General features: G+C 47.3%; 1 long non-coding RNA gene and 1 pseudogene across 1 annotated transcript; one reads left to right on the top strand and one right to left on the bottom strand.

Annotated features, from left to right (window-relative positions):
• The first annotated feature begins 19,582 nt into the window (after positions 1 to 19,582).
• On the top strand, positions 19,583 to 32,405 carry LOC138845281 (uncharacterized). Its single transcript, XR_011382203.1, has 2 exons — positions 19,583 to 19,969; positions 29,240 to 32,405. It is a non-coding gene; the product is annotated as an uncharacterized lncRNA (long non-coding RNA).
• A 31,830-nt stretch (positions 32,406 to 64,235) lies between these two features.
• Positions 64,236 to 68,511, bottom strand: LOC100355574 (protein LSM12 pseudogene; annotated as a pseudogene).
• Between the last annotated feature and the right edge of the window lie 554 nt (positions 68,512 to 69,065).

Below are 69,065 nucleotides of genomic sequence, written 5' to 3'. Positions count from 1 at the left end.
AGAGAGAGGGAGAGGGAGAGAGGGAGAGAGAGAGGGAGGGAGAGAGGGAGAGAGAGAGGGAGGGAGAGAGGGAGGGAGAAGGAGAGAGAGGGAGGGAGAGGAGAGAGAGAGAGAGGGAGGGAGGAGGAGGGAGGAGGGAGAGAGAGGGAGAGAGAGAGAAAGAGAGAGGGAGGGAGGGAGAGATAGAGAGAGAGACAGAGAGAGAGAGGCAGAGAGAGGGAGAGAGGGAGAGAGGAAGAGAGGGAGAGAGGGAGGAGGGAGAGAGAGGGAGAGAGGGAGGGAGAGGAGAGAGAGGGAGAGAGAAAGAGAGAGGGAGGGAGAGAGAGGGAGAGAGAGAGAGGGAGAGAGGGAGAGAGAGAGGGAGGGAGGAGTGAGAGAGAGGGAGAGAGAGGGAGGGAGGAGGGAGAGAGAGGGAGGGAGAGATAGAGAGACAGAGAGAGGGAGGGAGAGGGAGAGAGATGACTGGGAGAAGTGCTGTCTACTGATCAGCACACCTATTTGTAGCTGTGGTGAGCAAGAAACAGACCTCGGTTATTTTAGGGACCTGAGGTTGCTGACTCAGCGGCCAGTGTTGCTCAGTAACACAAGGATGTTGTCTTAGGCAGCCTCTATTGTGGCTCCCAGTAATCTCCACCTGGGGCTGGTTCTAGACCTGTTTCCAGTGAAAGGACTGTGGCAAAGGTGCAGGGATGTACTTCTGAGATAGGGCTGTGAAGTCTGTGACCTTCTCTCTCTCCTTCCCTAGTCTTCGCTCCAGGGGAGCAAGCAATGTGAGTAGCCATAAGAAGGGGCGCCTGTGGCAAGGATCAACGGCCAGCGGTGACCTCGGTCTGCCCACGGCGAGTGAGCTTGGAAATGGATCTTCTGAGATTTGCCAATATGGGAGTGATCTTGGAATGAACGGCAACTAATGAACTGATGTCGGATCTCTCCCGCTGGGGCTCGAGGTGGCTTTAGTCCTGGTCCACATCTTGATGCCCCATGAGAAGCCTTGAGTCAGTCCAGAACCTGTGAGATAATGAATGCTTGTTGCTTTAATTAAGCACCTACATTTTGGGGAAATTTGTTATGCAGCAATGTATTTAAAAACCCGCATGAGTATATAAGCGTTATTCTGGTGAGACGGGCTTGCACTAAGCCTTTGGCTTGAGGGTCCTACTCAGGGAGAGTGGAGATGACAGGGACTTCAGAACTGGACGGAGCATTAAGGGCCATCTACCCTGGTGGCTCTCGACTTGGCTGCACATTAGGACAATGTACAGAATTGAGAAACAGAACAAAACTGATACTTGGGCTCCATCTCAGACCATTAAATCAAAGTCTCTGGAGGAGAGGCCTGGCCATCAGTGTCTCGAAAATGCTCTGAAGTGATTGCAATCAGCAGGCAGACGTGAGAACCACTGGGCTTACACTCTGACGAAAACTCCAGTGTCCTGTCTAATTGTCTGGGGAGTGGTTCCTTTAGAGTGTTGATTGCCAAACAAGCCCTCAGAATCCATAGGTCTGGGAGGGACCAAGGAGTTTTCATGTTTAACCTTCTCCCAGGTGATTCTGGGACAGATGGCCTGTGAGCCACACAAGTCTGCAGCAGTAAGAGTTGCTTGGTGTTCTGATGGAAAGAAAGGCTCTAACTCAAGAAATAATGAAAGGGGGCCGGGGCTGTGGTGTAGCGGGTAAAGCCGCCGCCTGCAGTGCTGGCCTCCCATATGGGTGCAGGTTGGAGTCTTGGCTGTTCCACTTCCAATCCAGCTCTTGGCTGTGGCCTGGGAAAGCAGTGGAAGATGGCCAAGTCCTTGGGCCCCTGCACCCATGTGGGAGACCTGGAGGAGGCTCCTGGCTTCAGGTTGGTTCAGTTCCGGCTGTTGCAGCCAATTGGGTAGTGAACCAGTGGATGTAAGACCTCTCTCTCTCTCTCTCTCTCTCTCTCTCTCTCTGGTTCTCCTTCTCTGTGTAACTCTGTCTTTCAAATAAATAAATACATCTTTAAGAAAAAAAAAGAAAGAAAGAATGAAAGGAGCGGTTGACATGATTTGGCAATTGCCTATGAGGGGGAAAAGGAAAGAATCACTGGTCCTGAAGGTGTCAGCTCCCCAGTGACTGGAGAGAGAAGGGAAATGGCGTTCTCACAGTCGCCATCGCACAACGAAGGCGATGCATCAGAAAGATGATTGCTGCTGGTGATGAGACATGGATCATGAGAGTGAGGGCAAATGGGTGAGATGGTCTGCTTTGTCCATGGCGGCAGGTGACACAGGAAAAATGGGATTGGAAAGTTGGGAAGCAGGAAAAATGAAACTGAAAATAAATAAAAAAAAGAGTAGCATTACAAGTGTAGGCTGAAATTTGCTGAGGAGAGCACAGGGTTTATGTGGACTCAGAAAGGTAATTAAAACAAATGCAGGTTGGGAAAAGAGAGCTAAGAATGAAATAGGAAGAGAAATCTAGAAATAATTATGGTTACCCAGAGACTGAATATATAATTTAAGCTATCCTGTTATGGGAAGAAAATCTCTAATGCTGTTAAAAGGAACATCTAACGTGTAATCACATTATCTTAATTCTCACTTTATTTTTTTTAAGGATTATTTAATCGAGAAGCAAAGTTATAGACAGAGAGAAATACAGAGAGAAAGGTCTTCCATCACTGGTTCACTCCCCAAATGGCTGCAATGGCTGGAGCTGGGCCAATCTGAAGCCAGGAGCCAGGAGCTTCTTCTGGGTCTCCCACGTGGGTACAGGGGCCTAAGAGCTTGGGCCATCTTCCACTGCTTTCCCAGGCCATTAGCAGGGAGCTGGATTGGAAGTGGAGTGACCAGGACTTGAACTGGCACCTATAGGGGATGCTGGCATTGCAGGCAGAGGCTTCATCTGCTATGCCACAGCCTTGGTCCCTCTTAGTTTAATTTTTTAAATATAGTTTTTATTTTAGAATTTTTATTTTTACAGAAGGATTGTGAAGATGGTACAGAGACTTCCCGTATACTCCACACCCAGGTTCTGGTAGTAGGGGTGGGGAACTTTTTTTTTTAACAAGGGCCATTTGGGTATTTATAACATTCGTGGGCCATACAAAATTATCAACTTAAGAATCAGCCTGCTGTAGATTGACCGAATTTCCAGTCCCACGTGCAGTTGCTTTGGACCAAGTGATTTGGGGGCTTCCTGGGGCCCACAGTTGAGACACTCCCCACCCTGCAGTATTTCCATTTTATACCAGTGTGGTGCCTGCTCCAGTCAGTGAGCCCTCGCTGCCGCATTGTCAGTCACTGAAGTCCATGCTTCGTTCAGATTTCCTTGGGCTTTGCCTGATGTCCTTTTCTGTTCCAGGATCTCATTCCCTCTACTCGCGTCTCCATAGCTTCCTCTCCTGGCAGTTTCTCAGACTCCTCTTGTTTTTGATGACCTTGATGGTTTTCAAGAGAATGGGTCAGGCGTTTTTTACACTGTCTCTCAGCTGGGCTTCGTGGTAAGACTGGGGTTTTGTGCTTTTATTTTTTAAGATTTATTTATTTATTTGAAAGGTAAAGATGGAGAGAGAGAGAGAAGCAGAGACAGAGAGGTCTTCCATCCACTGGTTCACTCCCCTAATGACCTCAACAGCTGGAGCTGGGCTGATCCAAAGCCAGGAGCCAGGAGCTTCTTCCAGGTCTCCTATGCGGGTGCAGGGGCCCAAGCACCTGGGTCGTTGTCTACTGCTTTCCCAGGCCATAGCAGAGAGCTGGATCGGAAGTGGAGCAGCCAGGACTCGAACTGGTGCCCATATGGCATGCAGACACCGCAGGCGGTGGCTTTACCTGCCACATCACAGTTCTGGCCCCTGTTTTGTGCTTTCTAAAGTGCTACCAGCAGGTCATACCAAGGGCGCAGACTGTCCATGTGGCGTCACTGTGGCGCTCACCTGGGTGACCCAGCCCAGGCAAGGTCAGGTTTCTCCACTGTGAGGTCACTCATTATCCTGCCCTGCACTGAATTCTTTGGAAGGAAGTTGCCATACATGGTCCAGTCTTAAGGAGTGAGGAGTTATGCTCCATTCCAAATGAAATTCTGCATCCAAAATTTACCACCTCGGTCCAGTGTATATATTTATACTACTATGGAGTCACAGGTATTTATTTTATTTTTAAATTATTTTTAAACGTTTATTTATTTATTTATTTGAAAGAGAGAGAGAGAGACAGGGAGAGACAGAGATCTTCCATCTGTTGCTTCACTCTTCGAATGGCTGCAATGGCCAGGGTGGGGCCAGGCTGAAGCCAGGAGCCAGATTTTTTTTAATAGAAAACTTTTATTTAATAAATACAAATTTCAAAAGTACAACTTTTGGATTATAGTGGTTCTTCCCCCCAAAACCACCCTCCCACCTCCAAATCATCCCATCTCCTACTCCCTCTCCCATCCCATTCTTCATTAAGATTCATCTTTAATTTCTTTATATACAGAAGATCAACTCTATTCTATGTAAAAATTTCAACAGTTTGCACCCTCACAGGCACACAAAGTATAAAGTACTGTTTGAAGATTGGTTTTACCATTAATTCTCATAGTACAACACATTAAGGACAGATCCTACATGGGGAGCAAGTGCAGAGTGACTCCTGTTGTTGATTTAACAATTGACACTCTTATTTATGACGTCAGTAATCACCCGAGGCTCTTGTCATGAGCTGCCAAGGCTATGGAAGCTTCTTGAGTTCACAAACTCCGACCTTATTTAGACAAGGTCATAATCAAAGTGGAAGTTCTCTCCTCCCTTCAGAGAAAGGTACCTCCTTTTTTGATGGCCCCTTCTTTCCACCAAGATCTCACTCTCAGAGATCTTTTTTTTTTTTACGTTTTATATATCTATCTATAAATGTGATATTCTTTTTTTTTTTTTTTACAGGCAGAGTTAGACAGTGAGAGAGAGAGAGAGAAAGAGAGAAAGGTCTTCCTTCCACTGGTTCACCCCCCAAATGGCTGCTATGGCCGGCGCGCTGCACCAATCCGAAGCCAGGAGCCAGGTGCTTCCTCCTGGTCTCCCATGCGGGTGCAGGGCCCAAGCGGGCCACAGCAGAGAGCTGGACTGGAAGAGGAATAACCGGGACAGAATCCAGCGCCCCAACCGGGACTAGAACCTGGGGTGCCAGCACCGCAGGCAGAGGAATAGCCAAGTGAGCCGCAGAGCTGGCCCAGAGATCTTTCATTTAGGTCATTTTTTTGCCACAGCGTCTTGGCTTTCCATGTCTGAGATACTCTCATGAGCCAGGAGATTTATACTGGTCTCCCAGGCGGGTGCAGGGGCCCACGACTTGGGCCATCTTCTACTGCTTTCCCAGGGCCATGAGCATGGAGCTGGGTCGGAAGTGGAGCGGCGGAGACTCAACTGGTGCCCGTATGGAATGCAAGAGTTACACGCAGCAGCTTAAGCCACTACGCCACAGTGCCGGCCCCCGCAGGAACTTATTTTAACCTTTGATTGTGACCCAGCACTTTATTTATTTTGTTGCTCATTGTCCCAGCTCTGGACATCTAACACTCTCTTTAGTATCTTTATGATATAACTGCATATTTGTGGCTTAAAAATTTTTTTTTAGCTTTTCCGGACTGACAGTACAAAATGCTCCAGGCTGATCTTTGATGTTTCCTGTCCCAGTTCTAAAATTTGCTATTTCTCCAATGAACCCTGACTCCTTTCACTGGAGGACTATATTAGTAACAAAGATCTAGGGGCCTGTCGTGGCCCAGTGGGTTAAGCCACCACTCACAACACCGGCATCCCACATTGCAGCTCCAAGTGGAGTTCTGCATCTGCTTCCAACCCAGCTTACTGGTATCACAAGACGGTCCAAGTGTTGGGTCCCTGTCACCCATGTGGGACACTAGAATGGAGTTCCTGGCTTCTGGGTCGGGTTGCCTCAGACTTGCTGTTGTAGCCATTTGGAGAGTGAACCAGGGGAAGAAAGATCCCGCTCCGTCTCTCCCTTCTCTTCCCCTCCCCCTCTCCTTGTTTCTTCCTGTTCTCCTCTCTACCTCCACTTCTATTGTTCTGCCTTTCAAATCAATAAATGAATATATCTTTTAAAAAGAGGGGTCAGCGGCTGGTGCCGTGGCTCACTAGGCTAATCCTCCACCTAGTGGTGCCAGCACACCGGGTTCTAGTCCCGGTCGGGGCGCCGGATTCTGTCCCGGTTGCCCCTCTTCCAGGCCAGCTCTCTGCTGTGGCCTGGGAGTGCAGTGGAGGATGGCCCAAGTGCTTGGGCCCTGCACCCCATGGGAGACCAGGAGAAGCACCTGGCTCCTGCCATCGGATCAGCGTGGTGCACTGGCCGCAGCGCGCCAGACGCGGTGGCCATTGGAGGGTGAACCAACGGCAAAGGAAGACCTTTCTCTTTGTCTCTCTCTCTCACTGTCCACTCTGCCTGTCAAAAAAAAAAAAAAAAAAAAAAAAAAGGAGAGGGGCCAGCATTGTGACACCATTGGTTAAGCCACCACCTGTAACACGGGCATCACGTATCAGAGCAGTGGTTTGGGTCTCGGCTGCCTGGCTTCTCATCCAGCTCCCTTTTAATGTGCCTAGAAAAGCAGTGGAAAATGGCCCAAGTGCGTGGGCTTCTGCTACCTACCTGGGAGACCTGGATAGAGCTTCAGGCTCCTGGCTTCAGCTTGGCCCAGCTCCAGCTGTTGTAGCCAACTGGAGAGTGAACCAGCTGATGGAAGATCTCTTTCTCACTTTCTTTCTCTGCCTCCTCCTCTACCTTTCAAATAAATAAAATAAATCTTTAAAAAAAAAAAAGAAAGAAAAGAAACAGAGATATAGGAGCTAGATATGTCTGTTGCTGAGGTGCCGCTACTCCCAGGCCTTCCCGGCTGACAGCACAGGAGATGCTCCTGTGTGCTCCACTCCATGTGTCTGTGCATTTTTACATACATGACTCCCTTCATGTCTATGTGAGCCCAAACATGAGCTTACACCAATGCCTCCAGCTCTAATCCATCACCACAGGATCATGTCAGCACCTTCCTATGCATTTTAATTTCACAATTTTCACAGGATTAATATCCCTCCGCATTTTACAGATAAAAAAAGAAAAATTGAAACTCAAGGAAATAACTACTTAAAGAAGCCTCAGTGTATCTGAACATTTTCATAATTTTTTACACCAGTTTTTATTTTCTTGAGAGTTGCAACTGATTTAGAAAATTCTGATTCATTCTATTATTTCTCTTAAATTATTTTGTTTCCATCATTTTTGTTTCCTCATATATCTTTCATTTCCTCTTTCTTGCCCCAATATTTCTTGAAATTGACTTTGGAATATGGGCTCCTTTTATACACAGAAACGCAAAATTCTTTTTCTATATATAATTCTAATTTTATAGATTCCACTTAGCAACCTGGCTCTGTAACTCCTTTCGCCACCTTTGGCCAAAAGCAATAGCATTTTTTATTTTACCCAACAAGACATTAATTATTAAATGTTCATGGTCAATGGGATATCATCTCAGGATATTCTTTAGAAAATGAACCATGCTCTATAAAAAAAAAAAAAAAAGAAGAAGAAGAAGCAAAGAACACATTCTTTGTCATAAAAGAAGCCTTAACCTTTTTGTCCCCAGATGTGCTTTCTGAGCAAACCATTCTATGAACAGGAAGTAGAAAAATACTGGTAGTAGCCATGTTTGTTTGAGATACGATAATGTTTGAGAGCATCAAATATGATCCTATTAGAACTAGAGAAAAAAGTACAAGAAAATTACTTGGGATTTACCAAGTTCAATACTTCTGGTAGATATGGTTTTATTACAATTAACTTTGAAAAACAAGATGGAAGACAACAGAAACCCTGGACGTTTCATGAAACACGATGGACGCATACACTTTTGAACTGTTACTGCACTAGGAAGTACAGCCCGCGTCTTAGGCAGGACTGTTCCTTGGTCTCCACGTGTCACAAGCTATGTGATTGACTGTCTCTGTGATTTAGTCAAGTGTCTGTCCACAGCTTCTCAGCTCCACACCTTCTGGATTCTTGGAGGAAGATAGTGATTCATCCTCCTGAGTGTATGAAAAGGACATACAATTTCACATTCTCCAGTGGAAACTGGCTCCCATTTCCTTTAATGATGACCAATGCTGGAACAGTAGAGCATCCTGACCATATTTGTTCTCACATATTCCACTCACTGTTGCCCTTCAATAGCCACTCAGTAATTATAGTTATTTTTTGAAATGAGGCACCTGCCTACTCTCTACCCCCTCATATACTTCCAGTTAGGGCCACTTGAATAAGACTCTGTCTCAGGTCTAGGATCAATATTCAGGAATGCTTCTATTCGTGTTTCTTGGGAGTTCCGCATCAAGTCACCCTGCTCAGGGTCCAGCACTCTTCCTCAGTGTGAACCCTGCTGGCATATTAATGTCAATAATTTTGTTTCTGGCTTGTTCTATGATGTCCATCCACATCTATCATGTTGTTTCATGCCTGGTAGTTCTATACAATAGTGTGGTGTGTGGCAGGGTATAAGTGCTTTTCTATGCATTGTCTAATTTCATTCACCTGTTGTGTGTGTAATTTTGAGTTCCAGGTTTTAGGTTGAGGAGTGATAAAAGTAAGAAAACCATCTCTGTTCTTAAGGATTGGAGTTTGAGGGACAGATATATAATCAGATGATTACCCACAATCCAGAACTTCAATATTTCTAACTCTAATAGTAGAGATAAAAGCTAGATAAAGTATATGTCTTTATAATATTATAATAATAATTAACACTCTCAGTTCGTAGGTGATAGAACTGAGACTGAGAATGACCACTTTCTAAGGCCAGGTAGCTCATATCTGTCAGACTTGGGACTTGAGCCCTGGCTTCTGGATCCTAATGCCCTGAAATCAAGGTCCTATATTCCCCCTGAGGGCCAACAACTCTCAACTCCACATACTGGAGATGCTTCCAGACTGGTGCTAGCTGTGGGCTTCTGTTTGCTACAGTCTTTTGCACTGGGCTCCACCTGCCTACCATGACACACCTGCATGCTGCCGGGGCCTGGTCCATGAGTTGGCCTGCTTTGTTACTCCGCTGTGACCACAGAGCACATCGGCGGGTTTCTTGTGGCAGAGGGGGATGCCACATGCTGCTTCTGTTGGGCCTTCCGTTTCTCTTTCCAGGGAGGAGTTCCAGGCCACATCCGCGGTTCTTCTTCAGTACAAGTTTCAGGAACAGCTTGAAGCATTTCCCACCATGGGACTGTGTTACGTCAGCTTGGTGCTGAACACAAACCTGACAAAGGGTGCGTATTCAAGGACTTTCTGAATTGCACCCAGAAATGCTACTGGGTGTTTTATCTGAAACAGCTCTGTTAGTGTCTGGTCTGCAGTATAATGGCTCATTTCATATTTTTGATTGTAAGTAAAGGGACCAGAAAAATTGCTTAAGCATAAATGACATGTATCAACTTTCAAAACTTGCCAGTCTAAGTGCTCTGACTTCATGGCTGGTTGGATCCAGAAGCTTGAATAATTACCATCAGGACTCAGCCTCCTATCACACGTGCTGGTTTAGAAGATCCCCACACCCCAACTCCCCCCTGTTTCCTTAGTCATCCCCCAAAGACGCAAGGTTCCCTGACAGCAGCAGCAGAGCCCAGGGGCAGTCTGATTGCCCCGCTGCTGTACTAGAGCAGAGTCAGCGTAAGGATGGGGGAACTTCAGAGCAGAAGAAGGAGGCAGAGGGCTAGAAAGGCAGTGATGGCAGGCGTGTCCCATAGCCCGCATCCTCGGAGGCTCCGACCGTCCTAAATGGCCAGGGGACTCTTGTGGGGTACAACTGTCACACCCCTGGTAGTGCCTGAACTCAGCTTTCCAGAAGACTCAGCCGCTGCCTCACTGTCCCCCTTCCCCAGCAAATAGGTCTCAGGGACACATGTGCAAACTGGGACCGGGAATAGTCTGAACTCCCTCAAAATCCCCCAGGCTTGAAATGCAAGTAAAATCCCAGCCTTGGGTCCAGTTTCCATTTGTAACCTTATCTCTACTATGTTGATAGTGCATTCTATTCTCTTTAAAATTAAATATTTATTTAAAAAGTAGAATTACAAAGAGAGAGGGAGAGACAGAGAGAGATCTTCCATCTGCTGGTTCACTCCTCAAAAGTCTGCAGTGGCCAGGCATGGCCCAAGCTAAAGGCAATAGCTAGGAATTCCATCTTAATTTCTCTCATGAGTGCTGTTTTTTTTTTTTTTTTTGAAGATAAAAAAATAGGCAAAACTTTACCCAGATTAACAAAGAAAAAAATACTCAAATAAATAAAATTAGAGATGAAAAAGGAGATATTACAACCAACACCACTGAAATACAAAGGATCGTAAGAAACTAGTATGAACAAGTCTATGCCAACAAACTGGAAAACATTGGGGAAATGGATAAATTCCTGGATACATATAACCTGCCATGATTAAATCAAGAAGGCATGGAAAGTAAACAGACCCATAACAAGCACCAAAATCGAAGTAGTAATTAAAAATCTTCCATCAAGGAAAAGCCCAGGACTTGATGGCCTTACTGCTGAATTCTATAAATCACTTCAAGAGGAACTAACTCCAATACTTTCCAAGCTATTTTAAAATATTGAGCAGGATGGAATTCTGCCAAACTCTTTTTATGAGAACAGCATTGCTCCAAAACCAAAACTGAACAAAGATACAACACAAAATGACAACCATTGTCCTATATCTTTGATGAACATAGGTGCAAAGATTCTCAACAAAATACTAGCAAACCAGTCCCAAAACCACATCAGAAAGTCATACATCACGATCAAGTGGGATTTATCCCAGAGGTGCAAGCGTGGCTCAACATTTGCCTATTGATAAATAGCATAAATCATCACGTCAACACAATGAGAAACAAAAACCATATGGTCATCTCAACAGACGCAGAGAAAGCATTTGATAAGACGCAACATGCCCTGGTGGTAAAACCACCCCACACGTTAGGTGAACAAGGAACGCCCCTCAAGGATATAAGGCTATAGATGACAAACCGAACAGCCAATATCATGCTAAATGCAGAAAAGCCTAAAGCATTTCCCTCAGATTTTGAACGAGGCGAGGATGTCCACTTTCACCACTCTTACTCAGTATGGTGCTGGAAGTATTAGCAAGCGCAGTTAGGGAGGAGAATGAAGTAACCACGCTCTGTAAGAAGCATGAAAGAAGGGAGTAAAAATATCCATGTTTACTGACGACGTGACGTTGTACATGGAAAAACCTAAACGTTCCACCAAAAAGCTGTTAAAATTGATAAATCAGTAGTTGCAGGTTACAAAATAAGCATACAAAAACAGTAGCATTTTTATATGCTAATTATGAACCCATGGAAAGATAAATCAGAAAGACATCCCAGGCACCTGTGTTGTGATGTAGTGGGTACAGCCACTGCCTGAAACCCCAGCGTCCCTTATGGGCGCCAGTGAGGTCCTGACTGCTCCTCTTATGATCCAGTTCTGCTAATGGTTTGGGAAAGCTGTGGAAGATGGCCCAAGTGCTTGGACACCTTCCACCCTTGTGGGAGATCCTGAAGATCCAGGCTACGGCCTGGCCCAGCCCTGGGCATTGTGGCCATTTGGGGAGTGAATCAGGATGGAAGATCTCTTTCTGTCATTCTCTTTCTCTCTCTGACTTTGCCTTTCAAATAAATAAATAAATCTGTAAAAAAGAAAAATTTCATTCCCAATAGCCATACACACAGATACACACACACACACACACACTCAAATATGTAGGAATAAAAAGGAATAAAATTAACCAAAGCAGTGAAAGATCTCTACAATAAAAATATAAAATATTGATGAAATAAATCATCAAGGACACAAAAAATGGAAAAATATTCCTTGCTGATGGATTGGGAGAATATCATTAAAATGTCTACATTACTTAAAGCAATCTACAGATTCAATTCAATCCTTGTCAGAATACCCATGGCATTCTTTATAGTGCAATCTATTCTATAATGGTTTACAGAATGTGAAGTGAATGAGTATTTTTAAGAAGGAACTTGAATGATAAAAGAGATACTTCCCTTACTTTGCAAGGAAACAAGATCCTGTCATTTATTTGATCCACCTATGAGGAATTCCTTTGTATTTCATTGTACTTGGACTTTAAAATTCATTCACATGCTTCCCAACATTCATGTTTGCAGTAGAACAAGTATGTGGCTGGGGACTGCAGTCTCTCAAGCAATTTCTTTCCTCCATGGTTTGCTATTAACTGGATGCTTTTAGTTAAAGGCAATGCTACTGAAGCTTCTGCTCTGTGATTTAATTCAACATTGACAAATAGTACCGCAGGTCACAGCGAGGGCCTGACAGCTCCTACCTGGTCACGACCCACACTGAGAAAATGCAGGGGCTGGCAGCAGATGCGTCTCTAGATTAATTAACCCCATTGCCTCGCAATAAAAACGGAGTTAGTAAGTCTTACATCCAGTGCCAGTGTGGCTGCGCCTGGCGTTGCTTGATTCTCACAAAAGAAACAAACACAGCCGGGTTTTGTGATGGAGGCAAAGCCTCCTGTTCCCTCTGGCCTTCCCTCCTCCTTATCAGGGAGTGTCAGGATCTGATTGCACAGGTACGCCTCAAACTGTCCAATTAGGGGGCTGCAGGGATTCTCAAGGGTTCCAAGAAATGAAGGCGGTGGGAAGTTAGGATAATTTGAAGTGAGCCAGCAGAGTAATTGGCAATGGCTGTGCTCCCAGGAAGACGTTCTGTGTAAGTCTTAGGTGCGGGCTTCTTGATTAATGGATCATAATTGAAGACTTTTCAGCTGTGGTCTGAAACCTTTTTTTTTTTTTTTTTTTTCACAGGCAGAGTGGACAGAGAGAAAGGTCTTCCTTTGCCGTTGGTTCACCCTCCAGTGGCCGCCGCAGCCAGCGCGCTGCGGCCGGCGCACCGCGCTGATCCGAAGGCAGGAGCCAGGTGCTTCTCTTGGTCTCCCATGGGGTGCAGGGCCCAAGCACTTGGGCCATCCTCCACTGCACTCCCTGGCCACAGCAGAGAGCTGGCCTGGAAGGGGGGCAACCGGGACAGAATCCGGCGCCCCTACCGGGACTAGAACCCGGTGTGCCGGCGCCGCAGGCGGAGGATTAGCCTAGTGAGCCGCGCCGCCGGCCCCTGAAACCTTTGTTTTGATGTTAACCTTGCAGCAGCAGCAGCCCCGACAGTCAGAAAAGTCTGTTGACCTGAAGGCATTCTGGAGCCTCCCAGGTGAGGGAGCTGGAGTTCCAGGCGTGTTGTCAGAGCCTGCCGATCAACCCGTCGTTGAAAGGGTGCAAAATGGTGCCCTGCCGGGCTGCACCAGGGCTCCTCTGAGGAGCTGGATGGGCCCAGCCTTCCTCCCCATGGGTTTGTCCCCTGTGGAGCTGTCACGGACGGGCACTGGGACTGCTCTCCCTCCCCGCAGAGGCCGTGGCTCTCCTCGTCCCTTGCCGAGACCTCTTTCCTGCTCTCCCTTGCAGGGGTTGACATGACCGCACCTCCCCCACTCTGCTCATTTTCAAGTTTAAGGCATCTTAAAGTCCCGAGCGAAGGGGCCAGTGAGGTCTTCCTCATAGGACTTTCTCCTGGCTGCCTATCTGGCAGAGTGACAGCGGAACTTGCCTCAAGCCCCTCCTGGTCTGGCTCTTGTCTCCTCAGACCTCATCCTATTCCCTCTAAACTCTGGCCACCCTGGCCTGCTTAAAATGCTCCCATCTCTGTCTGCTCTGGGCTAGAACAATGCTCCCATCTCATGTCTGCTCTGGGCTTGAACTTGTTTTTTTTTTTTTTTTGAAGGCTTCTACCCTCCTGATACTCACCTGTTCTCATAGCTCCAAGGTTACCACGGGAGGTCAGCTCTTGATCCACAGGTGCCCCTTCATCACTGTCTGCCCCGTAACCTGATGGTATCTATAAAACTTACCAAAATATAAATGTGTCCTTGTCATGTATTTGGCTTATCCCCATGAGATAAACAGCCTATTTCCATGGCCAAACACAATGTCCAGCACATAAATACTTGTTGAATGAATAATAAAAAATATTCCTGGAGGAGAGTAGGTTTCAATACGTTGTTGGGTAGATGACTACATTCTCTTCTAAAATTATGGATTCATCAAGGGAAAGGCATTCCTCAAAAAATCAGGGTGGGCCTGTGGCCTAGTGGTTAAGGTTACTGTCGAGACACCTGACTCCCTTATGGAGTACCTGGGTTCTAGTCTTAGCTCCTGCCTCCAGCTTCCTGTTAATGCAAACCCCGGGAAGCAGCCAGTGATGGCTCCAGTAGCTGAATCCCTGCTTCCCATGTGGGACACCTGGATTGAACTCCCAGCTCCCAGTTTCCGCTTAGCTCAACCCCAGCTGTTGTGGGTGTTTGTGGTATGAACCAGCTGATGTGAGCTACATCTGTCTGTCTGTCTCTGCCTCTCAACTGGGAAAAAAAAGAGCAAAATAATTCTGAGAGCTACCCATTTAGGACCCCTTCCTCCTTACAGCCAGAAAGGACCCATGAGGCAAGCACCTCCTGAGTTACCTGGTCCAGCCCCCCTCTGGGTTTGAATAACCCTTAGGACCCATGTGTGGTCCCAGTGAGCGGACACTGTCCAGTTCTCAGGAAGTGCTCCAGTCTTTGGGCAACGTTGAGTGCTTTGTACTAGACGAGAGTCTCTGGAGAATTAGAATCAACAGGATATATACTTACTGTGGAAATTGCCTCATGGGATTTTTGAAGCTGAGAAGTCCCACGACCAGCCATCTGCAAGCTGGAGACTTGGGACAGCTGAGATGTCATCCAAGTCCAAGACTGAACGTCTGAGGACCAGAGGTATCTGTGACGTAAGCCCCAGACCCAAGGCAAGAGAACACCAAGGTCGCAGCTCCAGGAGACAGGCAGGAAGCTAAAGAGACCAGTTCCTCCTGTCTGCCTTTCCTTCTGTTTAGGTCCTCAACGGTTGGATGACGCCCACCAAACCAGGGAGTGTGATCCCCTTCACTGGGTCTACTGATTTAAATGCTAATCTCTTCTGGAACCGCCCCTACAAACGCACTCAGAAATAATGGTTAATCTTGGCACTGCTTGGCCCCATCAACTTGGCAGAGAAACTATTATCCTGGTAAAAAGGTGGTCTCATCTTCTTACCCATTTGGCCTAAATTGATTAGATCACCAATCGTGGGATTGAGTTGTTGATCTGATTTGATTTTTTTTAAGTTTTTTTTTTTTTTTTTTTTTTTTTTTTAAGATTTATTTGACAGGCAGAGTTACAGAGAGAGGTAGAGACACAGAGAGAGGTCTTCCATCCACTGGTTCACTCCCCAGATGGCTGCAATGGCCGGAGCTACGCCGATCCAAAGCCAGGAGCCGGGAGCTTCTTCCGGGTCTCCCACGCCGGTGCAGGGGCCCAAGCAGGTGGGCCATCTCCTACTGCTTTCCCAGGCCACAGCAGAGAGCTGGATTGCAAGAGGAGCAGCCGGGACTAGAACAGATGCCCATATGGGATGCCAGTGCTTCAGGCCAGGGCGTTAACCTGCTGCATGCACTACAGCGCTGGCTCCTGATTTGATTTTTTAAAAAGATTATTTATTTATTTATTTGAAATGCAGAGTTACAGAGTGAGAGAAGGAGAAAGAGAGAGAGAGACAGACAGACAGACAGAGAGAGAGAGACTGAACTTCCATCTGCCGGTTCACTCCTCAAATGGCTGCACTAGCCGGGGATGGTCTAGGCTGAAGCCAGGAAGCAGGAGCTTCTCCTGGTCTCCCACGTGGGTGGCATCTCCTGCTGCTTTCCCAGGCACATTAGCAGGGAGCTGGATTGGAAGTGGAGCAGCCAACCAGTTGCTATCCAACCAGCACCCATATGGGAAGCTGGCACCGCAGGAATCTGCTATGCCACAGCTCCTGCCCCCTGGTTGGATCTTGTGCCATGTGACTGCTGCACCCACAGGCAATGGGTAAATGCCTGTTTCCTTATCCTGCAACTTTGCCCATCAGAAAACTTCACGGAACTCTTCCCTCTTACTTTGTGAAGCAGTGTAGAGATGGTCTGGTTCACTTTGAAGGCAACCAAGTCATCTGTGAAATGCAGAAGCCTGGATTCATAAATCTTTCCTCTTGCCTGGCTATAACAGAATTTTCTTTGAAACTTATTTTTTCCCTGTAAGTTTTCTTCTCAAGTCAGTGTGTTCGGAAGGTGCTGTCATGAGATTCTGCTGGTTAGCTGTTTCTGCTCAGTAGTCCGCGTGGGAATTACTTAGAACACATGTTCTTATTAAGGCTGTAAATGAAGGACATTTTCTAAAAGAACCCAAAGGAATACAAATGCAAAATCTTGCATTTGCGATAAAACTTTTTTTCTTGTTAAATTCAAGGCAACAGAGAATAATTTGCAAGTCTGCCAATGCTGGACTGTATCTTCCCCTGAGAATTTTATGGTCTTGTTCTCAAAAAAAAAAAAAAAAAAAAAAGCACCTTTATTGTAAGACCACAGTATGGTATGGTCTATTATGGTCTTACCTTTATCAAAGAAATCCAATTACTCCATCGGGACCCGCATTCTCAGTTGGCCTCACTGACTCTTGGGAGCAGATTTGACAATGATGGTCTTGGGGGAAAGAAGAGAATAGATGATGGCATTGGGGAGCCCCATGGAGACCCCTGGCCTCAGTGCAATTGGAGTGATCCTGTGCTCACCCTTGTGTTACATGGTCTTGTAAGGGTGGACTGAGATAACATACTTAGAAGAACTGCCGCAGGATCCAGCAATCCCACACTGCGTATATGTCCAAGATTAACAAAATCATGGCATCAAATGTTCCTGCACCTTGGTGTTTATTGGAGCACTGTTCACAACAGCCAAGATATGGCATCAATCGTTGTGTCTATCAGCAGACAAATGGATAAAGAAAAGGTGATACACACACACACACACACACACACTGGAATATTATTCACCCAGAAAAAGAATGAGGTCCTGTTATTTGCAGCAAAATGAATGGCACAGGAGGACATTATGTTAAGTGAAATAAGCCAGACACAGAAAGAAAAATACTACATTGTTCTCCCTCTTTTGTGGATGCTTAAAAAAGTCAAGTTAAAAATAACTGCAGAAGCAGGGAAGGTTGGGGTGAGGAGAACTAAGGGAGGTTGGATAATAGGAAAATCGTAGTTAGGAGCAACTTCTCAGCATTACACAGCGCAGAGGGTGTCTCTAGTTCACAATAAACCGCTCTGTGCTTTCTGAGCAAATACAAGAGTGGAGCTGCAGAGCTCGAGTCACGAAGAATGACATGAGGAAGACACTACCCTGAATTGATGAAGGCACAGGTTCTATACATGCATTGAAATATCACATTGCATCCCATAAATATGTGCGATTACTATTAACAAAAACAATTTAAGTGTTCTTTTAAAAAGTATGGTAATTAAGAAAGACTTGGAAAAAAATCAAGATTTAAAAAATGCATGTGAGACACATTGTTTATAATTTAAGCAAAAATCCATAATCCATCCATAAAGTCATCGCCCTATCTGAGCAGGGCAGAGGAGTGGCCCTCCCAGAGGGGACCATGTCCTAATCCCTACAACCAGGGAATACACTATTTACCTGTCAAAGGGTGACGAAGGTAGCCAGGCAGTTAGGGAGCTGATCCTGCGGTATGCAGGTGAGCTGCATGTGGTCACAGGTCCTCCAATGGGGAAGGGGGAGGCAGAGGCCATGGCGGCAGGAGAGGGACTGGGTTTGCTGTTGTTGTTATTGTTTTTTAATTCTATTTTTTTTTGATAGGCAGAGTTAGTGAGAGAGAGACAGAGAGAAAGGTCTTCCTTCCGTTGGTTCACCCCCAAATGGCTGCTACAGCCGGCGCTGTGCCGATCCAAAGCCAGGAGCCAGGTGCTTCCTCCTGGTCTCCCATGCGGGTGCAGGGGCCCAAGGACCTGGGCCATCCTCCACTGCCTTCCCAGGCCATAGCAGAGAGCTGGACTGGAAGAGGAGCCACCAGGACAGAATCCGGTGCCCCAACAGGGACTAGAACCTGGGGTGCTGGCGCCACAGGCGGAGGATTAGCCTAGTGTTGGTTTTGAAAACAGGGAAGGGCTGTGAGCCAAGGGCTGTCCAGACAGGAACACAGTTTACTGTATTGGACTTCTGGTCAACCAGACTTTAAAGTAAGGAATTTGTGTTGTTTTAATTTGTGGTGATTAAAAAAAAAAAAAAACTAACATCACAGCTGGCATCTAGGGCAAAGGACAACTCAAACACACAAATAAAAATGAACAGAAACCCCTAACCTGGGCTGGGAGGTGCCCTTTCTTCTCCTGTCTCCTGCCTGCATTAGGAAATGGTCTGACAGCATCCCTGGGTCTGCTTGTGAGCCGTTTATCATCAGCTATTTGTCATGGTCCCGACGCTGGACTGTAAGTCATTATCAGCTCCTTCAGTGTTTCCAGGTAGCCCTGCGGACATGGTGTCTGCTTTGGGGCCTTTGTCTCTCAGTTTCCATTTCACGAATTATTTGTACTGGCTTCCTCCCGGCATATACCATTTTAAAGCTTTCTATGTGATAACTTCCTCTCCCAGACCTAGTGATGTACCAGAAATGGCTTTTCCTTATGCCCTTGACTTCCACTCTGAGTTTTAATTGCATAAGGCAGTTGTTGGTTTTCTTTTTGCTTTTAACTTTGGCTGATTTATTTCAGGGGCAGGAGAGCCAGTGGGGCCGGTGTCACGGCACAGCAGGCTAAGGTGTGCCAGCTGGAGTTCCAGCTGCTTGGCTTCTGATCTGACTCCCTACCAGTGCACACGGGAAAACAGCTCAAGTGCTCAGATACGTGGGCCCCTTCCACCCATGTGGGAGGCCAGGATGGAATTCCCAGCTCTTGGCTCTGGCCTGAACTAGCCCCTGCTGTTGTGGTCATTTGGAGAGTGAAACAGCAGACGGAAAATCTCTTTCTTTGTCTCTCCCTCTCTCTCTTTGTCACTCTGCCTTTTTTTTTTTTCTTTTAAAGATTTATTTATTTGAAAGGCAGAGTTGGAGTGAAAGAGAGAGAGAGAAATCTTCCATCTGCTGGTTCACTTCCCAAATGGCCACAACGGCCAGAGCTGGGCTGATCCAGAGCCAGGAGCCAATAGCTTCTTCCAAGTCTCCCACACGGGTACAGGGGCCCAAAGACTTGGTCCATCTTCCACTGCTTTTCCAGACACATTAGCAGGGAGCTGGGTCAGAAGTGGAGCAGCCGGGACTTGAACTGGTGCTCATGTGGGATACCAGTGCCACAAGCGGCTATGCCATAGCATAGCCCCTAAATAAATCTTTAAAAAAAGAAGGGGCCGGCGCCATGGCTCAGTAGGCTAATCCTCCGCCTGCGGCGCTGGCACACTGGGTTCTAGTCCTGGTCAGGGTGCCGGATTCTGTCCCGGTTGCCCCTCTTCCAGGCCAGCTCTCTGCTGTGGCTCAGGAAGGCAGTGGAGGATGGCCCAAGTGCTTGGGCCCTGCACCCCATGGGAGACCAGGATAAGCACCTGGCTCCTGTCCACTCTGCCTGTCAAAAAAAAAAAAAAAAAAAAAAAAGAAGGCGCTGGGCGCTGGTGCTGTCATTCTCCGGTTAGCTCCCCATCCGCAATGGCTAAGGATGGGCTGGAACCAAAGCCGGGAATCAACCCAGGTTTCCAGTGTGGAACTTCAGCTGTCACTGCTGCTTCCCCAGGTTCTATGTCAGCAGGAAGCTGGAGTCAGGAGCCGGAGTCGGGAATGAAACCCAGGAGCCCGAATGTGGGATGTGAGCCTCTTAACTGCCGAGCTAAAACCTGCAGCCCCGCTGGCTTCCAAAGCTCCCGTCTACACCCAGAATCTGCTCGCTTCCTCTCTGCTCTGATGCAAAGTCTGGGAGCATTTTCCTGTGTTTCTGAAAGTTTTCCTGGCCCTTTTTCTTCCCTGACAAGAAAATCACTAACATCATCCCTTGTGTGTTTTTGAGAGTCACTGTGACAAAATTTCTTAATTTTGCTTTTGCTTGGGAAAGACTCCTGTTCCCCAGGAGACTGACTCTGGTCTTCCTGGGAGCTCTGGGATGCAACTGCTTCCTCCTGTTTCCCTCTGCACTGGCTCTGGTGGCTGTGGTGGGGACCACGTGGTCTTGGGGAAAGTGGGGTGAGAGGGCACGTGCTCCGGGGATCGCCCCACCACCTGGTCAATGACTACTTGATTGGCCTCCCTTGTCAGCACCATGAGAGGTGGCAGAGTTGCAGGAGCATGCCCAGACCCTAGTGAGGAACAGGCTGATACAAACAGACCACAATCCAGCCTAGCAGGAGACTGCAGCACATCCCAGCCTCCCTGGCGGGTGGAGGTGAACATGCGGCTGGATTCTGGCCTAGGATTTGAGTGCACGCCATGGGCAGCCCTTTCAGGCCTGGCCATGCCACCCCCAACATGCTCTCCATGCTCCCTGCCTCCCAAGGCCAGGGTCACGGACATGACGTGGACTGCCCCGTTGTAGAGGACGTGGCCAGGCTGCATGTTGGGTCACTTGCGTTGAGACATTCTATGTCTTTACGTTTTTCCAGTTAGCATTACCCCAACAAATACGTTAGATAATCTGGGGTAGGCATGAGTGACGTTAAAAAATTTTAGTCGTTTTATGTTCATTTTAATGTTAAGAAAATAGTATAGCAAAACCATGATTCTGCACATGTTATTGCTTAGGGCATGGCTAAAGTGGTTACTTAAGTTAAAAACAAAAACAGCCTGAGATGCAAAGTAGTGTGTACTGTGGATGGCCAAGCAGTGGCGTAGGGGACATGGTGGGTATGGGGGATGTGGGGAGCAAGGGACTGTCACATCCATGGACGTCTGCAACTTGGGGGGTTCACCCCACATTAGTGCTTCGGTTCCACGACCCTAGGAGAATATATCCAGGCGCTTTTGGGGACTCAGCTGCTGCTTTTTTTTGTTTTGACATTTGGTTTCTTTGCAGTTTAAATGTACTTGCATTTACACACAAAACAAAAGCCTGAAAGCCGCCAACACCTTTCTCTCTTCAAGAGTGTTGTGTAGGGGCAGCTTCCTGAGCCACCAGCCTGGTTTCTCCTCCTGGCTGTCTGGGCCCCGGGGCAGGCTTGAGTTCCCCTCTTCACCACCAGCTGGGGAGAGAGGGGCCGCTGTCGCTCCCTGTCTTCGTGGAGGAACGACACAGGACCCTGCGCTGTTCTTTGGTCTGCTCGGCCCTCCCCGGGTTTGCTGCTGGTTCTTCCCGGGTTGGCTACCATCCCTCCACCTCCGTGGAAGGGCGGTTCCCCCTGCCACTTTCCCCACTTCCGCAGGGGAGCGGCACACCGCCGGCCAGCTCTCTCGGGGGCTGCTCAGATGTTCCTCAGGTGTTCCCTTAGATGTTCCTGGTGCATGTTGTCTCTTTCCTCCTTTATAGTCCTCTTCCACCAATCCCAACTCTGCTACCCACACGCCGAGTACGCTGCTCTCCTCCAATCAGGAGCAGGTCCTACAGTTTATTGGTTGAACTGGAGGCAGCTGTGTAGAAGCTGTTTCCTCCTCTCCCAGCACCATATTGTGGGAGAGCAGATGCATAGAATAAGTCTTAATTCCAGTAACTTAGTCTAGTCCGAGTTGCTCCCAGTTGCTCCCCACAGATCCCCCTTTCTTTTTATTTTTGGTGTTGATACACGCCTGTCTTCGGTGCCCTGCGGCACACACTCTGCTCTGCTTGCTAGAGTTGCCCACAGGTGCTTACAAGCCCTACCAATCAGGCAAACCGAATCCGGGTCCTCTCTTCGCCATGTTGTGAGGAGGTTTTTAGGCGCTGATGCATGCCTGTGTTCGGTGCCCTGCAGCGCACGCTCTGCTCTGCTAGAACTGCCTGCAGGTGCTTACAAGCCCTATCAATCAGGCAAACCGAATCCAAGCCTTCTCATTGCCGTATTGTGGGGAGACTTATTGGTGTTGATAACGTGCCTGTCTTTGGTGACCTGCAGCCGCCCACAGGTGCTTATCGTCTTACTAATCAGGCAGACCGAATCCAAGCTCTCTCATTGCCGTGTTGTGGGGAGGCCTTATTTTTCCCTATTTCTCTACCTCCGGGCATTCCTGTTTCTCCTATTTTACTTCTATCTGCCAGCATTCCTATTTCTCTCATTTTACTTCTAAACCTCTGTTTCTCTTATCCCCGCGGCTTCCCAGCGCCCACCCGGAGGCTGCTTCTCGGCGCCTCACCCGCGGCGACTTCCCGGCTCTGAGCCGCTTCCCGGCTTCGCGCGCTCTCCGCGGTCTCCACGCCTTTCGCGCCCGTACCACGGCCTTCGCGCCAGCCCCACATTAACTATCTACTTGTGCCCTGCGCGCGCTCTCTGCGCGCGGCGGCCTCCGTGAATCACACAGCCCAGCTCATGTTTCTGCCACCGGTATTCAGTCCAACTTCCCTGGGCTAACCTGGCGAATTCAACCCAGCTCATGTCTGCGCCCCTCGGTTTGGCTTCCCATCCTTTGCTCCCCGGGGCCAATCTGACGGATTCCAACCTGGCTCACCCGTCCGCTTCTGGTTTTAACTTTTCACCTTTTGCTCCCCGGGCTGACTTGAAGAATTCCAAGCTGGCTTACGTCTCCGCCTTGGCCTGCCCCCGTGGCTTCATCCTCCCTAAGATATTTTTCTCTACCTGGTATGTTTCCTAACTTTTCTTCCAACAACATTCCCCTCTCATTTCTCCTGGCCTCTCCCCACAGTCCGTATCCAAGTCTAAGTTTCTTCTAGGTTTCACTTTCACTTTCAACCTGCAGTCCGTATCTGAGTCTAAGTTTCTTCTTGCTTTCACTTTAAATCCTAACTTCTTTCCCACAGTCCGTATCCGAGTCTATGCCTAGGCTTTCAATAGCTTCTTGCGGCACCTGTTCAGTCCGGCTTTTCCCTAGGCTCTTTGCTAGTCTCTCTCTCCGGTATTTTCCCACTTCTTCCCGTTTCTTCCCTCCTAAGTTTCCTATCCGAGTCACGGCACCATTATGTCGCTCCCCGTCTTCATGGAGGAACGACACAGGACCCTGCGCTGTTCTTTTGTCTGCTCGGCCCTCCCCGGGTTTGCTGCTGGTTCTTCCCGGGTTGGCTACCGTCCCTTCCACCTCTGTGGAGGGGCGGGCCCCCTGCCACTTTCCCCACTTCTGCAGGGGAGCGGCACACTGCCGGCCAGCTCTCTCGGGGGCTGCTCAGATGTTCCTCAGGTGTTCCCTTAGATGTTCCTGGTGCATGTTGTCTCTTTCCTCCTTTATAGTCCTCTTCCACCAATCCCAACTCTGCTACCCACACGCCGAGTACGCTGCTCTCCTCCAATTAGGAGCAGGCCCTACAGTTTATTGGTTGAACTGGAGGCAGCTGTGTAGAAGCTGTTTCCTCCTCTCCCAGCACCATATTGTGGGAGAGCAGATGCATAGAATAAGTCTTAATTCCAGTAACTTAGTCTAGTCCGAGTTGCTCCCAGTTTCTCCCCACAGGCCGCCTCTTCCCTGTCCTTTTCTCCCCCTTCCCACTGTCTCCATCCCCTCCCCAGTGGACAGACTCCAGGGCATTTACACTTGTAAGTAGTTATTCTGTCTTGTGCGTTTTGATTTACCTAAATGAAATGGTGCCGCACATCTTGGTTTGGTTTTGTTTACAACCTGTTGTGCTGAATACGCATCTGACTTGTTTCTGCAGAGGAACACTTCACAGCATTTTCTTTCTGTGCATTTTATATTTTGTGAGAAAACCAATTTATTTGAAAGGCAGAGAGAGAGAGAGAGCAAGAGAGCGAGCGTCCATCTGATGGTTCACTCCCCAACTGGCTGCTGGGCCAGGCCGAAGCCAGGAGCCAGGAACTTCATTCATCCTGGTCTCTTGGCTTGCAACCTGTGTGTAAATGCAGCTCCATCCTGGTCTCCCCTGTGGGTGGCAGAGGCCCAGGTTCTTCCCCAGTGCGCTGGCAGGGAGCTGGATCTGAAGCAGAGCAGCTGGGACTCCCACCTGGCACCCTGATGTGGTCGCCGGCATCACAGGTGGTGGCTTCACCTCCTGCGCCACAACGCCGGCCCCTCTACATGCTTCTGAAATTCCTCTCCCTAAGTAACAGACTTTGCAAAGTTGTGTGTCTTTGGTTTCGTGATCCGTAATGGGACACGTCCCTGTCTCAGTAAGCTCAGCCCTCACTGAGAAGGAAGAGAGAGCCACACAGTCCAGGAACAGCAGCACCGTGTCCTCTGCATCCTCCCTGCGTAGAATCCCGAGGCTAAAAAGGGTTACTTCAGGGTAAGAGAGCACTGGGCTCTTCAGAGTTCCAAACCAAATGTTTGATTGGAATTTCCCTTTTGAGTATAATTTTATTGATTTCCAAGTGGCACAAATGAAACAGCATGCATAATGAAACGTGATACATAGGACAAATGAACATGTTGATTTTTTAAAACAAGTTTTCCGGTTGTTACATCTCCACGAGTCAGGCAGATAAGGACAAGGAGAGACAAGGCTGGTGCCTTGCAGCAGGGAGGAGGGGCGGGGACTGAAGCAAGCCGGAAGGGCGTGGCCTGTTTAGAGGAGGGGCTGCAGCCCTGCTTGGTTCTGGCCAATGCTTGCCACATGGGAGTATGGACTCAGGGTGGCCTGATCTTTCGATTTTTTTCTCTTCAAGGAAAACTAAACATGCATATTTTCATGAGAAATCTCATAACATTCTGCCAGCAGAAACCAGTAATCATGCTCCTGAGACAGAGACAGCCTAGGGGACACCAGCGTCCAGGAGCTGGGGGATGGGCAGCTCAACTCAAATGAGGGTCCCTGGAGACGAAAGAATACAGTTTTTTTACCCAGGTAACTTGGCTGTGTTTAGGAAGACAGAGCCTTCTGGGTGAGGGGGTCTTGCACATTTACATCCAGGTCCAGTGTTATCTGGGTGAAAAGAGGGGCTTCCTGGGCCCCGGTGAGGCCACCGTGGCCTCATGGCTGCCCGCTTAGAAGGCAGACGCCACAATGTCTGGCTGCTTCTCTGCAGTCAGTTTTTTTTTTTTTTAAATTAGCTATTTATTTGGGAGACAGAGCTGTCATCTACTGGTTCCCTCTCCAAATGCCTGCAACAATCCAGTTGAACTGAAACCAGGAGCTGCAGACTTAACCCAGGTCTCCATGGGGGAGGCAGGAATCCAGTTACATGAGCGATTGCTGCTGTCTTCCATGGGCAGAGCGTGCCATCGAACCCGACATGGTGACATGGGAGGTGGCCGTCCCAGCTGTCATCTTAACTCCACGGCCACTCGCCCATCTGTGCAGTCAGGGTTTTTGCTGTCTGGGAGGAGGGGTGAGCAGCTACAGTAGTGCCACTGCCTGCTGGGCGTAGATTAAGTCCCCAGGAACGAAGACCCATGGAGGCTTGAGGTGTGCCCACCCTGGCACCTCGGTGGCACTGCTGGTCTCTCTGCACCTGGATCCAAGGCCAGGGACTCTGCATCTGTAGTGTCTCCCAGAGCTCTGGATTGCACAAGGGACAATTCCCCAAATCTCTGCAGGAAGTCCACAGAAAGCAAGTTCACGCTGAGCAAGGCCCTGCTTCTCCCTGCCCCCTCTCATCTGTACAGCACAGATGACAGCCTGTCTGAATTTGGGCTCCCCAGAGAAGACCCCGATGGCCGGCGCCACGGCTCCCTTGGCTAATCCTCCGCCTGCAGCACCGGCACCCCAGGTTCTAGTCCCGGTTGCTCCTCTTCCAGTCCAGCTCTCTGCTGTGGCCCGGGAAGGCAGTGGAGGATGGCCCAGGTCCTTGGGCCCTGCACCCGCATGGGAGACCAGGAGGAAACACCTGGCTCCTGGCTTCGGATCGGTGCAACACACCGGCCGTAGCAGCCATTTGGGGGGTGAACCGGCGGAAGAAAGAAAGACCTTTCTCTCTGTCTCTCTCTCTCACTGTCTAACTGCCTGTCAAAAAACAAAACAAAACAAAAAAACCCAACAAAACAAAAACACAAACACAAAAAAGAAGACCCTGAGACAAGCCTCTGAGCACAGGCAGTTTCCCTGGGAGTCAGGGTCAGGAGTACAAGTGCAGAAGTGGGGACTGAGACAGGGACAGGACAGGAGTCCCTAATGTGTGCATGAACAGCGACTTCTCTGGGTGCAGGGACTCAGTCTCTGAGAGATCCAGCCAGCAGAGGGCGGGGGCGCTGGGTGTTCCTCCTGCGACTGCCTCCCGTTTGTTGATGATAAGACCCTCACTCTCCTGGGTTGCACCCGCTTGCAGTGAGACCAGCTCCCGTGGGTGGGGCTGGGTAGCAGGAGGTGCTGGCACTGGTAAGCCGTCTGCCTGCCGAAACCATCTCTGTAGCTGCCAAGTGAGCTCAGATGGGCCAGAGAGCGGGGGATGAACTCAGAGTCATGAGGAAGAGATAAAACAAGGGCCTCTGGGGACCAATGAGAGGAGCAGTGACTTGCTGCTTGGGAGGTGATTCTAACTTTGGATCCCTAGTCTCCTCTGTGCTCCCGGCGGGTGGCCTCCGGCGTGTTCATGGCAGTTCAGGGGTGGGGTGGGTGGTGAGGAAGGGAGATTCTACATTTGTCTCAGTGCCTCCAGGGACACAAGAGTATCTTGATTCTTTGGCTAAGACCAGTGGAGGATTCAAAGTATTCCACAAGGCCCATCTGTAGAGGAGAAGCATCCACATTTACTTACATTTGGCACATGCAATACAAACACCTACACTTTTAACCATCATGCCAAGGTGACATGTTGAATTGTTGGGTTGAATGAATGGTGTGCAGGGCCCGGTTCAGAGCATCACAGGGTGACCACACCTGTGTGACCAGCAGCAGGTGAGGGATCAGGGCCTTATTTTCCCAGAAGCCCAGTGGTCGCCAGCACCCGGTCACCCCTACTGGTCATCACTAGACTGGCTGGCCACTATAGCCACACCAGGATTTCACTCCATGGTGGCCCTGGCGTCCGGAACCGCAGGCAGCTGAGTATTCCTTCTGCGAGTGAGAACCAGTAAGGTCCACATCCGGGTCCAGGCCAGATGCTCTCGCTGTGTTACTGCCTCTGCCACCTTTGACCTACGTGACACTGGGCAGCCTTTGTGAACCTGAGTGGCCTCTCCCAGCCTCACTCTCACCGTCTATAAAATGAACACTGAAGTATCCAATTTCTCTTCCTTGGTAGAATGATACAAAATACTGCATGTGAACAGTTCAGTCCAGTGCCTGTCACAGCATTGTGGGGAGCAACTCGGACTAGACTAAGTTACTGGAATTAAGACTTATTCTATGCATCTGCTCTCCCACAATATGGCGCTGAGAAGGGAAACAGCTTCTACACAGCTGCCTCCAGTTCAACCAATAAACTGTAGGACCTGCTCCTGATTGGAGGAGAGCAGCGTACTCGGCGTGTGGGTAGCAGAGTTGGGATTGGTGGAAGAGGACTATGAAGGAGGAGACAGACAACATGCACCAGGAACATCTGAGCAGCCCCCGAGAGAACCGGCTGGCGGTGTGCCGCTCCCCCGCGGAAGTGGGAAAAGTGGCAGGGGGCACCGCCCCTCCACGGAGGTGGAAGGATCGGCAGCCAACCCGGGAAGGACCAGCAGCAAACCTGGGAAGGGCCGAGCAGACAAAGGAACAGCGCAGGGTCTACTGTCGTTCCTCCGCGAAGAGGGGGAGCGACAAGCATAAAGGCTGAATGAATGCCAAGTCTTATTTGACACAAATAGTTAACAAAATGCCTATGGAGAATATGTCTTTATGAAATGTACAGTTGAAATCTTTTCTTCCTTCTCTTGATTGTATTGGATCAAATCCCCACTGGGTTTGCGTTAGTTTCTTTACAAAATTTTTGGCAGAATACACACAGCATAGATTTATTATCTTTTTTTTTTTCTTTTTTTAAAGAGAGTGAGAGAGAGATCTTCCATCTGCTGGCTCACTCCCCAAATGAGCACAAGGGCTGGGGCTGGGCCAGGCCTACACCAGGAGCTTCTTCCAGGGCTCCCACGATGGCTGCTGGAATGGGTGACGCAGGGCTGAGCTCCCGTCCCTGGGGCGTGGGGCAGGACGACAGCGCACACTGCAGGCGGGTGAGCTCATTGGCGCAGGCTTGAGCTCTCTTTGCCCAACAGCTGCCGCAGGAGGCGCCTGTCGAGCAGAAACCGATGCCATCAAGCCTAGAGGCTGCAAACGTCTTTACGGAGGCCTCTCCTCAAGCTTTAATGAGAATTTTCAAATAGGCCATTGGCATCCCATGTTTGCTAAATATAAGGATGAAGGAAGCGCTGTGGAGTGGTCTGTACCTGGTGTGCCTACCAGAGGCCTGGGAATGGGAGTTGTTTACTGATGAAATGTGTCTCTTTCCTCCCACTGCTTACCAAAGTAATAAAAGCTTTACAAAGAATTCAAATATTGCAGAAATAAACAATGTAGAATGCACATTTACACCCTGTGTGTAAAGCCACTGCTGATGGTTGGTGTATATTAAAATACTCACTGTGTGTGTATGAACATTTGTGTGTCTTTCTGGGAAGCACGTACATAAATGCAGAGCATCGGTATGGCTTTCAACGACTGTGCTTTTTACCGTGACGTCTTAGGGCTCCTTGGTCTGTTTTACTGGCAAGAATCAAAGACTAGGGCAGAGCCAGGGTTCAGCTAACAGAAGGCTTTCACTGAGCCTCAAGAGAACGGCATTCATTTAGGTAGAATCTGAGACAGGAGGCTCATGCACACACTTTTGAAATTTCGATGCTTATGATTCTGCTTGTTTTCAGAAATCGTTGTTGATCTGACAAAGAGATGGTTCTGAGGCTGGCCTGTCACGTGCTCAGGAACAGGCATGTAGTAGACTTACAGAAGGCCCCGCGGAGGGACCTGGTTCTGTCCAATAAGCACTGAGAAGCTAAGACCCTTGGATAAGGGTCAGTGCCTGCAGGGACTCTGGCCCTCTGCCTCACCCCTCGGATGTACCTGCCCATGGCGTGGACGTGATCACCTACCTTTCCTGCATTATTTTAATGTTGCTGTTTTGCGGGCTGTTTGTGTTGAGGGCCTGTTCAGATATACCAGGGAGTCTCCTTATTACGGTAGCTATGTTCCGATAGTTGCCGTGGACAGCAAAGTAGTGAACATTGAACCATCATTCCTAGGGGCAATATGAGTATATCGTTAACATGCAATTCACTGCCCACAGCACCAGAACTTACGCCTGCATGAAGCTTATTCAATATTCACAGGTTCTTCATAAGGCACAGCCCAACCTTCTTGTTCTTCCCACCCTGGGCAGCACTTCAGCACGATGCCATTTTAAAGAATGAGATCACCATCCGTGCAAAGCGTGGCATCCAATGGACCATGAAAAGGACACAAGCTTACAACGTGAGAGCTGAAACAAGAAGGCCATGCAAGGCTTCAGCTGGATGTGGACCTGTAGGGTGACTCAGACCTGTTGCTGCTCTCTGCTTGTCTGTGGATAGCCGTGAGTGCACGCAGAGCACTGGCCTTGGGGTTTTAGTGAGTAGATTAACTTGCAAATACCTGTGGAGTCCACAGACAGTGCACGTTGACCGTGTTCATGGCTTGGGGGTGAAAGAACAGCAGGTGAGGCACAGTGAGCTCCGGATTCGTGATCAGGTGTTGACCCAGGAGCACAGATTTGCTTGCCCTTGATCAGCTGGAGCGTGGTGGGCAAAACTCTCTCCTCTTGGCTTTCGTGCCTCATGATAAACAAGGGTGCCTAACTCAGTTGCATCTAAGGTCCTTTCTGCCTCCACTGAGGGTTGGTGATTCTTACTCTGCTCTCACGCAGGAACCAAACAGGCATCATGTGAGCCACTTCTGCGTTCACTCGCTGGTTTGTGTTGAGAAGACAATCTCCTTTCTCTCTGTGTTGGCCCCAGAGCACCGTGTTTTTCTCATGTCTCGATCTTGGGCCTTAAAGTAAAGTGACATTGCAAATACGTGGTGACTGAGGTGACGAATGAGACTACATCACTACAGGAAGAACATGCAATTGTAGAGCTGAGGATGCCTTTTCCCAGAGAAGGGGCAATGCAAGGCGTGTGTAGCACTGCCCTGTGTTAGTGTGTGGGTAGAGGTGAGTGGAATCATGTTTTTGCTCAGCAGGTGAACAGGCAGGATAACTTGACAAAGTTTTTAGAACTGCGGTGCCAGGTTGTCACAAAGTTAAGTTACTGGTTAGAGGAGTTAAGGTACAGGCAGCCTGCAGGTATATTTAACCAATAATTTTTAATCAGAGTGGGGAATGATCTAATAAACCTGTGTTATGATAACACCAACTTGTTTCATGAAATACATGCAGTAGGAATTCCCCCTTTTTCTGTCTTATTTCCATGAGAGAAGGCACAAAGGACAGGCTGGAGAGGAAGTGACCCGTCCGGGTAGCAGGTGAACAAGCCGTTGAAGACCATCCCAAAATTCATGCTGTCTACCATGTTTCTGATGAACTCAGCCCAGCTCCCCTGGAAGGTGAAGCAAATCCATACAGTGTTGGAGTGCTTTGTTTTTCCTCTCAAATCAGAACCCAATTTGTCACTGCCAGATAAGAAGTGAAAAGGTCGTTGTCTCACTTTGAAATTTCTGAATCATTTAATAGCTAATTTGTACCGCTAATTACTACCTTTCATTTCTGTAATTATTTTGAATTATTGTCCTCCTGCTACTATTAATGGGCAAAGCGGGGGACAATAAAGCATGGTTCCAAGTTCCAACTGGTTGTCCTGGCTAATGGAGTGCTTGGAAATGGCAGAGATGGATTTGCTCCTTCACTCAGCTTCGCTGGGTCATTGACGGACAGAAAATCAGCAGCTGAAACGTTATTTGCATTTTCCCAATCTGGAGCTACTTCTCATTAATATTTTGGGCGTCCACCCTCTTTCTTGGCTGAGCACCAGCAATAATGAAGATAAGCACCTAGTACTGCATGCTTGTTGCTTTTTTAGTCTCCAGATTTATCTGCAACACCTGTAGGCTCAGTTAACCAGCCTCAGACCCGGAATCAGCTCACCGACCACACATCTGGAATGCTAATGGGAAAATTGTGGTCAAAAGCTGAGAACTAATTAGAGGACACCTGGGGAAGATTTTCGGTGTTAGGATTATGGAATGGAATTCCTGGGAACATAGTCGTGTCCGCTCTGTTTCTAAGAGGGTTCGGTGTGAAATTTACAAGGTGACCTCAGCCAGGCAGTCATGCTGGTGGGATGTAAGGAGTCCTGAAAAGGTACTGCTGTCCCAGACTCTTCCGAGCAATAGCCAGAGAGGCTATGTTCATTCCCGTACTTCCAAGGAGCTTTTGGTTCTTAAGGACCTGGATCAGACCCTCCAGGAAGCCCAGAATCTTCAACATTTATCAGCCACCTCGCCAGAGGAGCTAGCTGTGGAGGTGGCTCCTAGAAGGGGAAATGTTGAGAACAAACTTGCTCTGCTGTGTGATTTTTGTCCAGGGTAAACCCTCTCATGACTTTGGATGGCATTGCTGTAATGACTTTTGTTGACCCACTTTATAAAAATTCATTGATTTTATTCCAGTGGATTGGGACTTTGGTGGTGATCTGCAAAGTGGGGCTTTGAAAATGACTGAATTTGAGAAGTCCAATCTGGGGTCCCTTCAAAGTGATTTGCTAAGGGATAGGAGTGACAGCATCAGAGAGTATCTCTTATCTTCAGTTGTTTCCCAGTGTTAATCATTACCATCTGTCAGCTGCAGGAGAGGCCTTGTGACATTGTGGAATGAGCATGGGATTTGGAAGTATAAATGTAACAGCCAACGTTTATTATGCGATCGCTTCCAAGCTGTTGCTGGGTTCAGCCCTCATGTGCATTGTCTCATTTCCCACCCCAGTGGAGACACCACGATCACCCCCCCCCACACACACATGAGGTCATCAGGTGCATCCTACATGGCACAGTCCAGAGTTAGTGTCGCTGTCTCCAGGGCCCACATTTTTAACCTTTAGGCTGCTATTTCAAGGGGTCCAGAAAATTCTCTGGACAACAGGAAAATGAAAAGTCACATTGCAGATGATAAAAAGAAGGCTCGAGTAAATCAGAAAAACAAAGCAGGTAGAGGAGTCCAGGCGTGGCTTTGCTGCCTCTGTGACAAGTCTTCCGGGCATCTCATCTCGGTCTCTGCGCTGTCTCCAGCTCTCTGTCATCACTGCAGCTCTCTCTGTCCTGCTTGGTCACGGCGTTCAGTCCAGCATGGCTGCAGGGAGGTCCCCCTCAGGCAGCTTAGTTAACGAAGGGGTGAGGACGTCCAAACACAAGACCCTTCAACCTACTCATCCCATGAGTTTCTCCAACCACGAACTAGTTGGGGGCATGGGCATGGTGCACCTGAGTCTAGCTGCTGGGTGAGGGCCTTTGAAAACAGAACAACAACTAATATTCTCGCCAATAGAATGCAACAACACATCAGAAAGATCATCCACCAAGTGGGATTTATCCCTGGTATGCAGGGATGGTTTAATGTGCGCAAGACAATCAATGTGATACACCACATTAACAGACTGCAGAAGAAAAACCATATGATTATCTCAATAGATGCCGAGAAAGCATTTGATAAAATACAACACCCGTTCATGATGAAAACTCTAAGCAAACTGGGTTTGGAAGGAACATTCCTCAATACAATCAAAGCAATCTATGAAAAACCCACAGCCAACATCCTATTGAATGGGGAAAAGTTGGAAGCATTTCCACTGAAATCTGGAACCAGACAGGGATGCCCACTCTCACCACTGCTATTCAATATAGTTCTGGAAGTTCTAGCCAGAGCTATTAGGCAAGAAAAAGTAATTAAAGGGATACAAATTGGGAAGGAAGAACTCAAACTATCCCTCTTTGCAGATGACATGATTCTGTATTTAGGGGACCCAAAGAACTCTACTAAGAGACTATTGGAACTCATAGAAGAGTTTGGCAAAGTAGCAGGGTATAAAATCAATGCACAAAAATCAACAGCCTTTGTATACACAGACAATGCCATGGCTGAGGAAGAACTTCTAAGATCAATCCCATTCACAATAGCTACAAAAACAATCAAATACCTTGGAATAAACTTAACCAAAGACGTTAAAGATCTCTACGATGAAAATTACAAAACCTTAAAGAAAGAAATAGAAGAGGATACCAAGAAATGGAAAAATCTTCCATGCTCATGGATTGGAAGAATCAATATCATCAAAATGTCCATTCTCCCAAAAGCAATTTACAGATTCAATGCAATACCAATCAAGATACCGAAGACCTTCTTCTCAGATCTGGAAAAAATGGTGCTGAAATTTATATGGAGGCACAAGAGACCTCGAATAGCTAAAGCAATCTTGTACAACAAAAACAAAGCCGGAGGCATCACAATACCAGATTTCAGGACATACTACAGGGCAGTTGTAATTAAAACAGCATGGTACTGGTACAGAAACAGATGGATAGACCAATGGAACAGAATTGAAACACCAGAAATCAACCCAAACATCTACAGCCAACTTATATTTGATCAAGGATCTAAAACTAATTCCTGGAGCAAGGACAGTCTATTCAATAAATGGTGCTGGGAAAATTGGATTTCCACGTGCAGAAGCATGAAGCAAGACCCCTACCTTACACCTTACACAAAAATCCACTCAACATGGATTAAAGACCTAAATCTACGACCTGACACCATCAAGTTACTAGAGAACATTGGAGAAACCCTTCAAGATATTGGCACAGGCAAAGAATTTCTGGAAAAGACCCGGGAGGCACAGGCAGTCAAAGCCAAAATCAACTATTGGGATTGCATCAAATTGAGAAGTTTCTGTGCTGCAAAAGAAACAGTCAGGAGAGTGAAGAGACAACCGACAGAATGGGAAAAAATATTTGCAAACTATGCAACAGATAAAGGGTTAATAACCAGAATCTACAAAGAGATCAAGAAACTCCACAAAAACAAAACCAACAACCCACTTAAGAGATGGGCCAAGGACCTCAATAGACATTTTTCAAAAGAGGAAATCCAAATGGCCAACAGGCACATGAAAAAATGTTCAAGGTCATTAGCAATCAGGGAAATGCAAATCAAAACCACAATGAGGTTTCACCTCACCCCGGTTAGAATGGCTCACATGCAGAAATCTACCAACAACAGATGCTGGCGAGGATGTGGGGAAAAAGGGACACTAACCCACTGTTGGTGGGAATGCAAGCTGGTCAAGCCACTATGGAAGTCAGTCTGGAGATTCCTCAGAAACCTGAAGATAACCCTACCGTTCGACCCAGCCATCCCACTCCTTGGAATTTACCCAAAGGAATTTAAATTGGCAAACAAAAAAGCGGTCTGCACCCTAATGTTTATTGCAGCTCAATTCACAATAGCTAAGACCTGGAACCAACCTAAATGCCCATCAACGATAGACTGGATAAAGAAATTATGGGATATGTACTCTTTAGAATACTATACCGCAGTAAGAAACAACGAAATCCAGTCATTTGCAACAAAATGGAGGAATCTGGAACACATCATGCTGAGTGAAATAAGCCAGTCCCAAAGGGACAAATACCATATGTTCTCCCTGATCGGTGACGACTGACTGAACACCAAGAGGGAAACCTGTTGGAGTGAGGTGGACACTATGGGAAATGGTGGCTTGATCAGCATAGCCCTGACTGTTAATGAACAACTTAATACATTATCCCTCTTAGTAGTTTTTTTTATCTGTTCTACTTAATATGACTGGTTTAGATCTGTAATTGATGCACAGTTATTCTTAAGTGTTGAAAATTAACTGAAATGTGATCCCTGTTGAACATGGTGGTGGGAATGGGAGAGGGAAGAGATGTATAATTTGGGACATGCTCAGGCTGACTTGCCCCAAGTGGTGGAGTTGGAAGCATACCAGGGGATTCCAATTCAATCCCATCGAGGTGGCATGTACCAATGCCATCTCACTGTTCCAGGTGATCAGTTTCAGTTCACAGTTGGTCATGGTGAAGGGACTGGGAGTCAAAGGGAACACATAGACAAGTCTAGTACCTGCTAACGCTAACCGATGGAGTAAATAAAGGGGAGAGTGATCCAACATGGGAAGTGAGATACTCAGCAGACTCATAGAATGGCAGATGTCCTAAATAGCACTCTGGCCTCAGAATCAGCCCTAAAGGCATTCGGAGCTGGCTGAAAAGCTCATGAGAGTATTTCAGGCATGGAAAGTCAAGACACTCTGGCAAAAGATCTCTGCGAGTGAGATCCCAGTGGAAAGAACAGGTCATCAAAGAAGGAGGTACCTTTCTCTGAAGGGAGGAGAGAACCTCCACTTTGACTATGACCTTGTCTAAACAAGATAAGAGTCGGAGAACTCAGAGGGCTTCCATAGCCTTGGAAACTCATGACTGGAGCATAGGGAGATTACTGATGCCATAGACAGGAGTGTCAATTGGTAAAGTCAACAACAGGAGTCACTGTGCACTTACTCCTCATGTAGGATCTCTATCCTTAATGTGCTGTACATTGAGATTTAATGCTATAACGAGTACTCAAACAATATATTTCACTTGTGTTTCTATGGGGGTGCAAACTGTTGAAATCCTTACTTAATGCATAATAAACTGATCCTCTGTAAAAAAAAAAAAAAGAAAAAAAGAAAAAAAAAAAGAAATTATCAATTCCCAACTTGACTCTCACTGGGATTAAACATGACAATAGGTCTGCTCTGATTTCATCATCATTAAAAAAAATCATCTATTATTTTTCACTTTATGTTTCTGTGTGGGAGCAAACTGTTGAAATCCATACTTAATGTATACTAAGCTGATCTTCTGTATATTAAGATAATCGAAAATGAATCATGATGTGAATGGAAGGGGAGAGGGAGTGGGAAAGGGGAGGGTTGTGGGTGGGAGGGACGGTATGGGGGGGAAGCCATTGTAATCCATAAGTCGTACTTTGGAAAATTATATGCATTAAATAAAAGTTTAAAAAAAAAAAAAAAGAAAACAGAACAACAAAAAAAAAATTAAACAAATGGGCTTTATTTCCTAGACCAAAAATTTGATCAAAAACTGAAAGATTCCTGTATTATTCCCCTTGTGCCCCTCCCCTCATTTCACTATCATTACCATTTTTTTTTGGGAAAAGGTTTATTTATTTGAAAGGCAGATTCACTCCACAAATGGCATATGAGTGTGAGTTCAAGTACTAGTTGCTCTGTTTCCAATCCAGCTCCCTGTTTCTGTGCCTGGGAAAGCGGCAGACGATGGCCCAAGTACTTGCATCTTGCCATCCGCATGGAGACCCAGATGGAGTTCCAGGCTCCTGGCTTTGGCTTGGCCCAGCCCCAGCCATTGGTACCATTTGGGGAGGTGAACCATCAGATGAAGATCTCTCTCTCTCTCTCTTTCTCCCTCCCTCCCTCCCTCCCTGCCCCTCTCTTCTCTGTCAATCTCTCTCTCTCTCTGCCTTTCAAGTAGAATAAATCTTAAAAAAAATTGGATGAACCAATATTGACATATTATTAACTAAATAAAGCCCATAGTTTGCACTAGGTCTCACTGTTTACATAAAGTTCTATGGGTTTTGATAAATCTACGATGCCACTGATCTACCATGACAGTGTCATATGAAATAGTTTCATGACCTAAACATCTCCTGTGCTCCACCTAATCACCCATCTGGCAGCCATGATCTTTTTCCTGTCTCCATAGTTTTGCCTTTTCCAGAATGTCACAGAATTGCAATCATATGGACGTAGCCTTTTCAGACGCACCTGAGGTTCCTCTTTATCTTTTCATGGCTTGATAGCTCATTTCTTTTATCATTGAGTCATATTCCATTGTCTGGATGCATAACACTTTATCATGAACATATTGAAGAACATCATAGTTGATTATAATTTTTTAAAATATTTATTTATTGATTTGAAAGGCAGAGCTACAGAGAGGGACAGTCAGAGACAGAAAGATAGAAGATAGATAAGTAGGTAGATCAATTGATAGATAGATAGATCTTCCATTGGCTGGTTCACTCCCCAAGAGGTGGCAATGGCTGGGGCTGGGCCAGGCCAAAGCCAGGAGCCTGGAGTTCCATCTGGGTCTCTGATGTGGGTGGCAGGGGCCCAAGCACTTGGGCCATCTTCCTCTGCTTTCCCAGGCTCATTAGCAGGGAGCTGGGTTGAAAGTAGAGCAGCTAAGACTTGAACTTACACTCATGAGATGCTGGCATCACAGGCAGTGGCTTAACCTTATGCGCCACAATGTTGGCCCCAGCTGATGACAGTTGATGGCAATTATGAATAAGGCTGCTATAAACTTTTGTGTGTGGATTTTTTGTGGAAATAAGTATTTTTTTTGAACTCCTTTGGGTATATACCAGGGAGCATGAATGCTAGATTGTATGGTTAGATGACGTTAATTTTGTAAGAAACTACCAAACTGTCTTCTAAAGTGATTATAACATTTTTCTTCTTTTTAAAAAGGTTTACTTATTTCAAAGATAGAGCAACAGACAGAGAGAGAAAGAGATTTTGTGCATCGCTGATTCACTCCCCAAGTGACTGCAACCTCCAGGGCTAGGCCAGGCTGAAGTCAGGAGCCCAGGACTCCATCTGGGTCTCCCATGTGAGCAGCAGAGACCTAAGTCCCTGAGCCATTGTCTGCTGCCTGCAGACACACAGCAGGGATCTGGATAACAAGTAGGGAAGCGGGGACTCAAGCCAACACTCTGCTATGGGATGCCGATGTGGCGAGCAGTGGCTTCGCCCACTGCGCCCAGTGCTGGTCCCTGTGTCATTTTCCATTCCCATCAGCAATGTACTTTAGTTCCACATCCCCAGCAGCGTGGTCTTGATCACTGGAATGGGTGTGTAGTGGTGTTTTGTTTTCACTGGTATTTCCCAAGGGACGTGGTATGGAGCATCTTCCATGTGCTCACTTACCCTCTGACTATCTTCTTGGGTGAGGCATCTGTTCAGATTTTTGCTCATTTTTAAAATTGGGTATTTTGTTTTCTCATTGTCTGTTTTCAATAATTTTTTTTAATATTTCGGATACCAGTCCATTATTAGATATGTTTTGTGAATATTTTGTCTTGATTATGGACCCTGATTATGGGTCCCCAGGCCTGGCCAGCCAGAGTGTCGGGAAGGGCTTTGCCCAAGAAGGGAGGGCATTTCTGAGCCCCAAAGGATAAGCCAGAGCAGGCAGAGAGCGAGGTGTCGGGGTGACTGTGCGGGGAGTTGTACCTGTGGGTGAACGGCAGGTGACTGTGCGGGGAGTGGTACCTGTGGGTGAACGGCAGGTGACTGTGCGGGGGGTTGTACCTGTCAGTGAATGGGGTGACTGTGCGGGGAGTTGTACCTGTGGGTGAATGGCAGGTGCCTCTGGACATTTCGTATGTTTCAGGCTACAGAGATCATTAGGTTTTTGGAAACTAGGCAAGGTAACAGCATTTGCCTTAAATTTCTCTAAAGTTTCTTTAAATGCTATAATTCTATAAGGACCATCCTGAATCAATGTTTGTCAACGCTGGCTACATTTTGGAATCCTCTGGAAAGCTCTTACTCATGCTGGACTCCGTGCTAGGCCGCCCAAGTCATTCTCCAGGGGAGGGCCTGGGCCCTGGCATTTGTTCAGAACCCTCCAGGAGAGTCTGACAGGACTGACAATCTGTCGTGAAGGGAAGGGTCCTCGCAGGACAATCTGCTCTGATTTGGTGATGACATTGCGCTTGGAAATTCACATAGGCTCTACGTCTGCACACACATGTGCACGGAGACACACGTCTGTGGGTAGACAAACCTATTGTACTGCACAGGATGGACTTGCAGGCTGGCTCTCGCCTCAGCAGCTGCGAGTGCATCCCACTGCCACATTCTTTGGGGGGCTGACGCTCAGCGCCCTGCTCCTGGCCGCAGCATTCCTGTGCGTGCATGTGTGTTTCTTGAGAAGAGAGAAGGTCAGAAGTTGAACACTGGTTCTCTGTGATTCAGTGAAAGGATATGGACATGTTTCTAACACTGTCTTGGTAGATTAAATTTTTAAAACATTAAATCATGTTTTATAGGAGCACATATCAAATCAATGAAATTGGAAATGATTTTTGCATGAATCACTTCTCGTGGTGTGGGCCTGATAGAACATGGGACACCCGTGTGAACTTGGCATCGGTAGAAACCAGAGTTGGTTATTGACCTACTGTTTCCTTAAATGTTCCATATTCAGAGACTTGCCTTGTTCAATCGGAAATGGGTTTGTGGCGGGTGCTATTAACCTGGGGCAAAGCTGGCAGTTCTGGTCGTGGCCCTAATCTGTGGCTGTCAGTTAGGAAGCAGGGCAGAGAACCCAGAACCATCTCAGAGCATCCGTGAAGGCGCCCCTGTCCCTCAAGCCTTTGTCTCCAGGTGGGTGCTAACCCAACACCACTGTGTTCTCATTGCCTGTGTTGGTCTGGATCTTGTGTTTTCATGGGTACTCCCTCTGCGTCTGGTTTATACTTTGCATTTGCTTTTTTTTTTTTTTTTTTTTTTTTTTTTTTTTTTTTTTTTTTTGCCAGGCAGAATTAGACAGTGTGAGAGAGAGACAGTGAGAGAGACAGAGAGAAAGGTCTTCCTTCCGTTGGTTCACTCCCCTAATGGCCACTACAGCCAGCGCTGTGCCGATCTGAAGCCAGGAGCCAGGTGCTTCCTCCCAGTCTCCCATGTGGGTGCAGGGACCCAAGCACTTGGGCCATCCTCCACTGCCTTCCTGGGCCATGGCAGAGAGCTGGACTGGAAGAGGAGAGCCGGGACTAGAACCCGGCGCCCATATGGGATGCTGGCGCCGCAGGTGGAGGATTAGCCAAGTGAGTCATGGTGCCGGCTGCATTTGCTTTTTCATCGTGTATTGCTTTGTAAGCCACTTTCCAATCTTTGTGACGTCAGATAGGAGTAAATAAACTAAGCTGATAGTATGAGGCCAGGGTCCTGGTAATGCCTGGTAAATGTTTGTGATTGAACCAATGTGAGGAAGTTCTTGTGGGCTTTGAGGGGTGAAGGAGATGTGACAGGACTTGGAGTCCAGATGCGTGTCGTCACACCTCCCCTGCTCATGCAGCAGGTGTCCCAGGCTGTCTTCATCCGCTAATACCAAAGGCACTGGAGGAAAGGGCTCATGGGAAATCCTGTTTGGTGGCAGGCTCCACGCCTTCTGTCTGGGATGACCACCGAGACAGCGAAATGCATGCAGCTGTAGATCCAAGGCTCAGCCCCGGCCCTGGCAAGCATTTCTATGGGCACCTTTATGCTGATAACAATTGTCAGTGGTGCCCTACCCCATCTCGGGCCTGGGGCCTGGGGCCTGGGGGCTCCTGCAGAGGCTGATGTGGGTGGGGCTGTGAGAGGGCAGGATGGCCCTCTCCTTTCCTGGGAGCAGAGCTTACTTCCTCGGGATCTTGTTATGCGCTCCCCCCATCATCAGTCAAACCTAAGGGGTGTTTTAGGCAGCACGGCGTCAGAAGAGCACCCTCGCACCCTTTCAGCTTCGTCTCTGACTGCCAACTCTGGTTGCCTTTGGCGAGAGGGACTGGCTGGGAAGAGGGAGTAACTTTCTTCAATTTTGTTCCTTTTTGCAGCCTTTTAATTGTTTTACCCATGTTCAGATATTTCTCTTTCAACAGACAAGCAACCAGGGAGTGGGCATGTGGCTGCGAGGTAAGATGCTCACATCCCACGCTGGAGTGCCGGTCTTCCATTCCGGGTTCGGGCTGCTGGCTCCCAGCTTTCTGCTAATGCAGGCTGTGGGAGGCAGCAAGAATGGCTCCAGTAATTGAGTTCCTGTCACCTGCATGGGAGACTGGGATTGAGGTCCAGCTCCCAGGCATCTGGGGAGGGAACTAGCAGACGGAAGATCTCTCAAATAAAAAGTTTTTCAAAAGTCATGGGTTTAATGGGCCGGCGCCGTGGCTCACTGGGCTAATCCTCCGCCTAGCGGCGCCGGCACACCGGGTTCTAGTCCCGGTTGGGGCGCCGGATTCTGTCCCGGTTGCCCCTCTTCCAGGCCAGCTCTCTGCTGTGGCCAGGGAGTGCAGTGGAGGATGGCCCAGGTGCTTGGGCCCTGCACCCCATGGGAGACCAGGAAAAGCACCTGGCTCCTGGCTCCTGCCATCGGATCAGCGCGGTGCGCCGGCCGCAGCGCGCCGGCCGCAGCGCGCCGGCCGCGGCGGCCATTGGAGGGTGAACCAATGGCAAAGGAAGACCTTTCTCTCTGTCTCTCTCTCTCACTGTCCACTCTGCCTGTCAAAAAAAAAAAAAAAAAAAAAAAGTCATGGGTTTAATGGCCTCATCATGAAAATCCACGAGTGTTTAGGTGAGGAGTAAGTGGTACGCACAGATGGCGTCTGCACAGTGGATGTGGGCAGATGCTCAGATGGACTCCCGCAGTCTGTGGATAGGTGGTTACTGCGGCTCTGCCCTGGACTCCATGTGGTCAGTGGGTGTGAACATCATTAAGCCATGCCACTCACAGCTTTCAGGTCAGTTTGTGCATTTTGCCCTATTGTCTATTGACATGGAACTAATGAGCAGGAGTCAGCAAACTGATCAGTCGGGAGGCTTGACATAGATTATGTGTTGTTGCCTTGTATGTCCAAAATCTTCATATTGAAACTTTGAATGCCTGAGTGGGGTTGAACCTGAAATGGCTAGAATGTGACATTTGTGGCCTTGGCTATTGGATGGAACAGTGCCAGGCAACACTACAGGTTCAGTGTTGTTGCCCAATAGGGGAGTGTGTTTTCATCTAAGAGGTATCTATAGAATCTGGTTTTATTATCTCTCTCTCTCTGAGATATGCATGGGACTTTGTATTATAGTGTAATATTTTATTATATATTTACTATGGTTTTGTCTTTTATATTGTATAGTTGCTACTTTATAATTTATATTATAAAATTATAGCTCAGGTCAGGGTGCTGGATCCTGTCCCGGTTGCCCCTCTTCCAGTCCAGCTCTCTGCTGTGGCCCGGGAGTGCAGTAGAGGATGACCCAAGTGCTTGGGCCCTGCACCCGCATGGGAGACCAGGAGAGGCACCTGGCTCCTGGCTTCGGATCAGCGCGGTGTGCTGGCCACAGCGTGCTGGCTGTGGTGGCCATTGGAGGGTGAACCAATGGTAAAGGAAGACCTTTCTCTCTGTCTCTCTCTCTCACTGTCCACTCTGCCTGTCAAAAAAAAATTTGTTTATTTGAAAAATAGAGTTACAAACAGGGAGAGGGAGAGACAGAGAGAGAGAGAGGTCTTCCATCTACTGGTTCACTCCCCAAATGGCTGCAATGGCTGGAGCTGGGCTGATCTGAAGCCAAGAGCCCGGAGCTTCTTTCGTTATCTCCCACGTGGGTGCAGGGGCCCAAGTACATGGGCCATGTTCAGCTGCTTTCCCAGACACATTAGCAGGGAGCTGGATTGAAAGAGGAGCAGATGGGACAGGAACCAGCACCTGTATGGGATGCTGGTGCTACAGGCCGGGGCTTAACCTACTACACCACAGCACCGACATTTTCCCTTACCTTCTAAACCAGCTGTCACAAGCAGAGGGGACTGCTTCTCTCTGTGGACAGTCACAAAAAGAGAAAGCCCAGGAGGGATGGAAACACATTTGAAATGGTCCCTGATGCATGGCTCCGGCTTTGTTCCCTCCCCTCTCCTCCCCTCCCCTCCCCTCCCCTTCCTTTCCCTTCCCTTCCCTGTTTTTTTTTTCTCTCTCTTTTTTTCCCTTTTTGGGCCATTTTAAGTTAAAAAAATTTTTTTATTAATATAAAGAGAACAGGGCCCAGTGCTGTCGCATAGAGGGTGGGACCGCTGCCTGTAGCGCAGGCATCCCATGTGGGCACCGGTTCAGGTCCTGTCTGCTCCACTTCTGACCCAGCTCTCTGCTGCGGCCTGGGAGAGCAGTAGAGAATGGCCCAGGGCCTTGGGCCCTTGTGCCTGCATGGGGGACATGGAGGGGGCTCCTGCCTCCTGGCTTTGGATCGGTGTGGCTCCGGCCGTTGCGGCCAGTTGGGGGGTGAACCAGCGGATGAGGGCCCCCTCTCTCTGTATCTCTACCTCTCCTTCTCTCTGTGTAACTCTGACTTTCAAAAAAATAGATAAATCTTTTAAAAAATATAAAGAGAACAGATTTCATGTATTTCATAGGTACAGTTCTAAGATGGTGACCGTATTTCTGTTTCTCCCCCTCCTCAAACCCCCTCCTTCCCTCCTTTCTTTTTTTCCTTTAATTTTCACAAAGCTGTAGTTTCAATCCATTCTATAATCTCAGGATTAATTCACCACTAACCATAATATTCAACAAGCAAAAAGCAGGAAGATCACAGTTCCACAGGAGTATAAACAAGGGCTAAAAAAATAGTCATGTCATGAGAAGACATCCATTTCATTCCTATTCAAATTTTTTGTATTCTATACTAAGTGCCACATATCAGAGAAAACATAAAATATTTGCCTTTTTTGGGACTGGTTTCACCAAGTATAATGGTTTCCAGTTGCATCCATTTTGTTGCAAAATACAGGGTTTCATTCTTTTTTTATGGCTGAGCAGTATTCCATAGTGTATATAAACCACATTTTCTTTATCCAGTCATTGGGTGATGGATATCTGATTTATTTTATATCTTAGTTATTATGAGTTCAGCTGTGATAAACATAGGGGTACAGATAACTCATCAAATGCTGATTTCATTTCATTTGGGTAAATTCCCAGGAGTGGGATGCCTAGGTCATATGGTAATCTGTTTTCAGATTTCTGAGGAATCTCCATACTGTTTTCCAGAATGGTTATGCTAGTTTACATTCCCACCAACAGTGTATTAGGGTGCCCTTCCCCCATATGCTCATCAGCATTTATTGGTTTTTAAATTTATTTGACAGGTAGAGTTACAAACAGTGAGAGAAAGAGAGAGAGAGAGAGAGACAGAGAGAAAGGTCTTCCTTCCATTGGTTCACTCCCCAAATGGCCGCTACGGCCAGAACTATGCCGATCCAAAGCCAGGAGCCAGGTGCTTCTTCCCGGCCTCCCATGCAGGTATAGGGGCCCAAGCACTTGGGCCATCCTTCACTGCCCTCCCGGGCCACAGCAGAGTGGACTGGAAGAGTGTCACTCCCCCTCTTCGCGGAGGAACGACACCAAACCCTGCCTAGGCTTCATATCCGAGTCACGGCACCATTATGTCGCTCCCCCTCTTCGTGGAGGAACGACACAGGACCCTGCGCTGTTCTTTCGTCTGCTCGGCCCTCCCCGGGTTTGCTGCTGGTTCTTCCCGGGTTGGCTACTATCCCTTCCACCTCCGTGGAAGGGCAGTTCCCCCTGGCCACATTCCCCACTTCCGCAGGGGAGCGGCACACCGCCGGCCGGCTCTTCTCGGGGGCTGCACAGGTGTTCCCTTAGATGTTCCCCTTAGATGTTCCCTGGTGCATGCCGTCTCTCTCCTCCTTTATAGTCCTCCTCCGCCAATCCCAACTCGGCTGCCCACACGCCGAGTACGCTGCTCTCCAATCAGGAGCAAGTCCTACAGTTTATTGGTTGAACTGGAGGCAGCTGTGCGGAAGCTGTTTACTTCTCTCCCAGCGCCATATTGTGGGAGAGCAGATGCATAGAATAAGTCTTAATTCCAGTAACTCAGTCTAGTCCGGTTTGCTCCCCACAGATCCCCCTTTCTTTTTATTTTTTGGCGTTGATATGCTCCTGTCTTCGGTGTCCCGCAGCACACACTCTGCTCTACTTGCTAGAGTTGCCACAGGTTCTTACAATCAGGCAAACCGAATCCGGGTCCTCTCTTCGCCATGTTGTGAGGAGGTTTTTAGGCGCTGATGCGTGCCTGTGTTCGGTGCCCTGCAGCGCATGCTTTGCTCTGCCTGCAGGGGCTTATAAGCCCTAACAATCAGGCAAACCGAATCCAAGCCTTCTCATTGCCGTATTGTGGGGGAGACTTATTAGTGTTGGTTCGTGCCTATCTTCGGTGACCTGCAGCTCATACTCTGGTCGAGCTGCTTGCTGGCGCTTACCGCCTTAATCAGGCAGACCGAATCCAAGCCTCCTAATTGTTGTATTGTGGGGAAGCCTTACTGATGTTAATTCGTGCCTGTCTTCGGTGACCTGCGGCGCATAAGCTGCTAGCTGCCCGCAGGTGCTCATCGCCTCACTTAATCAGGCAGACCGAATCCAAGCTTTCTCATTGGCATGTTGAGGGGAGGCCTTTCTATTTCTCTATTTCTCTATCTCCGGGCATTCCTATTTCTCCCATTTTACTTCTATCTTCCAGCATTCCTATTTCTCTCACTTTACTTCTAAACTTCTATTTCTCTTATCCCTGCAGCTTCCCGGCGCCTCGCCCTGCCAGCAGCTCCGCCCCGAGGCTGCTTCTTGGCGCCTTGCCGGCTCTGAGCCGCTTCAGCCCGCGCCTCTCTCATCTGCGCAGCTTCCCGGCTTTGCGCGGCTTGGCTTCGCGCACTCCGCGGTCTCCACGCCCTTCGCGTCTGCACCACGGCCTCACGCCAGCCCCGTTCCCTATCTACTTGTGCCCCGCACGCTCTCTCTGCGCACGGCAGCCTCTGCGAGTCACACAGCGTAGCTTACGTGTCCGCCACTAGCATTCAATCTAAGTTCCCCGGGCTAGCCTGGCGAATTCAACCCAGCTTACGTCTCCGCCCCACGATTTGGCTTCCCGTCCTTTGCTCCCCGGGCTAATCAGACGGATCCCAATCTGGCTTACGTTTCAGCTTCTGGTTTTAACTTTTCGCCCCCTATTCCCGGGCTAACTTGAGAATCCCAAAGTGGCTTTCGTTTCAGCCTCGGCCTGCCCCCCGCGGCTTCAATTTCCCTAACACTTTTCTCTACCCGGTATGTTTCCCCAAGCTTTCCTCCAACAATATTCCTCCCTCATTTCTCCTGGCCTCTCCCCACAGTCCGCATCCGAGTTTGTTCTAGCTTTCACTTTCGCTTTCGACCTTAGAGATTTCTCCCAGCTTCCCCCCGTAGTCCGTATCCGAGTCTATGCCTAGGCTTTCAATAGCTTCTTCCGGCACCCTTTTCGTCCGGCTTTTCCCTAGGCTGTTTGCTAGTCTCTCTCTCCGGTAATTTCCCATTTCTTCCCGTTTCTTCCCTCCTAAGTTTCCTATCCGTCCTAGGTTTCCTATCCGAGTCACGGCACCATTATGTCGCTCCCCCTCTTCGCGGAGGAACGACACCAAACCCTGCCTAGGCTTCATATCCGAGTCACGGCACCATTATGTCGCTCCCCCTCTTCGCGGAGGAACGACACAGGACCCTGTGCTGTTCTTTCGTCTGCTCGGCCCTCCCCGGGTTTGCTGCTGGTTCTTCCCGGGTTGGCTACTATCCCTTCCACCTCCGTGGAAGGGCAGTTCCCCCTGGCCACATTCCCCACTTCCGCAGGGGAGCGGCACACCGCCGGCCGGCTCTTCTCGGGGGCTGCACAGGTGTTCCCTTAGATGTTCCCCTTAGATGTTCCCTGGTGCATGCCGTCTCTCTCCTCCTTTATAGTCCTCCTCCGCCAATCCCAACTCGGCTGCCCACACGCCGAGTACGCTGCTCTCCAATCAGGAGCAAGTCCTACAGTTTATTGGTTGAACTGGAGGCAGCTGTGCGGAAGCTGTTTACTTCTCTCCCAGCGCCATATTGTGGGAGAGCAGATGCATAGAATAAGTCTTAATTCCAGTAACTCAGTCTAGTCCGGTTTGCTCCCCACAGAAGAGGAGCAACCGGGACTAGAACCTGGCCCCATATGGGATGCCGGTGCTGCAGGCGGAGGATTAACCAAGTGAGCCATGGCGCCAGCCCCAGCATTTATTGTTTTTTGATTTTTGGATGATAACCACTCTCACTGGGGTGAGGTGAAACCTCATCACGGTTTTATACTACTGTGTAGTTTCATACCACTGATTACTGGTGACCCTGAGCACTTTTTCGTGTGTGTATTTGCCATTTGAATTTCATCCTTGGAAAAACGCCTGTCTGTGTCCTGTGCCCATTTCTTGACTGGATTATTTGTTTTGTTGTTGCTGCGTTTCCTGAGCTCTTTATAGATCCTGGATTTTAATCCTTTATTAGTTGTATAGTTTACAAATATTTTCTCCCAATTCTGTTGGTTTCATCTTCACTTTTTAAAAAAAGATTTATTTATTTTTCACTTGGAAGGAAGAATTACAGAGAGAGGGAGAGAAAGGTCTTCCATCTGCTGGCTCACTCCCTAAATGGCTGCAATGGCGAGAGCCAGAAGCTTCTTCCAGGTCTCCCATGTGGGTGCAGAGGCCCAAGCACTGTGGCCATCCTCTGCTCCTTTCCCAGGCACATAGCAGGGAATGGGATCAGAAGTAGAGCAGCTGGGGGGCCAGCACTGTGGCTCACTTGGTTAATCCTCCTCCTTTGGTGCCGGCATCCCACATGGGTGCTGGGTTCTAGTCCCTCTTGCTCCTCTTCCAGTCGAGCTCTCTGCTGTGGCCTGGGAGAGGATGGCCCAGGTGCTTGGGTCCCTGCACCCGTATGGGAGACTGGGAGGAGGCACCTGGCTCCTGGCTTCGGATCGGTGCAGCGCTGGCCGTAGCGGCCATTTGGGGGGTGAACCAATGGAAGGAAGACCTTTCTCTCTGTCTCTCTCTCTCTCTCTCACTGTCTGTAACTCTACCTGTCAAATAATAATAATAAAAAAGAAGTAGAGCAGCCGGGACTCAAACCCAGTGTCCATGAGGGATGTGGGCACCACAGGCAGCAGTTTTACCCACTATGCCACAGTGCTAGCCCCATGTTTTCACTTTGCTGAGTGTTTAGCTGGATGTAATCCCGTTTCTATGTTTTTGCTTATATTGCCTGTGCTTCTGGGTGCTTCTCCAAGAAGTATTTGCCTATGCCATGTGTTGCAGTTTCCCTGATATTTCCCTCTAGTAATCTGATGGCATCAGGTCGCACATTTAGATCCTTGATCCATTTTCAGTTGATTTTTGTATAAAGTATAAGGTAGGGGTCTTGTTTCATACTTCTGCACGAATAGATCCAATTTTCCCAGCACCATTTGTTGAAGAGACTGTCCTTTCTCCAGGGATTAACTTTAGGTTGTTTGCTAAACCGTTAGTTGGTTGTAGATGTGTGCATTGATTTTTCCAATTTCTATTCTCTTCCTTTGGTCTATATGTCTATTTTTGTGTCAGCACCAGGCTGTTTTGATTATAACTGCCCTGTAATATGTCTTGAAATGTGGTATTGTGATGCCTCTGGCTTTGTTTTTGTTGTTTAAGTTTGCCTTAGCTACTATCCAAGGTCTCTTGTGTTTCCATATGAATTCTATTCACAGTATTATTCATATTATGTAATATATAATTATATATAATATATGTATTATATAATTATATATATTTAGATTGACCGATCTGAGAAGAATATCCTTGGTTTTGGGTTGGGAAAACATTGAATCTATACATTGCTTTGGATAGTATGGACATTTTGATTATATTATTTCTTCCAATCCACAAACATGGGAGATTTTTCCATTTTTTGGTGTCTTCTTCTGTTTCTTTAATGTTTTGTAACTTTTACCTTAGGGATCTTTCACATTCTTGGTTAATTTATTCCAAGGTATTTACATTTTTTGTAGCTATTGTAAATTGTACTGATCTTACAAGTTACTTCTCAGCCATGGCATTGTCTGTATACACAAAGGTATTGATTCTTGTGTGATTTTTATATTCTGCAACTTTACCAAACTCTCTTACGAGTTGCACTAGTTGCTTAGTGGAGTGTTTTGGATCCCCTATATTGAGATTTATGTCAACTGTAGACAGGGATAGCTTGACTTCCTCCTTTCCAATTTGTATCCCTTTGATTTCTTTTCCTTACGTAATGGCTCTTCATAAAACTTCCAGAACTATATTGAATAGCAATGGTGAGAGTGGGCATCCTTGTCTGGTTCTGGATCTCAGTGGGAATGCTTCCAACTTTTCCCCATCAATATGATGCTGGCTGTGGGTTTGTCATATATTGCCTTGACTGTGTTGAGGAACGTTCCTTCCATTCCCAGTTTGTTTAAGGTATTTTTTTTTTTAATCATGAAAGGGTGTTGTATTTTGTTAAATGCTTTCTCTGCATCTATTGAGATATCATATGGTTTTTATTCTTCAATTTGTTAATGTGCTGTGTCACATTTATTAATTTGGATTTGTTGAACCATCCCTGCATACTAGGGATAAATCCCACTTGATTTGGGGAATGATCTTTTGTGATGTGTTGTTAAATTCTATTAGCTGGGGGGCCAGCGCTATGGCACAGTGGGTTAAAGCCCTGGCCTGAAGCGTCGGCATCGCATACGGGTGTTGGTTCTAGTCCCGCCTGCTCCACTTCCAATCCAGCTCTCTGCTATGGCCTGGGACAGCAGCAGAAGATGGTCCACATGCTTGGACCCCTGCACTCGCATGGGAGACCTGGAAGAAGCTCCTGGCTCCTGGCTTCAGATCGGCACAGTTCCAGCCGTTGCAGTCATCGGAGGAGTGAACCATCGGAAGGAAGACCTCTCTCTTTGTCTCTACCTCTCTCTGTAACTCTGTCTTTCAAATAAATAAAATAAATCTATTAGCTAGTATTTTGTTGAGGATTTTTGCACCTATGTTCATCAGGGATATTGGTCTATGGTTCTCTTTCTTTATTGTATCCTTTCTGGTTTTGGAATTAAGGTGATAGCAGTCTCAGAGGAGGAGTGTGGAATGATTTCCTCCCTTTCAGTTGTTTTAAGTAGCTTGAGAAGAATTGGAGTCAGTTCTTTAACGGTTTGGTAGAATTCAGCAGTGAAGCCTTCTGGTCCTGCGATTTTCTTTACTCAGCCGTCTTGGATCCCCTTCTCCCACTTTCTGAGCTGTTCTGCTGTCTGCTTTCTCCCTTCCAGCAACCAAGCAAAGTGGTGCCTTTTGGAAAGAGGGGGAAAATCCCCTTTGATTTAAACCCTTTGAATATATATGCTTCTCAAAAAAGAGTGTTAGTTCCCTGGTTAATAATACATGTTTGAGGAATTCCCTGTTAATGAGGAGGGTCAGGAGACCTGTCTTTAAAAACGCATTCATTATGAACATGATATGCATATTCTGGGAGATGAAAGGGCTTTATTTTGATGAAAAAATGAAATGTGGAGAGACGAGGCAGAAACATAGATAACCCGAGTCCCCTGGTATGGTATAAATGTTACTGCCAGGGACAGAAACTTAAATGAGTTTGAAATAAAAATAATTTCATTGCTTCCTGTTAAAGAGACCAGCGGCATAGCAGCTCCATGGAACTCTATGAGATTTGTGATTTAATTGGAGCGGATTTTCATAAATGGGATTGAGAATTGGATTTCACATATTAAAAATTGAGTGCCCTGGATAAAGAGCACTTCTAAGTCTAATTCCTTGGGCCTTCATGGTCCAGTGGGGCGAGTATTCTGCGAATGGCTGTTTTCACAGGTGCTATATGTTCACTTGACTTGCCTGGCTGTGCCCTGGGCTGCCCTTCTTCCAGCTGAACACCTTGTTTCTAGCACAAACTCCCTTATTGTCCCCAGAGTCTGATTTCATTGGTTTCCCTGGCCATTGAGCCTGGCATTTCCTGTGAAGCGGTTAAGGCAAAGACATTTCTTGCCTGCTTGATGCATTACTTCTGGGTATTGGTGTTCCAAATTCAATAGTGGAGTGTTTACTTCTCTGAGCATAGTTCTGGCAGGAATGTGTATGCTTCTGGGCATTTCAGTTTTCCTGTTGCTGTATCTTTTTGGTTAGATTATAAGCTTTTAAAACATATGCTGGTGCAAGTAGTCTGCTAATTTTCCTGCTTCTAAATATATTTTTATGGTCAGCAATTTAGAACCTATGGAAGTGTTAAAATACTTTAAAAAACCATACACTTTCTACTTTGAAATTTCTCTTGTTTTTTTTTTTTTATTTTTTTTTTATTTTTTTTATTTTTTTGACAGGCAGAGTGGACAGTGAGAAAGAGAGACAGAGAGAAAGGTCTTCCTTTGCCGTTGGTTCACCCTCCAATGGCCGCCGCGGCCGGCGCGCTGTGGCCGGCGCACCGCGCTGATCCGATGGCAGGAGCCAGGAGCCAGGTGCTTATCCTGGTCTCCCATGGGGTGCAGGGCCCAAGCACCTGGGCCATCCTCCACTGCACTCCCTGGCCACAGCAGAGGGCTGGCCTGGAAGAGGGGCAACCGGGACAGAATCCGGCGCCCCGACCGGGACTAGAACCCGGTGTGCCGGCGCCGCTAGGCGGAGGATTAGCCTAGTGAGCCGCGGCGCCGGCCGAAATTTCTCTTGTTAATATAATATTTTTATATATAGCCCGCCAAGGGTCTTTTTTATGCTTAGGGATATCTATATCTACATTGTATTTTTTTTCTTTTTTTTTTCTACATTGTATTTTAACATAAACGTGGTGCCACACCATACATGAAATTAGAAACCTGCTTTTTAAATTTGACAGTGTGCCGTGGATGCATTTTGTGGATGCCACGATTTCTTAGTGCCTGCATTGTGTTTCACTGAATGGGTGTTTTGTAATTTATTGAGTCAATGCCTTATTTGTCGATATTTGGGTTATTTCAGTTTTGTATTATCAAAAGTCAGGCTGCATGTTTACAGATTTCCTTAGAATGAATTCTTAAGGGAAGGATTTTGAGAAGTAGGTGTGCAGCCTTTAAAACATGCCATATTGCTCATCTCTACTCAATCCCTCATTCTTAGTGGGAACTCACTGTTTTAATTTTATAGTCTCGATCAAATTTCTGCTCTACTTGTATTTCTTCCCTATTTACTAGGTCAACTCCATGTGGCTGAGGCTTTCATCTGTTTTGTTTATTTTCTCTCTCTTTTTCCTAGAAGAATCTTTGACACAAAGAAACAGCTCAAATATATGCTGGATGTTGAATTAATTACCTTTCATGTCCTTTGCTTATTTGTTTCCTGTAGAGTGCTTGCATTAAAAAAAGTTTATTTGTTTATTTGAAAGGCAGATTAGGAAAGAGAGAGAGGGAGGGAGGAGGAAGTAGGGGGAGAGAGATGGAGTTTCCATCCACTGATTCACTCCCCAGATGGCTGCGATAGCCAGGTCTGGGCCAGGCTGAAGCCCGGAGGCAGAACTCCATCCTGGTCTTCCACGTGGGTGGCAGGGACCCAAGTTCTGCTGCCTTCCCAAGTGCATCTTCAGGAAGCTGGATCGGGCGCAGGACATCTGCAGCTCCAACTGACACTCCAATGTGCCATGCAGGTGTAGCAATTGGTGGCTCAATCCTCTGTGCCACAATGCTGGTTCTGGAGAGAATCTTTTTTATTATTGACTTTGAACTTTTTATATACTAAAGATATTACCTCTTTGTTGTAGAGAGTACAAATATTTTTCTTGCTTTTTGTGTTTTAACTTGGAGAATTATTTTTTCCATACAGAAATATTTATATTTTTGCAGTGCTGATTTCATTAATATTTTGTTTAACTGTGTCTTTCCTACTCAGTTTGATAAAAGGCTCTCTCATTCTGAAATAATGAAACTACAGCTCCGATTTTTTCATTACTTTTAAGAGTTTTGTTTGAAACATTTAAGTTGTTAATTTCCATGAAGGTTTTGGTGAAAGGTAGGGCTTTCCTCCCATGTTTTTTTCTCCTCTGTGATGTGTTAGATGCTGGCTGTAAGACCTTTGAATTCAGGGCTCCAGAGGGAGAGAACTGACATTTGTTGGGGTACTGTTTTCCCAACACGTAAAGCTTGCTCTGCGTATTATGACACTGAACCCACTTAATATGACCCTGCAAGGTGAAAGTTATTCCCAGTTGACAGAGCAGGAGACTGAGGTTTAGGGAGCTGAGAAGGATGTCTGGGGTCAATAAATTTAGACCCAGGACTCCCAACCCCGACTCTGTCTGTGGCATTCTGTTTTCTGGGCCCAACCCCTGCATGCTCAGTGCTAGTGGAGTGTCCTGCAGGCCTTTTATGGTGCTGACTACAGACCTATAGCCTGTAGCTATCACAACACGAAATTCTTGAGTGAAGACATTGGGCGAAAAGTGCTATTTTTGTGGAGGAAGCAAAGATGTGATTATTGCCTTTCTCGCTATCCTAAGACCTGGCCGAGTACCCAAAACATGTTTTTCTTGGCTCCTGGGCTTGATGTTGTTGAAGAGAAGTACAGGAGTTAGAAGCAGAGAGTGCAAATTGTAACCACTTAACACAGAATGAAAGCTAGCACGTAGAAAATGAGGGTAATGATTATTATTTAAGATGTGTATGGGGCCGGCGCCGCGGCTCACTAGGCTAATCCTCCGCCTTGCGGCGCCAGCACACCGGGTTCTAGTCCCGGTCGGGGCACTGGATTCTGTCCCGGCTGCCCCTCTTCCAGGCCAGCTCCCTGCTGTGGCCAGGGAGTGCAGTGGAGGATGGCCCAAGTGCTTGGGCCCTGCACCCCATGGGAGACCAGGAGAAGCACCTGGCTCCTGCCATCGGATCAGCGCGGTGTGCCAGCCTCAGTGCGCTGGCTGCGGCGGCCATTGGAGGGTGAACCAACGGCAAAAGGAAGACCTTTCTCTCTGTCTCTCTCTCTCACTGTCCACTCTGCCTGTCAAAAAAAAAAAAAAAAGAGAGAGAGATGTGTAAAATGCATTCAAATGATCATGGTTAGGCAATCTGGGATGGCAAGTGTTATCATTTTACTGTTAAAACCCAACTGGCTCCATTGAGTTGACGCCCAGCACTGGCAGTGGTAAGTTTTTGAGGAGCTCTGTTTTGTACAGTTGTGCCGTCATCACGTTTATTAGGTTTTCTGCAACAACAGTATTTTATTTACCATAATATTTTTTCCAAACTGTAAACAACAAATGAATAATCTTGGAGGGTACTTTTAATGATGTGAAGAATTTAAATTCTGTAGCAGTGAGAATCACTGGCAGGCTAACATATTTTCTAACACCAAAGGAATATAAAGCAATTGTGCCTTTCCGGAGGCTTCTGTTTATGCACATGGCATAAGGATTTACATTTTTATGTTTATTCATATTAACTAATGCTCACAGTTAATTTGAAAGTTAAACTTGGACAAAAACGACTGTTTTGTGTTTTATAGAATAAATGTAGATGGGTTCCCTATGAGAACATATCATCTTTTTAAAAAATATTTATGGGGTTGATGCTGTGGCGTAGTGGATAAAGCCACCATCTGCAGTACCAGCATCCCACATGGGCGCTGCTTTGAGTTCTGGCTGCTCCACTTCTGATTCAGCTCCCTGCTTATGTGCCAGGGAAAGCAGTAGAAGATGGCCCAAGTGGTTGGGCCCTTTCACCCATGTAGGGGACCCAGTAGAAGCTCCTGGCTCCTGGCTTTAGATCAGCCCAACTCTGGCTATTGCAGCTATTTGGGAAGTGAACCTATGGATAGAAGATCTCTCTCTCTCCCCACCCCATTTGTAACTCTGCTTTCAAATAAAGAAATAAATCTTTACAAAATATTTATTTATTTGAAAGATAGAGTTACAGAGAGAGAGACAGACAGACAGAGAAAGACACACCTTCTATTTGCTAGATGACTTCCACTCCCTAGGTGACTATAATAGCCAAGGCTGGGTCAGACCGAAGCCAGGAGTTAGAAACTTCATCCAGATCTCCCAAGTGTGTGGGCCATCTTCTGCATTCTTCCCAGGCTCATTAGCAGGGAGCTGGATGAGAAGTGGAGCAGCCAGGACATGAACTGGCACCCATATGGGATGCTGGTGTTGGAGATAGAGGCTTTACTGCCTATGCCACAATACTGATGCCAATAAGTATATATCATCTTTAGAATTATAGAAAATATATAGTAAATAATAAAATAAGAATGAATACAATATATTAGATAATATATAGCAAATGTTACATAAATATAAATGTATTATGTAATTATTATAAATTATATATGTGGGTATTTCTTTTTATTTTAGATTTTTTTTGACAGGCAGAGTGGACGGTGAGAGAGAGAGAGAGACAGAGAGGAAGGTCTTCCTTGTCCGTTGGTTCACCCCCCAATGGCCGCTGCCGCTGGTGCGCTACAGCCAGTGCGCTACGGCCGGCACTGCGCTGATCCAAAGCCAGGAGCCAGGTGCTTCCTTCTGGTCTCCCATGCGGGTGCAGGGCCCAAGCACTTGGGCCATCCTCCACTGCACTCCTGGGCCACAGCAGAGAGCTGGACTGGAAGAGGGGCAACCGGGACAGAACCGGCGCCCCAACCGGGACTAGAACCCGGTGTGCCGGCGCCACAGGTGGAGGATTAGCCTATTGAGCCACAGCACCGGCCTTTATTTTAGATTTTATTTATTTATTTGAGAGGCAGAGTTACAGACAGTGAGAGGGAGAGACAAAGAGAGAGGTCTTCCTTCCATTGGTTCACTCCCCAGATGGCCGCAACAGCTGGATCTGCGCCGATCCGAAGCCAGGAAGCCAGGAACTTCTTCCAGGTCTCCCATGTGGGTGCAGGGGTCCAAGCATATGGGCCATCTTCTACTGCTTTCCCAGGCCACAGCAGAGAGCTGGATTGGAAGAGGAGTAGCTGGGACTAGAACCAGTGCCCATATGGGATGCTAGTGCTACAGGTGGAGGATTAACCCGCTGCGCCACAGTGCCGGCCCCTATATGTGGGTATTTCAAAAAGCTTGTGGAAATGGAATTAAGAGACAAGTTCTGGTCCAGAAAATATTGAAATCCATACATATAGGGATCCTTAAGAACATGATTGAAAATGCATATTATGTAAAAGCGGCATAGGTGTCATTTTTTTTTACATTGAAATCGACTTAACTTTTAATTGTATTTTCAATTAACTTCTTTAAGTATCCTTGTAAATATATTACCAATAGTATCTATAGTTTAAAATTAAAAGGTGACAGAGTGTCCTTTCCATTTTGCAAATATTTTCTCCTGGTGTGGCTGGCGTCTCATTTCCTAGAGGTGTCTTTTGACTGACACACTTACTCTCAGTGAAGTCTTTTTCTCTGCTCTAGCACTTTTTGTGTTCTACAAATTGGCGGGCTACACCAACACTGCAAAGATTTCTCCTGCATTTCCTTCTTTTTATTTATTCATTTTTATTTATTTGACAGGTGGAGCAAGAGAGAGAGAGAGAAAGAAGAGAGAGAAGAGAGAGAGAAGAGGAGAGAGAGAGGAGGAGAGGAGAGGAGAGGAGGGAAGGGAAGGGAAGGGAAGGGAAGGGAAGGGAAGGGAAGGGAAGGGAAGAGAAGAGAAGAGAAGAGAAGAGAAGAGAAGAGAAGAGAAGAGAAGAGAGAGGAGAGGAGAGAGAGGAGAGAGAGGAGAGAGAGGAGAGAGAGGAGAGAGAGGAGAGAGAGGAGAGAGAGGAGAGAGAGGAGAGAGAGGAGAGGAGAGGAGAGGAGAGAAGGGAAGGGACAGACACACACATAGGGAGAGCTCTTCCACCCAGTGGTTCGTTCCCCAAGCGCTCACAGTAGTTTGGGCTGGGCCAAGCTGAAGCCAGGAGCCAAGAGGCAGGCCTTCCTGGGGGTGCATTAGCAAGTTCCATGGACAGCAAAGCAGATTTCTTCCTCTATTGTCATCTTCTTTCTTTTTTTATCCTTTTTGGCAAGTTTCAAGGTAAGAAAGTCAAGCACAGAACGCTTTTCCTTTCTTCATCTGAGAGTCCACACTGGCTTTCAACCGGCTTTGACGTAACTAATTTCCTCCGAAGACTCTCAAGAATAAAATGCTAGAAAAGGGGCCAGTGTTATAGAAGCTTCTGAACAAAACAGTGAACTGTATGTAACTTTGTTCTCTGGTCAAATTGCCTGTCTTTAACTCCGCGGTTTACACTGGGGCAATCCTAACTAGTTAACCACCGGTAGGTTGTGTGTCACTCATGCACCACCTTATCCAGTCACGAGATATTTATGGAGCACTCATTGTATGCCCGCCACTGTGCCAGCTACAGCTTTAAAAGGGCAGCCTGGAGCTGGGGAATATTTGGGTAATCTTGAAAAATGAAAAATAGCTCAAAGTGACAGTACCTTGCATAGAATTAAAACTCAGCACACAGTGACTGGTTAATGTGCACATCTTAGTGACTGATTTGGAAACACAAAGGATGACATTTTTCCTTTGTTGTTCTTGGGAGAGAACTCACTCACTGTTCATGGTTTGATGTTAAGATCTTGTTTTTTAGTTGCTCGTATATAAGAGAACTCAAAAGTGTTGAACTTTTGGAGGGCAATAGTCACATTACCCTAAAGCCTGGCCACACAATTGGTAGACTTCTTTAAACTCAGGGTAGTTCAATCCACCCTTGAGGTAGAGGACAATGGTGTTCTGGACTTGGGACAGAAAGATTTCTGATTAGACACTCAATGACTTATGTAAACGACTGTTTATAAACACTTGAGATTTTCACAGCACTGAGATTGGTAGCATAAGGGACTCCCTTCTCTGCCTTTCTGCTCAGTTCACTTAGCCTCTTCCAAGTCTTGCTTTTGCAGCCTTTTATTTATCTTCATTCTTTTCTTCCAGATGCTCTCTGTATGACTTTTAAGCACTCGTCCCTAAACTTTCTTGGTATCCCATTGGTGAGAGTATGAATTCAGATACTGCACTTGATCTTAGCCAATAAGTCGAGAAGCAATGAATTCAATCAGAACCCGAGAGAGACTTTGATGTTACGTTCAAAGGGAGGAAAATACCGGTTTCTTGGGATGCAGTTAGCTCCTAAGCAAACTATGGAATCATTTCTCCAAAAGGGTGAAACTGGAGAAGTTACTTCAAAGCTTGAGCAGATAGCTGAGCCTGCCAGTGAGCAGGCCATGCGTAGAGAGTTGGGGGTAAGAGTGGTCAGAGCAGGAATCCTTGAGATGCGTCTCTGATTTGAGTTAAGTGGGTATAGAGTATCTGTCCCTCCTCACAATGAAGTCAGTGCACAGTGAATGCAGGCCTGCTTAGAGCTCTTGAGTGGCTTATGAGTTTTTCTGCACCAGGAGGCAAGGCAAGTGCTTAAAATTGATGGGGAGTGTCCTAGCCCATTACCGAGCCTGTGAGTGAGAAGCGTGGATCAATTGCATTTGGAAGGAGGGTTGACAAACTGTCAGGCTAAGCAAATGACAGTGAAGCCTGGAGCTGATTCTGTCAGAAATACAATATTCATGCAACTGAAAAGGAGTAACATTATCGCTCCTGAAATACCTGAACCTTTGATATTTCCCTCAGCACAGAGAATGAACCTGATAGGATCTCACAACTAAAGATCTTAAAAACATAATAGGAACACAGAGTCTGGCCAGCAATGATCTGAGCACAAGTTGCGACATGGAAAGAAGAGAAAACAGACTTTAGGGAGCTCACGTAAGCCAGATGTTAGAAGCAGTAGTGGCTGGCGCAGGGGCTCACTAGGCTAATCCTCCGCCTTGCGGCGCCGGCACACCGGGTTCTAGTCCCGGTTGGGACGCTGGATTCTGTTCTGGTTGCTCCTCTTCCAGTCCAGCTCTCTGCTGTGGCCTGGAGGGCAGTGGAGGATGGCCCAGGTGCTTGGGCCCTGCACCCCATGGGAGACCAGGAGAAGCACCTGGCTCCTGGCTTCGGATCGGCGCAGCGCGCTGGCTGTAGCTGCCAATCTGGGGGGTGAACCAACGGAAGGAAGACCTTTCTCTCTGTCTCTCTCTCTCAAGGAGCCTGTGGAAAATGGAATTAAAAGATAATTCTAATTTGGTGCAAAAAGTTTTGAAACCCATGCATAGTTTTTTTCCTAAGACATGTTTTCCATGAACATTTTGAAGTCCCTGTGCATACTGTGAGGAGGCCAGCGATGTTCCCTTGATCACAAGTCCTTGCTGGGTTGTGGAAGACTCCATCCAGGACTGGGAGGGGTCCCTTCTAACCAGACATTTCAGATCCTTCTCAAAAAAATGTGTGCTCGGGTTTCTACTTCTGGCCTTCCAGAACTGCCAGACCTGACTTTGATGTTTCTGAGTCACCCACGTTGTAGGACCACATCAAGGTCCTCTTTGACTTATGGAGGCAAAGACATTAAAATCTTGAACAACTGCCATTTGGACAAGAGGGGAGAGCAGGTCTTCCATGGATTATTAATAATAACAAATTTTGGAGTGAGTCCTGCAAGCTCCAGGAGACTTATACTGCACTTGACCCCTGAAAAGCTCCCATTTTATGATATCTTAAGGTCCCCGAGACACTTGAAGGCAGCATAATTTTCATAGTTACAGGAAAAGAGGTTTATAACTAAGCTTGCAGTACATTTGCATTTACTGCAAATATCACAGTTACATTTTAATTTTTTATTGATTTATTTACTTGAGAGAGGAGAATGCTCCCTCTTGCACTGGGTCACTCCTGAAATGCCCACAGTGACTGGGGCTGGACTTGGTGGGAGTGCAGTCCAGGTCTCCTAGGAGGGTAGCAGGAGTCCAGGAACTTGAGCCGTCCCTGCTGCCTCCCAGGCTCTGCGGGCAGGGAACTCGAGTCAGGAGTCAAAGCCAGGAATCCCTCCCAGGTTCTGTAGTGTTCTAACTGTAGGCTAACCACCTGCTGCCTCAGAGCTGAGTTTTACACAGCATTCCCCCATCTTATTTTCTCCTCTCCCAGGAGGCTCCTGGGAACCCCACAGAGTCTCGGGCAGGACTAGCTACACCAGGAAATTGATGATGCCTGTGAATTGTGCTGGCTGTGGGCCAGTGTTTTTCCAGTGATTATCTTGGATGGTGAGGGCAGATGGCCAAGGAGGCAGATGTTGGTGGTGAAAGGAAGGTTGGAGGCAAATGTGTCCTAAAAAAGTGCCTGCAAAATAAGGGGTCATTTTGCTTCAAGGTGTTTAAAATTTCACTACTGTGTTAACACTTAGAATTACATCTGTGGCTTTGCATTAGCTCAGGGAATTATGGTCACCTTGCAATTTAGTAGGTTTTTTTTTTTTAAATAGATTCCCTTAACATATCTCTTAGCAAGTACTCTAGCAATAGAGATCTTACTTGAAAAATAATCTCAATGCAGTCTAGAGCTTAATGTGTATTGGAATTGCCTATTGATTTCACTATACCCTGATCATATTTTCCTTATCTTCTGTACAAAGCTAAATACAATTGTTAGTTAAAAATTCCCCTCCATATCGGTTATAAATGCTTTAAAATATTCTTTTTATGCATCTAAAATCAGTACTTTTCATTATTTCTTCAGTTTTTCTGCCTGCTGATAATCTACCTCTGTGTGTTTTGTTTAATGTCTTCTAGGCCTGTTGTCTGATTTAGGGTTGGCAAGAATCAGTGACATTGCCAGCCACAACAGAGTGGGCATATGGGGAACCCTGGAGCTGTAATAGGTACACTCTACTTTTCCTTTTTCTATTTTTTTAAAAGATTTATTTATTTGAAAGACAGAGTTACAGAGAGAAAGGAAGAAGAAGAAAGATTTTCCACCTGCTGATTGACTCCCCAAATGGCCACAATGGCCAAAGCTGGGCCAGGCTAAAGCTAGGAGCCCGAAACTCCACCCAGGTCCCCGATGTGAGTGACAGGGGCACAAGTATTTGGGCCATTTTCTGCTGCTTTTCCAGGCACATGAGCAGGGAGCTGGTTCAGAAGCAGGGCAGCTGGGATCTGGGCCAGCACTCCAATATAGGATGCCAGCATTGCAAGTGGCAGCTTAACCCACTGCGCCTTTATATTCTTAAAAACAAAAATATTCTCATAAAAAGTCCTAGAATATAGAATACAGACTCAGCTTTGGCAGTAAATTCACTGAAATAAGTAAAAACGGCAAAATTTGGCTTCTTTTTGATGGTCTAGGGTTGTCTTTATTTCATTCATTTATCTATTTAAAAAACAGACACAGAAAGAGATCACTTCCCAAATGCGAGCAACAGTGAGGGCTGGGTCAGGCAGAAGCCAGAAGCTCAATTCAGGCCTCCCACACGAGTGGCAGGGACCCAGGGTCTTGAGCCATCACGTGAGGGCTCCCTGGGTATTCATTAGCAGGAAGCTGGACACAAAAGTGGAGCCAGGACTTGAACCCAGGCACTCTGATATGGGGTATACATGTCTCAGGTGGTGTCTTGAACACTGTGCCGAATGCCCACCCCACTCTCTTCTTGGTTGGATCCATTTCCTTTTCTATCCCCAGGACTTGTGTCCTAACTCATAACCACTGAACACCTGAGTGAAGTGAGACAGCTTAAGCAAAGTGTGAGTTTTAATGTAGCAAATGCCAGCCCTCAGTTTCTGGAGAGAAGCCAGTGAGTCCCTGTCATGTCTGATGAGAAGCAGGTGCAAAATAGGCCGCTCTAATCAATGCTAAGTGCCCACGTCTTTCTAAAACCCAAGTGTTACATGCTTTACAGTCCCGTGGTTTGATGGCAAATGCAAATGATAAAGAGAACATTATATGCACGTCATTAAAGTGTTGTGTTGCAGCTCAGTCATAACTAATGATAATGAAATGCTGACTGAACTCTGTGCTAACACTGGATTGAACCAGAGAGCCTCCAGCTGTCGCCGTGTATTCTGGATGCAATGGAAAATAGACTGGGTCCCGACTAGACTGAGCTAAGAGTCCGCACTAAGAACCCTTTGTTGAAATGTGTGATAACATCCCTTGAATGACATGAATAATGTCTCGGCTTGATGATTTGTGAACACTGAAAATATGCCTGTGCATTTTGATGATGGTTTCTGAAGTGTGAATTTTATGGGGATTTCCATTCTCCCACTAAACTGTTTATTAGTGATTTTTAGTAATTATTTTTAAAAAATGTTTTCATTTTATTTGCAGGGCAGAGATACAGAGACAAAGATCTTTCATCCATTGAGTCACTCCCCCAGTCACCTGCAACAGGCCAACCCAGAAGCTTGGAACTCCATTCAGGTCTCCTCCTTGTGAGTGGCAGGGACCCATCTACTTGAGCTATCACCTGCTGCATTAGCAGGAGGCTAAAATGGGAAGCAGAGCCAGGACTCAAACCTGGGCAGTTTGGCACAGGATGTGGGCATCCCGAGTGGTGTGTTAACTGCTGTGCAGGAAACAGTGTAGGGGGCCGACACTGTGGTGTAGTGGATAAAGCCGCTGCCTGCAGTGCCGGCATCCCATAAGGGCGCTGGTTTGATTCCCAGCTGCTCTACTTCCGATCCAGCTCCCTGCTACGGCCTGGGAAAGCAGTAGAAGATGGCCCAAGTCATTGGGCCCCTGCACCCATGTGGGAGACCTGGAGGAAACTCCTGACTTTGGATCTGCATAACTGAACCAGCAGAGGGAAGATCTCTCTCTCTCTCTCTCTCTCTCTCTCTCTCTGCCTCTTTATAACTCTGCTTTTCAAACAAATAAATAAATCTTAAAAAAAAGGGAAAGAAACAGTATATGACAGAGGTCAAGATGGTCAAGTGTATGGAAGTAGACTTTCTTGAGTTTGAATTGCAACCCTACCAGCTCTTGGTTGTATGATCATTTCTTCTTCTGTAAAATTGGGATAAGAACAGAAGCTTTGTCTTCTGGTACCATGAAGATTAAATCAGACAATGCGTCATCCCTAGAAGGGCTGAAATAGCCAGATAAATGGCGTCTCCTCACCTGGAGTATTCTGGTCTATCTAAATATGACCTTAGAAAAGTAATTCAGAAACTACTGCATAGGACGTTTCAATCTGGGCTGACTTTGCAAGTGAGAGCCTGCCCAGATCAAAGTAATACCAATACTTCAGATTCAATGTGGTTTTTTTTTATGGTTAAAAAAAATTTGAGTTTTATTGTTTTCACTAAATAATATTTTAAAAAGTTTTTTCATTTTTGAAGGCAGGGTTTAGATTATTCGATTTTGATCCATTTATTTAATTTTTAATAATGAAGGGGAAAGAGATCATGGCCAAAAAATAGTAGTTACCCCCACCCCATCCCCAAAGCTCTAGCTGCTCCTACCCAACTCGGTGCCTGATGTTCAGAGGGCGGCACGCCCGGCCCTTGACACTGCCCTTGAAGGTGTCAGTTTTGGCTCTCAGCAGGTTTGTCAAACCAGACCACCTGGTGGGCTAAAGTCCAAAAATTCTTTCCAGGCTTTCTGAACATCAGCTGATCAGATATAAACTGTCATCAGTTTGTAAGACTGGGTGGGGGGCATGGTTAAGAGCAGGAAGGTGGTGGAGGACAGAAAGTCTAGGCCATGCAAGCCTCTTCCTGGGCCACTGGCTCTGGATCCAGACTTGAAGAGAGGTCAGGGTAGATGGACACCAGGTGTCTTACGAAAGAAAGCCACCCCTCGAGGAGGAGGGGCTAAGATGTGCCGTGCAAAATTGTTCTTTGCACAGAGGCACGGGAGAAAGGGCAGCAGACTCTTCCATTTGGACAGCGTGGCAAGGAGGCTCTTCTGGTACCACGGAGGAAGAAGAGGCGGAACCCTGAGGTCTGGGCCAGACGTAAGACCGCTGCACACACAGGTCAAACAAAGACGCCATCAGGAACCCTCAGAGCCAAGTTCTGGCTGCACACATCGGCTCTACAGGCAGGAGATTCCGGCTGTGAACCAGGCCAGGGTCAAGCTCAGGCTGCCTGGCTGTGGCTGGTGGGGAACGTGTTACATTCTATTCTCAGAGGGAACAGTGGCCATGATGTAGTAAAAAGAGACCTACAAGAAGCAGTCAATACGTAGAGAACATTTTAACATATTTTTTCATATATATATATTTAAAGTTTAGAAAAATAAAACTAATTCAAGCCATGCCTTCTGCAAAAAAATTAAGAAGAAAAAGAAAAGAAAAATCAAATTTAAAGTGAGAGCTCTGTCTGCTGCTCTGGTCTCAAGAGTCACTACTTGTCCTGGCTCCTGGCTTCGGATCAGCGCGGTGCGGCCATTGGAGGGTGAACCAACGGCAAAGGAAGACCTTTCTCTCTGTCTCTCTCTCTCACTGTCCACTCTGCCTGTCAAAAAATAAAATAAAATAAATAAATAAATAAAAGGAGTCACCGCTTGCTATTTTTATTTTGGAAGAAAAGTTGTAAAAGTTTCTCTCAATCACTAGAAGGCAAAAGTAGCCACTTATGAAGCAGGATGGCAGGAACGGACGAGGGGCGGAAAGGCAGAAGTGAAAGGCAGAGTGGGAACAGAAATCTCAAAAGTAAAACCAGCAAGGTGAGGGTTCCAGAGGGGCTGTGGGAAGGACGAGGTGGCCGGAAGCCTGCCCGTCCGCTTTTCAATTACTCTCTCGTTCTGTTTTGTTGGGTGTTTTGTCTGTCCAAGTCTAAGATCTACCGTTCACAAGAGCCAACAGCAAACACAGGCTGCCTTCCTCCCCGGGCCTGCGTGCCCCGAGCCTCTGCGCCGGATGCGGTGAGGGTCCTGGGCGCGCATGGGCCCGGCTGGCAGGTTGCTGCTGCGGTATCATCTGGCTTTCCTGCTCCCTCAGATGCGCTTCACATATTTCCTATTCCCCGCACAGGGCTCAGCGCCCGCCGCTCTCTGCCTTTGCTGTTGTCCGCCTGGTGTGGGGGTGTCGGAACAACATCTTCCATGACTGCGATGTTTCCTTCTTGCCATTTCCAGTCTTTAACGGTCTTGCGAGCGGTCGGCAGAGCTGCCGGGCCTCTAGGAGACACCAGCGCTGCTCGCACAGGCCTGGCTCGGCTCCTCCTCCTCCGCCTGCGCTCTGCTGGCAAGCTTACTGACGCCGAGGGCGCTAGGGGAGCCGGGGTTTCTGTTTGCACGTTAATTGTTTTCACTTCTGCAAGTGTGCAAGCAAAATGTCAGCATTTTTGAGCTTCCCACTGGAAGGGGGACATTTTGAAGGCAGCATTCTGGACTGGTAGTTGAAGTCTACCGCCTCTCCCTGCAGCCGCTGCTCGGGGCAGGCAGGTGCAGCATCCTACCTAGCTCCCAACGTGGAAGCCTTCCCCAGAGGGTCGCCGTCTTGGGAGAGCAGCCGCAGCAGGCCGAAGCTGGGCTCCCGACCTCCGCGTGTTTTCAGACGGTTATTTAATGTGATCTGAATAACGCTGGTTATTCCCTGTTTGCCCTGGAGACCTAGCACACAAAGCTGGTTTCCCTGCCTCCGCTTTTGTCTCCTTCCTCATCTTTCTGCATGCTCTCGCCTCAGTTTGCTTTCCAAATACAGATCTGAGCCTGCATCCAGCAATCAAAAAAGAGGCACTCTGGGCCGGCGCCGCGGCTCACTAGGCTAATCCTCCACCTAGCGGCGCCGGCACACCGGGTTCTAGTCCCGGTTGGGGCGCCGGATTCTGTCCCGGTTGCCCCTCTTCCAGGCCAGCTTTCTGCTGTGGCCCGGGAGTACAGTGGAGGATGGCCCAAGTGCTTGGGCCCTGCACCCCATGGGAGACCAGGATAAGCACCTGGCTCCTGCCATCGGATCAGCGCGGTGTGCCGGCCGCAGCGCACCAGCCGCGGCGGCCATTGGAGGGTGAACCAAAGGCAAAGGAAGACCTTTCTCTCTGTCTCTCTCTCTCACTGTCCACTCTGCCTGTCAAAAAAAAAAAAAAAAAAAAAAAAAAAAAGAAAAAAAGGAGGCACTGTTTTTGCAGGAAGCACCAGCTGTTTGGATGGTCTCAGCCTAGAACCACCAGGTCGAGCTCATTCGTGGAGCTGAGTGTGGCTGGTGGGAGAAGGGGCATCAGCCAGGATCCCACCCAGGGGATCAACGGCGCAGTCCATATGAGTGAATTGAAAAGAGCTTAACACAAGGACTATTTTCAGGGTATTTGAGAGGATTAAGGGAACCCAGCAGGGGATATTACGGTACCCTCAGCAGCTCATAACCTCCCAAGGCCTGAAGCCACAGTGCCCGCCTCCTGGGAGCACCACCAGCCAGGAGCCGTGGTCTTTGGCAGTAGAAACTGATGGCGGGAAGTGGCTGGGGAGTAAAAGCCACGCTCTCCCTTTCCCTAAAGTATCCGGGCACACACACACCAAGGGGTCCCCATTGCCCAGGTGAAGGAGCTACTGCAGCCAGCGTTCTTCCACCACACACTCACTGCCCAAGGTTTGGACCTTCTGTGACCACTGATGCCACATTTTTTAAAGTAAAGATTTATTTATTTATTTATTTATTTATTTATTTTTGAAAGGCAGAGTTACAGAGACAGAGGGAAAGGGGGGGAGGGGAGAGATTCCATCTGCTGGTGCTCTCCCCAGTGGCTACAATTGCTGGGGTTGGGCCAGGCCTAAGCCAGGAGCCAGTCTCTTCTTCTGGGTCTCTTGGACTTGGGCCATCTTCTACTGCTTTCCCAGGCCATACCAACCAAAGAGCTGGATTGGAAGTGGAGCAGCTAGGACTAGAACAGGCACCCATATCGGATGCCTGCACTGCAGGTGGCAGCTTTACCCACAACACCACAGTGCTGGCCCCCAAGCCTGGCTTTTAAATGCTTATAAATAATTGAACTTCTTTCATTTGGATGTTCCTTACACATCTCAGTATACTTTTAGTTGTTTTTCACATGCCTCTATCTCCCATAGGTAATTTATACTATCTGTGTATCCCTGGTGGTAGATTTATACTTACTGAGGAGGTTCTTTGTGTGCTTTTCCTATAAACTTTTCAGGTCACAACTGATGGGTTTTTATAGCTGTCCAATTCACTCAATCAGTTTCTCCTTGAATAGGAAGAATTACTCTGCTGAGTTTTCTAGACATTAGCAATACATAAAAATCCTGTAATAAAGTATGCCATCATCTCTTTTTGAAAATGAGTAGTGAGGCATGACAATTTCTTTCTAAAGCAATAATCAAGAAAAAGAGCCCTGCATTTAATTCATTACTAAGCCCTTAGAAAGCGCAAAGGAAAAATAAACATGTTCACTCATTAGAGTCAACTTGAAGCCCCAAATTATAGGTTCTTACAACTTTGACTTAATTGCTATTACAAAGAAGAGCAAGTTTCTACGATCAGATATCTCACGGAATACAAAAGCACTAACCCTTGACATTTGGGAAAGTGATATAATTATCTTTGCCACAACCTGTACTGATTTTCTTTCACACTGGATTAAAAAAAGTCAGAATTGGCTACAAAGCCAAACCTAGGAAATTTAAATGAAAGTTTTCTTCCCAAAACACACAGTCTATGATAAGAATGTAGGCTGTGACCTTTCCCACTATCCACAGGGATAATGAATAATGAGTATTCTTATTAAAATTGAGACTTGGTTGACTTGAAAGTTACACACTTTTTTTTAAAAAAAAGATTTATTTATTTATTTGAGAGGTAGAATTACAGACAGAAGGAGAGACAGAGAGAAAGGTCTTCCACCCACTGATATTCACTTCCCAAATGGCCGCAACAGCCAGAGCTGGGCCAATCCAATGCCAAGAGCCAGGAGCTTCTTCCGGGTCTCCCACATGGATGGATGCAGGGACCCAAGCACTTACCCAATTTCTTGAAACCAAAAATTGAAGCTTTCATTTTTATGGTCTGTTATCAGAGTGGGTGTGGTGGTTGGATCATGGGCTAGGAACCACTGCACCCAGGGCAGGAGAAAGGAGAGAACAACCCGGGGAATGAGCCAAGGTGGTGGGCACTGGTGGGAGGGAGCCCTGCCCTGCGCCCAGCTCGGGCTCTGTCCCAAGGGAATTGCTTCTTTTTCAACTTTGAGTCCTGTTTGTTCTCAGTTCTTCTTCTTCTTCTTTTAAGATTTATTTTTTATTTGAAAGAGTTACAGGGAGGGCGAGGGCAAGAGAGAGAGAGAGAGAGAGAGAATATTCCATCTGCTGGTTCATTCTACAAATGGCTGCAAAGACAGGAGGTGAGCCAATCTGGAGCCAGCAGCTTCCTCTGGGTCTCCATGTACAGGGGCCCAAGGACTTGAGCCAGCTTCTACTGCTTTCCCAGGCCATAGCAAAGAGCTGGATCGGAAGTGAAACAGCTGGGAGTAGAACTGGTGCCCATATGGCATGCCGGCACTGCAGGCAGCAGCTTTACCCAATACGCCACAGAGCTGGCCCTGCCCACATGTTATTATCCATCCTCTTTCTCCTGGATGCAGAGCCCTCAGTACGAGAGGGTACAGTCTATGGTTATTCAGGCCTCCCTTCTGTATTTTGTTTTTCTTACTGATCTGTAAGGGTAAGAGTTCTTTTTTTCCTCCATGTGATATGTGATGGATATTGATCCTACATCCATGAAGTAGGTTGCCAAGATTAACATATATATATATATATATATATATGATATACTTATTTATGTGAATATTTGAAAGGAAGTGGGGTAGAGAGAGAGAGAGACAGAGAGAGATCTTCCACATGCTGGTTCACTCCCCAAATGCCTACAATAGTCAGGACTGGGCCAACCAAAGCCAGGAGTCTGGAGCTCCATCCAGGTCTCCCAGGTGGGTGGCAGGGGCCCAAGCTCTCGGGTTGTCCTCCACTGCCCTTCCACACATACTAGCAGGAAGCTCGATCAGAAGCAGAGCAGCTGGGACTCCAACCGGTGCTCCAACGTGGGATGGCAGCGTGGCAAGCAGTGCCTTAACCCGCTGGGCCGCCGCACTGGCCCTAGTTGCAGACATCTTCGCCTGGGGTTGCTTTCTAACTTTATTTACAGAATGCTTTTCTGTGAACACTTCCAAGGTTTTAAGAAGCAGACTCTATCCATCTTTCTGTTTATAGTTTCCTTTCTCTGTGTTGCCTGAATCAAAGGCTGGTGAGGGCCAGGCTGCAGGAGATAGGTCCGTGGCCTGGATCTGGCCCTGCGGAGGTGTTCGTTGAGCTGTCAGGCTGTTCCAAGCAGGGTGGCAGTGCAGTGTCTTTTGCTGCATGGGCCTGTTCACCTCCAGGCCGGGTGAGAAGCTGAGAGGACTTCGCTGTGGTTTGAGGCTGGGAGCCGCGTGCTGGCCACAGAGACTGCAGGGTCTTTCTCTGTAAGCACAGAGCAGAGCCTTGTAGGTGAGGGGCCTGACTTCCAGAGCAGCTCCCAGAGCTGCCCACTTCCCTCCCCATGGCCCCAGTGTCACACGGCCGGCCTGTGCCAGAGCCTGGCTGACCCCAGGGCCGAGCCTTGCATCCCAGTCTCCTGTGCGCAGAGGCTGGCATGGTCTGGGGACCAAACTTGCCACTTGGGGGC

This window comes from Oryctolagus cuniculus, chromosome 15 (genome assembly GCF_964237555.1).
Source record: "Oryctolagus cuniculus chromosome 15, mOryCun1.1, whole genome shotgun sequence".
Classification (NCBI taxonomy): Eukaryota; Metazoa; Chordata; class Mammalia; order Lagomorpha; family Leporidae; genus Oryctolagus; species Oryctolagus cuniculus.
This window is presented reverse-complemented; position numbering and strand designations above follow the sequence as displayed.